A 72,089-nucleotide genomic window follows, 5' to 3' on the forward strand; every position below is an offset into this window, starting at 1 on the left:
GGAACAAAGTTTGATTAGAAATGAATCCCTAATTAAACACCCAAATGAGAAATTAGGGCTAGGATCCAACAACATTATTTACAACTTAGAAAGGGATGTCGTACTCTAAAAGAAAATAATTTGAAGGTAAGTGAATGACGATTCACTAATTCTCACCATGAAAAACGAAAAAGCAATTTAGGTTTTAAATGTATTGAAAACTCCTAGATCTTTGAGATTCATTGAACTTTTCAATGGCATGTTTAAATCTCGATATGCATTTCAAATTTGTGACTGGGATGCCGAGGATCGCAAACAAATTTGTGAATAACCGTGCGAATCAACGTGGTGCACTCAATGTCTCTATCACCTAATTAATGTGCCGGTAAACCACACACGCTCCATTGATCTATGACAAACATCGAGTCACCCTTCGCTACCAATGTCATCCCCAAATTGATGTGCCGGTTAACCACACACGCTCCATCAACGTTTGACAAGGGTACGAAGTGTAATTCCATGGATTAACATCATTTTCACATTTTACCCTAAAGTAACTAGGAATGGGAATTTGTAAAACATGTAGTTACTTTATGATCAACATTATACTTTTAATGAGGAGAGGGTTGCCCTATCCTACCCGTTCGGCTAACGACCCTCCACCAGTCAAGCAAGCGGTAGGTGTGAGTGTACACCCATTAAGCGCCATTTTATAGGCAGCAACCTTATACCCACCTGATAGACCGACTTCGTGAATGAGGCCTACTAACGGTAAGACTAGCATTTTAAGTTATACATACATATATATATATATATATATATATATATATATATATATATATATATATTAATTAAGCTTGTAATAATATATAATAGTATAGGGTTGAATTTTAAACTTGTAAAATTCTAAGGGTTTGAAATTAAGATTACTCAAAATTAAACTTTTAATCATGAATTCAAATTTCAAAACTTGAGGGCAAGAATTGAACTTTTCAAAACACAAGTGATCAAATAACGAATAATTCAAATTGACCAATTAATTTCATAATTATCTATATTTGACCTAATCTTGATTTTAGTCATTAGATAATTACCAAATAATTTTAATAATCCATATTTATCACATAAACAACTAATATTTAAAAGATTTGAAATTATCTATTCTTTTGGCAAGGATAAACACTTAATTAAGATAAAATTCAGATTTTAACTTCATAAAACAAATTAAGCATCAAGTCCAAGTCAAAACAGCAGCCAAAACCCGAAAATCCCTCTGCCTGACGAACTGACTCGCCGAGTCAGACCTGGACTCGCCGAGTAGGGGTCAACTCGCCGAGTCCAGATACTGACTCGCCGAGTTGAGTCGGGCAGGGGCCAAAAACTCGATTTTCAGCAAATAAAGCAGTTAAGCATCACATACAACTGAAACCAATCAAGGCTCTGATACCACTGATGGGTTTTAGGCATAAGAAACATTCCTATGTGCTCATGCAAACCCTAATGCTTGGATCTAGGTTTCACTATTGAACATGCTTTGATTCCAAGACTTAAAAACCCTAATCTAGCATACAAACAACTAAATTAACATATAGAATCAGATCTAGATGTTTACCTCTTCAATTGTTGGCTTAGATCTTCTCTTTCTTCTTTTTTTGAGCTTAGAGTCACAAATGCAACTCCTCTAATGGTTCACAAACCCCACAAACAAGAAGGCAATATGAGAGAGGGAGAGAGAGGCTAGAAATCGGCCTAGGGATCTCTTAGAATCAAGTGGTAGCCGAATTCAATGCCCTATGGGTCATATTTATAGTTACAGGTTACTAGGGTTTCAGTCTAAACCCTAATGGACAGCTTAGCCACCAAGCAGCCCATGGAACCTTCTGGAATAAGGCCTTGGATGAAAATATAATGGATACCCATCATAATTTCGTTCCCCCTTAAGCCCATTAGGTTTCCTTAACCTAAAACTCAACTATCACACATTTGACAGTTTATACCCCTTTATTCAATTAGTCTCTTTTGACCACCAAATTAATTCCTAATTAATTTATGACCAATACTAATTAAATAAATATGATTTTTCCTTTAATATATTATTCTTATAATATATTAATAAATCATAATACTCTCTCTTTCTCCTTAAATTACCTTGTCAAGTTGCTTTGGAGAAGGCAACCCAAAAGGACCATGCACAATCGGGTCAAGTACATATCAAATATAGTTACGGGCTTAGACACTATTCCAACAACCATAACCTGTGTTTTTTCGTTTTTCAAACATGATAATACATACCCCAATCATTCTTGCAACTTAAAGCATTTGTAGTGAGAGCCTCTAAGTAAGCATCCCCAAATATGTAGTGGTTAATTATAACGACCAATTTACACTAAAAGAAACTCCAATCAATGAAACAAAATCAAAAAGTATCTTCAACTTATGTGAAAATAAACTGATTGAAGGCCTAAAACCCAATTGCAAAAACTCTAAGGCAACAGGAAAGTATACAAGCTATTTTACAAATTAGAGCACCAAAATCTCCACCTCAACCAATCTGACATTAAATTTCAAATATAACACTCTAACTTTCTTTTTTTTTCTTTTTTTTAAATTATGAGAGCAATCAGCAAAAACCATTTAAATACTGAAACAAACTGACACAAATTACTCAAATGAATATTCAACTGAGAAAGGTTGAGAGACCGAGGCTTCCAAATTCTTGTGAGCTCATGCGAGAGACAAAGATATACGAGAGTAAAGAGAGATCATTGAGAGTTGAGATTTTACGCATCTAAAATCATCGTCTGTCGTTGCAACTTCTCAATTGTCTAAAATCGGTACATCATCTCACGTCTTGAAGCGTGATTATTGGAGAATATTGATGGGGGCTCAAGGATTATAAGAGAAAACTTCTATTAGGCAGATGTTGTTACCTAGGAGAAAGTTATTGGCGAAAATCATCATCCGTATTTGTTTGCTTCGTTTTCTCCATAGCGCCATTGATCGGAATGCCTCGTCTTCTTTAACAACAATTATTAGGCGTGTGCTGATACTTAGAAGACTGAAGAGCCGTTCCTTCCGAATGAACTTCGATTTGCCGCCTAATGTTTAAGTATAGAGTTAACGCGTTGTTGATGCCTTCTTTTCATTTGAACCAGACTTGCTTGAATCAAGAGACTCAAATATCATATATTAATAACAAGCTTAGGAAATCTGATGCCCCATAAAAATTTATTGCCCTAGGCCATGGACCAGCTCGCCCTAGGCTTTGGCCGACCCTAGTCATAACAAGTTGTATTGGAAGCTTAAACTTGGATTCTCCACAATTACATAAGGAGAAGTTATGTCACTCCAAAATAATATGTTCCAAAATAACCGGTTATTTTGCTAAATAGAAACTGATCATTTTGTTAAAAATACTACTTCATAGCTATTAGTTTAATAAATATACTCTTTTAAAATATGATAATTAAAAGTTAATATAAAATAAAATATCAATTATTGTATGCTGACTTTTTTTTACATTTCACTGATAAAAGCGTCGGTCGTGATTTGGATCTGATCACGGAAAAATCGAAATCCCCCAAAAGCGCTTACCACCAATCATGTCTTACTACCCGAAAGGTCACCACTACGAATCCGGCGACGATGTCGATGACTTTGATGACTACGATTCAACTCCGTACGGAGGAGGCTACGACATCCACCTCACCTATGGCCGTCCTCTCCCTCCTTCCGAGGAAACTTGCTACGCTCCCACCTCAACTTCCTCCGGCGGCTTCGACTATGAAAGATCTAACTATTCCTCCTACGCCGAGCCAAGTGCCTACGGCGAAGAAGCCCTTGACAATGAATACAAGAACTATGCTCGTCGCAAGCCGCGCCCTGGCCATACCCCTGCTGTGACCCCTCAATACGGTGGAGGTCACGGCGGTGGATCTGGTTATGGTAGGCCTGAGGAGCCTACTTCCGAGTATGGATCTGGCTATGGACGGAAACCTGAAGAGCCTTCTTCTGAATACGGATCTGGGTATGGCCGGCGTCCCGAAGAGCCCACTTCTGAGTACGGATCTGGTTATGGACGGAGGCAGGAGGAGCCTACTCCTGAATACGGATCTGGTTATGGTCGGAGGCAGGAGGAACCTACTCCTGAATATGAATCTGGTTACGGTCGGAGACAGGAGGAACCTACTCCAGAATATGGATCTGGTTATGGTCGGAGACAAGAGGAACCTACTTCTGAATATGGATCCGGTTATGGTCGGAGGCAGGAAGAGCCCTCATCTGAGTACGGATCTGGTTATGGCAGGAAGCAGGAGGAGCCGACTTCTGAGTACGGATCTGGGTATGGACGGAGGCAGGAGGAGCCAACTCCGGAGTATGAATCTGGATATGGGCGTAGGCAGGAGGAGCCGGTTTCTGAGTATGGATCCGGGTATGGCAGGAAGACTGAGGAAGAATACCCTAAACCTAGTTATGGTCGGCGAAGCGATGATGAAGATGAAGGTCACGGTCATGGTGGTCGTAATAAATATGTAAGTTCTATAAATCTATTGCACCATGGCTATTTTATTTATGTTATTTCATGTGATTTTACCTGTATACTCAGATCCTTGACATTGTTATGCCTTTGATCTAGAAATCAAGTGTTTGCTATAATCAGTTTTCGTCTTAAATTAGTTTAGAAGCTTAATTAGATGGAATTGACATTTGGCAAAGAATTGTTAAATGGTAAAGGGTTGGTGGTAAAGCATGAATCTTATTGTATGTTGGTTGAGTAGAGGACTTCTTTCAATAACTTCAATCCCATTACGTTATATATCAATGTAAACAAGTCTTTTGGAGTTAGAATACCCGAACTAAGTGTTAATGCTGATGTATCCTACATTGTCTCTTTTTGTGGAATTTATGGGAAGACTATGCGTTTGTGAAACATTAGTAGCATCATCAGCTTATAACATTCCAGCATGTTCTTCTCTTTTTCCCATTTATTTCATCTGCAACAATGAGAATCATATGCAGATTTTACATGAGAAAGACTGATATTTGCAATGAATTTGCAGGGAGATAATGACTCTGATGATGATGATGATGATGATGATGAGAATAAGAAGCATAGGCACCACCACCGCAAGCATTATGATGAATGAAGATTGAAGTGAAGTTTGGTTTGTTGGGTTCATAAGCTACTACCACTAGTATGAATAAAGGGGTGGCCATCATAAACAACTGGTTTCTGTCTTTGACGTTTGAGTGTGTGGTTTGGTATTGTTTCGTTTGGTTTTTGTTTTTATTAATATAAAAGTCCCAAGCTTTTAAGCTTTTGGATCTTTGAAAGTATGATTTCAGCACCTTGAATCTTCTAATGTGAATCACATAATATGCAATCTTGCTGTATTCTTGGTTTTCTTTGAAAAACTCAAAATCTCGCACTTTTCTTTCTTATATGTGATGAGTTTAAGATTCATGAATCTATTCAGGTACTGGTTTTTTTATATGCAGGTTGAAATATTGCAAAGATTTTGCAGGTAAAACATTATATAATATGCTAAAAAGGATTGTGATGTTAAGATATTTTAAACACTCTTATAATGTGATGAATTCAGCAAAATGGGGTGTGTGACATATACACAAAAATACATGTACGAAGGAATGAATCATAGATGTGAGATGATTTCAGTTTGTGATAATTTACAGAGGTTTCTGAATTTGGAGAGCTGGTATCACGGTTTTGTAAATTAAACATTATAAAAGAAGAAAAGTAAATGAATATAATGTATGATATGATAAGAAAAAAAGGGAGGAAAAAGTAAGTAAATTAAATGAGCTTCTTCCTCTGAAAAAATGACTTCAAATGCCATAGCTGAAGGGCAGCAACTGATAAGCAAACAACAAGGGAGCAAAAGCTGAAAGTTGCCATCTTGGAATTAGTTGATCGTATTAGATGTTGCATCGTTTCCTCCCTACAACACCACAAGCATGTGCAGCTTAGGTTTTTACTTTTTGGAGAAACAAAAAATAAGGTAGGTGAGTTGTGATGTTTAATGTTTAGTGTTTACCTCTCTCGAAGATTGTACATCTCCTCGTGGACAGTGGTGACTGAATCATACAATTTCTTCAACTCAAGTTCCATCATCTGTCACAACATATATGAAGCCATTTTTTTTTCCATATCTAAATTTCATATCATGATGTTTCTCTTCACATCTCTTCATATAATGTAAATGACTAGTAAAATGAACGAAGCCATTTCTCTTCACATCTAAAATTTAATATTATGATGGTTACTTTCCGTTACAAAACTTGATTGCTGTTAGTAAGGTTTGGTAGGATTATTAATCATCTGAATTCTGCATTCCGATGTACCATTTTTCAAAGGAGGTGTTGGGACACAAAAAAGGAAGGTCACGCTATGTTTTGCACAAAATATTGATAGTAAGCATTATTGTATATTGACGATCGTTGTCACATTCAAAACATTGAGTATTTTTGTAAAATTGTGTTTTTATGAAGGACAAGAGAAAGAAATGGAAGAATAACTTTCCTTCCAAATTGGAAGGATTTAGAGAGAAAAGAAGAAAATATTTAATTTTTGTTTCAATTACCACTAATCTAGTTTATTAATTTTTGTCTGCTACTATTCTAATTACCAGATGCAAGATGAAAAGAAAACTTACTTCAACCTGGCCTTTTTTAGCGACTTTAGACCAGTCTTTTGCAGCCAGGCCTGACTTCCACTCGAAATCAATTGACAGTGTCTTCTGTGGAGATTGTTTAGCAGCCCAGAAACAGGCCATGTAATCACCAGCCTCACCAGCAGTGAATGCAAAATTACCAGAATCTCTTCGATCTGCATAGTGATAATTGTTCCCAAGCGGTGAAGTTACCTATATTATATACACATATCATATCACACAACTAATCCCATATTTCACAATAATATTGTCAAGAGAATGTTCCAAATTTTCCTACTTCCATAGCCATTGCATTCTCTTGTTGAAATATCATACTGTTAACTCACTGTTAAGCATACAGGTCGAACCTCACATAATACATTTACAACTATCAGCTATGCAGTTTTGTCCAAAATTACTCTGTTTATGCAATGGTCGCTCGTTTGTTTGCATTACAGTTGAAACAAAAAAATGATGAGGCTCACACAGATAAAAGCTGATTTAAAACCCTAAAAGAAGCAAACATGCTAGATATTTAAGAGAATAAAGAAGCTAGAATCCTGAATTGCTTACTAATCCCGGTTTAATTAGTTTCCATACAGAAATTGATCGAAGCTAAGAATCAATCCACGCTTGAAAAACAAAATGATGTGGGGAACTGACCCTGACAGTGACGCGATCCGATTCAGGCAAAGAGAAACCTTGGACACGCTTGACGACGCTATACTTGCCGACGGTCATTGCATTGATTTTGATGTCCTCCGTTATGCATTTCGTGGCTCCTGTTTTCAAATCGAATCTCATCCCCTTTACGATTATTGGTGTTGAAGCTAACCCTAATATCACCACCACAAACAATGTCGCTATGTTTCTCGATCTCCACATTGTTGGTATGATTATGGGGGTAAATTAAAAATAAGAACCCTAGATTTGGCAAAAAGCTCTCTCCAAACTCGGAACATTTGTTTCCTTATTCCCTTTGTCCAAAATTAACGACCCTCAACGAACTAAACCTTATAACGGTGTCGTTTCGCAAAACATGGTAAGTAGGGAATTATTTTAAGGATTATCTAATCTTATAACTAATAAAATGATTAATTAATGATTAATAAACATTACCTCGTGATTAACGGGATAATCTACATGCTTATATGCGGTCTTCAAAATCCCAACGATCCATTATCAAAAAGATAAAAGTGTTAAGACATTTCTTAGAACATAATCGACAATTTAATGGATATTGTTTAAAAGTAGGTGATACCTTCGTTTGAACTTAATACTTAAATAATATTAAAAGTAGTTATACCAAGGATTCGGTCATTTGTTTGGATTCGACGGGAAATTTGCTTGGCATCAAGCACGAAAAACCATGAAAAGACTGTTGATCTTCGATGAAAACAGTCATCGAAGAGGAGAAAAGGAGCCCTGTCACCGCCGTTTTGCTGCACTGGAAGGGGCGGAGGTCGGAAACGCCATTGAAGAAGCTGCCATGAAATGGCACGGCTAAAACCCCAGGAGATGACTGCGAGATGCCGCCAGCCCAAGGTGTTGACTTCGAATGTGACTGGACGGCGGTTCTACCAAGTGAGATCTTCAATTTTGTTTTTTTCATTTGAGTGGACATATTTGTCTCCATGTTCTACCTTAATAAATATTATCTTTCAATGCTACCAATGTTTATATAAGCTCTACTTGATCATTGCATTGATCTTTACCAGTTAAACAACCTGAAATATGAAGTTTGGGAAGGAATTTGCTTCACAAATGGTGCCGGAATGGCAGGCAGCATACATGAACTACAACCACCTCAAGATTCTCATTAAAGAAATCTTGATTTTCCGGCGACTGCAGCAAAACGAGTCAACCCCGGGGTATCAGGCAAACCCACCACTACCATCAAAAGGTTCATCACGGAAGAGAAAGGTGTCTCTTCACAAAGCCTTCGGTGGACTAACAAATGGCAATTCTAATAACAAGGATAAAGAGGATGAAGTGATTCTGGTAAGTGCAATGCAGCAATCGGAGGAGAACTACCGGACTGTTTTCCTCCGGTCATCGCAGGACGCCGGAGAGTCTGAGCTAGGGTTTTTCAGAAAACTTGATGATGAGTTCAACAAAGTGATCGATTTCTATAAGGAAAAGGTAGGGGAGATGGTGATCGAAGCTGAGGAATTGAGTAAACAAATGAACGCTCTTATTGCTCTTCGAATCAAAGTTGAAGATCCTCTTTTCTGCAGTTCATCTCCTATATTTTCCTCTCGATTCGCCAATGAACAAATCACAGGTTATTTGCGACACTATAGTTATGTTTTAGTGACGGTTGTCATTTGTGACGCTTAAGTAAATTTTTGACGTTTTCTGTCAGATGTGATTCAAGAAACAAAATTGCATGGGGAAGGAAATGGCAAACGTAAAATAGGAAGTGGTAGAATGGACAAAGAACAGGAGATGGTTTCTTTAGATGTTCTAAATCATGTAAAGATCAATGTTATGCCAGAAACACCAAGGTCATCGTTGAAAAATGCTTTCGGTAGTTCAAAATTAAGCTTCTCATTTAGTAAAAAAGAACTCAGAAATGCAGAACAAAAGTTGAAGCAGGCTTTTATCGAGTTCCACCAAAAGCTTCGCCAACTGAAAAGCTACTCGTAAGCAACATGGATAATTCTCAAACTATTTGTTTGCATATTAGTAATAATCTTGGTTGCTCTCTTTATCCTAGCGACGCTTTTTCATGCAGTTTAAGTGTCGCTAAGCTGTTCTTTTCTTTTTTGTAACTCTCTTTATACAGCTTCTTGAACCAATTGGCTTTCTCCAAGATCATGAAGAAGTATGATAAGGTCTAAATTTTTTGATTTTCCAATTTCCATAGTTATTTCTACTTGTACGCATATGTGCATTCAACATCTAACAGTTCTATTGGTATAGATCACATCAAGAAACGCGTCAAAGGATTATTTAGGGATGGTTGAGAAATCATACTTAAGACAATCTGATGAGGTATGTATCTATGACTTTACATTTAGTTGTTTTTCAAATTAGAAAACGATGAAATAAGTTGTTTTTATGGTGTTTATGTAGGTTTCTAAGCTCATGGAGAGTGTTGAATCTGTTTACATAGAACACTTCTGCAATGGAAACCGTAGTCTAGGAATGAAAACTTTACGTCCAAAAGCTAAAACGGACAAGCATAGAGTAACATTTTTTACGGGTACGTTGTGGACAATATTATCTTTGTAGGGAGAATTTATATATGTCTCCAATTAAAAAATCCGTCACTAATGTCTAGACCCATCGCTATATAAAATGATGCAAAAGTGTGATGCTATAATGTATCTCATACAGGTTGCTTCTTGGGATACTCGGTAGCATTTATCATTGCAATAATCTTAATGATACACGCTAGAGACCTTCTCAACAGTGAAGGGCGCGATCAATACATGACTAATGTATTTCCATTATACAGTATATTCGGCTTCCTCGTGTTACATATGTTAATGTATGCCGGAAACATCTACTTTTGGAAGCGTTATCGTGTCAATTATGCCTTCATTTTTGGGTTCAAACCAAATACTGAATTAGGTTATCGAGAAATCATACTTCTCAGTTCTGGCCTATCAGTACTCACTCTTGCAGCCATTCTCTCAAATCTTGAAATGGACATAGATGAAAGTGCTAGAAGCTCCAGAACTCTAACTGAACTACTCCCTTTAGGATTAGTCGTGGTAATAAATTAGTCTTTTGCCCTCTTGTAATTTCTTCTGACCAAAAAACTATGTTGATTAGTTGCAAGTTTGATTTTTCAGGTTGTACTTTCGATAGCGTTCTGTCCGTTTAACATCGTCTATCGTACAAATCGTTTCTTCTTCATAGCCAGCATATGGCGTTGTATTTGTGCTCCTCTGTACAAGGTTACTCTTCCTGATTTTTTCTTGGCTGATCAACTAACTAGTCAGGTAAGTTTCAAGATATTACAAATTTAGTTACACTTACAGGCGTGACAAAATGTTTATAAGAATTAATATCGAACTACATATGATTTCAGGTTCAGTTATTCAGGAACTTGCAGTTCTATATATGCTACTACGGTTGGGGAGACTACAAAAGCAGGGAATCTAGTAGGTGTAGAGGAAGTAGCGTTTACAACAACATTTCTTTAGTCATCGCTATTATCCCTTATTGGATTCGATGTCTACAGGTATATTCAATAAAAATGGTAAATTACGACATAAATATATAATTCATGACTAATGACTTTATATCTTTTAGATTTTAATTAGTTTTCATGACGAATAAGTTTATATTGGTCAATCGTTTTGTTGGTTATGTCATGCTTATTATGATATTCCATATATATGTTTATTGTGACACTTTGTTAACATGTAACAACCCCTCAGTGCTTGCGACGCCTGTTTGAAGGAGAAGACTCGAGTCAAGCTGTGAATGCACTCAAGTACTTCTCAACAATTGTTGCTGTTATTTCACGAACATTTTATGTTCAAAAGAAAGGACTAGCATTGAAAATACTTGCAACATCCACTTCGGGTGTCGCGACAGTTTTCGGCACATACTGGGACTTGGTGTGTGACTGGGGACTTCTACGTAGAAACTCTGAAAACCCTTGGTTAAGAGACAAACTACTTTTGCCCCATAGATCTATCTACTTTTTAGCGATGGTAATATAGAATTTGCAACAACTTTCTCTCTTTCAAAATCCAATGGTATTTTCATGACACCATTATGTGACGATTTTTGCAGGTAGTGAATGTGATATTGAGGCTAGCTTGGGTGCAAACGGTGTTAGATTTTCATGAAGCTTCGTTCCTCCATAGAACAGCTTTAGTAGCTTTTCTCACTAGTTTGGAGATCATTCGTCGTGGTATTTGGAACTTCTTCAGGTTGGTGTTTTAGTGACGGAAATGTATATTTTTTCTTGGTTAGGATTCGTTGTTGATGGAGAAAAATGCAGGTTGGAGAATGAGCATCTGAACAATGTTGGGAAATATCGAGCTTTCAAGTCTGTGCCATTACCTTTTAGTTACGAGAACAAGAAGGATTGATAATTTGATCTTCTTTTCACTTTTTGGAATGCAATTACATGCTTCTTTAATAAAACAATTATTAGCGAGTTTTGGAGTGAATAGATAGACTTTCGAAAATAAAAGAAAAACATTTGTAAAAAATATATTCTTGTAGACCAGAAAGATTGTTCAATATTGTTTTAATATGAGCAATCACAAACAGTGCAAAGAACTGAGTCATTGGATCAAAACCAACCCCATACGATCCAGATTTGCCCTAGTTGTAGAATTTGAGAGAGAAAGAAATGAAAGAAATTGAGAGAAACGAGTGAATCTTCTTATTAATAAAAATGTACCTTTTTGCTACATATACACTACTAGAAAACATGGTGTTTTCCTACGAAAAATAGCTACGGAAAATTTCCGTAGCTAATTAGCTACGGAATTGCTACGGATCAGCTACATAATAGGACGCCCTAGTTTGGTAACGGAATAGCTACGGAATAGCTACGGAAGCGGGTCTGTAGCTATTCCGTAGCTAATTAGCTACGCAATAGCTACGGAATAGCTACAAATGCGAATCCGTAGCTATTCCGTAGCTAATTAGCTACAGAATAGCTACGGAATAGCTACATATGCAAATTCGTAGCTATTCCGTAGCTATTTAGCTACGAAATGGCTACGGAATACCTACGGATACTAATTACCTACAGATTAGGTACGGATTTTTCTTATTTTCATTTTTTCGGGCACCAAACGTTGTTTTTTTCGCTTCGTTGTTTTCACACCTCTACTATACATGATTATCTTTATTTTCACCAACATGTAGCTATTAATATCGTTCACAAAGTTATGTCCCCTTCAGGATCAAGTACTCGTTTCACATTTTAACATTGTAATGCATATACTTTTTCATCAACTTGTGATGAATTATGTTTTTATATGTATATTTATACACATGAATGAGTTATGGTATATGTGTACGTGTATATGTGTATGTATACGTGTTTGTGAGATGTATGTGAACGTATTCATACGCATTATAGTGTTAAACCATTAAACGAACAATGGATCATGTATGTGCTCGCGACTTTATCAATGATATTAATAGCTATAAGTTGGTGAAAATATAGATAATCGTATATAATAGAGGTGTGAAAAAAACGGAGCGAAAAAAACGACGTTTGGTGCCCGAAAAAATCGAAAATAAGAAAAATCCGTAGCTAATCCGTAGCTAATTAGCTACGGACTAGCTATGGAATTCTAACGGAAAGCATACTCCGTAGCTATTCCGTAGGTAATTACCTATGGAATAGCTACGGAATATGCTTTCCGTTAGAATTCCGTAGCTAATCCGTAGCTAATTAGCTACGGATTGGCTACGGATTTTTCTTATTTTCGATTTTTCGGGCACGAAACGTCATTTTTTTCGTTCCGTTTTTTTCATACCTCTAATATACATGGCTATCTATATTTTCACCAACTTGTAGCTATTAATATCGTTCATAAAGTCGTGTGCCCCTTCGGGATCAAGTACTCGTTTCATTGTTTAACATTGTAATGTTTATACATTTCACCAACTTGTGATGGATTATGTTTGTATATGTATATTTATATACATGAATGAGTTGTGGTATATGTGTACATGTATATGTGTTTGTGAGATGTATGTGCACGAATTTATAAACATTATAGTGTTAAACCATTAAACGAACAATGGATCATGTATGTGCGCGCGACTTTATCAATGATATTAATAGCTATAAGTTGGTGAAAATATAGATAATCGTATATAATAGAGGTGTGAAAAAAACGGAGCGAAAAAAACGACGTTTGGTGCCCGAAAAAATCGAAAATAAGAAAAATCCGTAGCTAATCCGTAGCTAATTAGCTACGGACTAGCTACGGAATTCTAACGGAAAGCATACTCCGTAGCTATTCCGTAGGTAATTACCTACGGAATAGCTACGGAATATGCTTTCCGTTAGAATTCCGTAGCTAATCCGTAGCTAATTAGCTACGGATTGGCTACGGATTTTTCTTATTTTCGATTTTTCGGGCACCAAACGTCATTTTTTTCGTTCCGTTTTTTTCATACCTCTACTATACATGGCTATCTATATTTTCACCAACTTGTAGCTATTAATATCGTTCATAAAGTCGTGTGCCCCTTCGGGATCAAGTACTCGTTTCATTGTTTAACATTGTAATGTTTATACATTTCACCAACTTGTGATGGATTATGTTTGTATATGTATATTTATATACATGAATGAGTTGTGGTATATGTGTACATGTATATGTGTTTGTGAGATGTATGTGCACGTATTTATAAACATTATAGTGTTAAACCATTAAACGAACAATCGATCATGTATGTGCGCGCGACTTTATCAATGATATTAATAGCTATAAGTTGGTGAAAATATAGATAATCGTATATAATAGAGGTGTGAAAAAAACGGAGCGAAAAAAACGACGTTTGGTGCCCGAAAAAATCGAAAATAAGAAAAATCCGTAGCTAATCCGTAGGTAATTAGCTACGGACTAGCTACGGAATTCTAACAGAAAGCATACTCCGTAGCTATTCCGTAGGTAATTACCTACGGAATAGCTACGGAGTATGCTTTCCGTTAGAATTCCGTAGCTAATCCGTAGCTAATTAGCTACGGATTGGCTACGGATTTTTCTTATTTTCGATTTTTCGGGCACCAAACGTCATTTTTTTCGTTCCGTTTTTTTCATACCTCTACTATACATGGCTATCTATATTTTCACCAACTTGTAGCTATTAATATCGTTCATAAAGTCGTGTGCCCCTTCGGGATCAAGTACTCGTTTCATTGTTTAACATTGTAATGTTTATACATTTCACCAACTTGTGATGGATTATGTTTGTATATGTATATTTATATACATGAATGAGTTGTGGTATATGTGTACATGTATATGTGTTTGTGAGAGGTATGTGTACGTATTTATAAACATTATAGTGTTAAACCATTAAACGAACAATCGATCATGTATGTGCGCGCGACTTTATCAATGATATTAATAGCTATAAGTTGGTGAAAATATAGATAATCGTATATAATAGAGGTGTGAAAAAAACGGAGCGAAAAAAACGACGTTTGGTGCCCGAAAAAATAAAAATAAGAAAAATCCGTAGCTAATCCGTAGGTAATTAGCTACGGACTAGCTACGGAATTCTAACAGAAAGCATACTCCGTAGCTATTCCGTAGGTAATTACCTACGGAATAGCTATGGAGTATGCTTTCCGTTAGAATTCCGTAGCTAGTCCGTAGCTAATTACCTACGGATTAGCTACGGATTTTTCTTATTTTTATTTTTTCGGGCACCAAACATCGTTTTTTTCGCTCCGTTTTTTTCACACCTCTATTATATACGATTATCTATATTTTCACCAACTTATAGCTATTAATATCATTCATAAAGCCATGTGCACATACGGGATCCATTACTTGTTTTTTGGTTTAACACTATAATCCATTGCTCATTGTTTAACGTTGTAATCCTTACATATATATATACACACATACATATACATAAGCACACACATACATACTTATACAAATATACATATTTACCATAATTATCATATTTTTTTCATTATTTAATTTATACATTAAACGTATATTATTTTAATTGTTTATTTGTGTGTTAACCAATTTTTAATTTTTTTGAATATTATTATTATTGAAAAAAAATAATGAAAAAAATAATAATAATAATAGTGAAAAAAAAGTTTTAAGACTTGAATATTGAAAAGAAAATAATAATAATAATAATAATAATAATAATAATAATAATAAGCACACATACATACGATCATAAAAAAAAGTTTGAAGACTTGATTAATAATAATAAAATAATAATAATAATAATAATAATATCGAAAAAAGAAAGTGTATAAAATTATTAGGAGACAAGCTCAACAAGGATGTGGCATGCCCGGCCGGATGGTAATTGTGTTGGTTAGTTATGCAGGTGACTCGAGTTCGATTCTTACCCTACCGTTTTTTTCTTTATTTTCCAGAAACAAATTAAAATTAATTGGAGTCTAAACATTTAAGGAAGTGGCATACCCGGCCGGTTGGTAAGACTATTGGCTTAATACTTGTGAGACTGGAGTTTGAATCCTGTTGCAACAATTTTTTTTTTTTATTTGCTGGCCGGTGTCTCTAATTTATATTCCCCTTTTCTCCCCTTTTCTGTCTCCCCCCTTCTCGCAGCTTACAAGAACAAAAAAAAAAAAAAAAACACGCTACAACATCGCAGCTCTCTCTCCCTCTCTCTATCTGGTCGACGCACTCTTCCCCCTGGTGGCGGCGCCCCTTCCTCCTCCTGCACTTTCCGACGTCGACGGCACTGACACAGCCGGTGCTTCTTCCTGCTGCATTTTCCCGTCACCGAGCCAAAAGTAAACACTAGTTTTTTTTTTCTTTTTTGTTTCTTTTTAAAAATTACTTTGTTTTAGGTGTAATTTTGTTGAATGTGAGCTAGTAAGGTTGATTTTTTTGTTGAATATGAGGTTTTAGGTTGATTTTTTTTGTTGAATGTGATGTTTTAGGTTGATTTTGGTGTTTAAGATTTGGTAAAGTTACTTCCTCCTGCACTTTGTTGAAAGTGTGGTTATAGATTTGTTAAATATGAAATATAGGTTGAATTTGAGGTTTTAGATTTGTTAAAATATGATATATATGTTATATAAAAAATGTTAAGTTAATTTGTTAAATTTGTTAAAAATGTTAGTTAAATGTTTATATATGGAATTTTAGTTAATTTAAAATGCATATTATGATATTGATCATTTGTTGAAACGTTATGTATCGTTAGTCATACATATTAGATTAAATGGGATGTTACACTATTATATTGAAATGTTATAATTCTAATTAACATTTTTAAATGGAAATGTAGTTTTAGATCAAAATGTTGTCTAATAGAGAATGGATGTACACGAAGAGACTTGATAGTCGTCGTTTGTTTAATCCGTGTATTCATCTCTTTTGGGGATCAAAAAATCCACAGCGCGTGTATTCATCTCTTTTGGGAGAATTTAGATCATCCGTGGGCCCGGTTCAGTGATATTCCAAATGAGGCTCTTCTACAGATGTTTTCGCGTTTCGGGGTAATATATTAAATACTTGTTATTGTATCTTATACTCATTTGTGTTTAGTTTGTATTTTTAAATTTACTTTTTATCTTTTACAGACAATGTACAGGTGGCATTCACTACATTAATTGTACGTTGACTTTTATGTAGGAAAAATTGATGGGTAAACCACCCACACAATATGATGTTTTCGTGAAGACGCATGACACTGCCGGGTCAAAGAAAAAATATTTTGAGGGAAATCATGAAAATATTGAATATTGCTCGTAGACGGCCAAAGAAGCACTAGTAACTTATCTTTATCATTTATGTATATTGATTGTCTCATTTTTGTATATGACAATCATGTTTTTTGTAATTTGTAGGAGGGGTATCTGCATGGGTTGGTCAACAAATTTGGTGAAGATCCTTCAAATCGTAAGGATGATGTAGATGTATGGGAGGAAACCCAACTTAGAAGAAAAGGAAAGAAGAAGGGTGCTATCTATGGGATAGGAGCATCGGATATACATTTTTTGGTTTTAGGGACTCCATCTTCCCAATCCACCCAGTCCACCCAGTCGAATAGCACGCAACAAGAGGTATGTTGATAATACTAATTAAATTGATAATAAACAAAAATATGTTGCTATTATGGTTAAAAGTTAGGTAGTTTGGTGAGAATATTGATTAAATTGATAATAAACAAAAGTATGTTGCTATTATGGTTAAAGGTTACAATAAACTAAAATAAATTGCTATTATTGTTTAAGTATTGAATTGTGTCACCATTTTTTAGGTTGATAGGTTGCGTGCACAAGTTTCTGTCATGGAACAACAACAACAAATGAAAGAACAAATGGAGATGGTTATGAGGATGATAAATATATCTGGAAATCAACCCCGTGGTCCCCCCGATAATCCACCCGAGGACAATTGATAAGTATTTTGGAACAATTGAATTTGTAAACACTTGTATTGTTTGCTTGTTTTGTTATGCCTAATTTGTATGGTACTTGAGACATTTGTATGGTATTTAAGACAATGAAATTGAATGTGTCAAAGTTGGTATTAGGGACATTTTTTGGTGTATTTTGGACAAATAGAATTGATATGGTATTTGACAAAAAATGGAAATTTTTAAATTTTTAAAATTTAATTTTTTTGATAAAATGAAATTAGCTACGGACTAGCTACGGAAATCCGTCGCTAAATAGGTCCGTAGGTATTCCGTAGGAAGAAAGTCAATTTTAGTCAAACTTGAGTTCTGTCGTTAATCCGTAGGAAATCCGTAGCTAAACAGTTCCGTAGCTATTCCGTAGGAAAATACTTGCGTGGGTAATCCGTAGGAAATCCGTAGCCATGCTATTCCGTAGCTATTCCGTAGGAACATACACCCGTTGGCAATCCGTAGGTATTCCGTAGCAATTACTGGCCGTAGCTATTCCGTAGGTATTATACCTACGGAAATATCCGTAGCTATTCAGTAGCTAGTCCGTAGCAATTCCGTAGGTAAAAATTTCCCACGGGCATTTATGCTACAGGGCATTTTCCGTAGCAAATCCGTAGGTATCGCCTTATACCTACCGAATAGCTACGGATTGTGCCGTAGCTATTGCCCTAGTTTTCTAGTAGTGATATACATTCAGACATAAAGAGTAAACGACTTAACAAACTTCATAACTAATCTATAACTAACACGACAGAAAATTATATAAATGCCTTTGTTATATAATGACGGATTTAGCCTTGAGGCTAACACTAGTAGCCCATATATCTAAACCAATTACTCTCCACCTTAAGATATTAAATTTGATCGGTTTATGTTTATTCCATTTCGTTTTATTACTCTCCATTATCATTGCACTATCAAGAACATGTTGAATAGACGAAACCCAAGAAACATCTTCTAGTTAACTCCCGATACCTACCAAGGATCTTCTTTATCTTATATTAGTTTTTTTATTTTATTAAATTTCATATAATATTTTAATATAATAATTGCAATAAGTATAATAATAAATGAAAACTTACATTTTAATTTCGAATTTTCCAAAATTAAAGCTCTTTAATTTCTTTTATCTATTTATATTATTTGTTTAAATTTAAAAGATAAAAAAAACATTTTCATTATAATAATTCATTAATTTTCTTATTTTCTTTTAAATTCAAAGCTCTCAAATATATATATATATATATATATATATATATATATATATATATATATATATATATATATATGGCAATGTTATTTTCTTTTAAATTCTAGCACACAATAAATGTAAAAAACAAATTGGAGAGTAATTCATTATTTGGCGTTTTTTCGTTGGTTTGGAGAAAAATAATGAATTCGTTCAACGAAAAAACGCCAAACCAATTTAGTATGGATGCTAATTACACCCAATTGGTTAAAAAAAAAAAACTACCAATTCCCAAACCCCTCCATATTTAATATCTTCTTATTTTTTTAAGATTATTCAAAACCTTGATAGGAGCTTTAAACATGGAGAGAGATAAATATCTAGTACTAACTTTATCAAAGTGGCATGACAATCGTCAAAGAACATGCCGGGCTCCGGCTCCGCGCACCTGCTGACACCTTTTGATGTACTTTCTAGTGTGCGCTTTAGTTTTCGAATGTCTCGTTCCATGGCTTCGCTTGCATTACCGGGTATGAGTGGTTTTGTTGTAGAAGTGACAGTCTTTTTAGGAATAATTACCAGCCAAAAATATCTTTTAATGCCTAAAATTATCATCACTGTTAACTTTCCAAGTAGAACAATACATGTACCGAACAAACAAACATGAACAAGTGCTTGACCATGTTGGTTCTTTTAAGTTTAACTGAACAAACGAACGAACAAGAACGAATAAACAACAGTTTTTTGTGTGTTTGTTTGTAATAAATATCTTTTTCATTTTCATTAAATTGTATTCGTTAAGATGCGAAACAAACAAAAACGAAAATGAATGAACATAAACCATTTAGTACCACTAGAAAATTGGATGGTTACCTACTAGCAATTTTGTTGGTATTTGGTAGGAAACAACAATTACCAACAAAGGTCCAACGAAAGATGTTTGTTGGAAAAAAAAGGCCGTGGGAAACCCTGTTCCTACAAAATTCCAATGAAATTCCTGACAAATTTCCTACATAATATTTCGTAGAAAATTTCCAACAAGGCGTCCCTAGCCTTCATGACACATTTTTTCCTACAAAATTTCTACATATAATCATTCCAACAAATTTCCAACGATCTAAATTTTCAAAAGAGTTTAATTTTATGCATTTTTCTGTAGGTATTATGTTGGTAAGAATAATTTTTTTTAATTTTATAAAATACCAATATTCAAGAAATTAAAAATAAGCAGTTTTTGCAGAAATTATATAATAAACTATAAATCAAATACAAATTCTTTAAATATGCACTATCAACCACAATAATAGTAAACACATAAAAACAATTTAATACAAATCCAAAATGATACCAGTACTTCAATAAAATGACAGGTACTATCTAACTATCCCAAAATGATAGCTACTATCTAAATATCCAATAGTTCTTCAAAATGATATTTACTATCTAATATTTCACCAAAACAATTAGGTATTTGTACTTCACCAACATGCTTAATAAAAAGTTTCCAACAACAAATCTAACATCGATCTTCAGGAGGGTTAACAAATTGTCTCATCAGTTGAGCCAATTGTTGTTCTTGTTTTTGTTGCATCAAAACTCTTCCCCTCTCCACATTTTCAAGTTGGGTTCGTAGCTCCTTAACCTAAAAACAAACATATAATTAGCAAAAAAACAATATATATAAACATTCTTTATCCAATATAGAAACATACAAAAACATATTCCATAATAGCAACGCACTTTACTTTTCTACCAATATAGGTCTTTAGCTTATTTTTTATCCATAATAGCAACACTTTATTTTAACAAAATATAACAACAAGTTATTTATTTAGGAACTGTTTTCATTCAAAATAGCAAAGTACTTCGTAATAGCAACATACTTCATTTTTTATTCATAATTACAACATAATACTTTGTATAAGTTTCTTGGTTGTTTTGGAATAAATATTAGGGGTTATAACCCTTGATTTTTGTTTCATGTCAAGAAATTTAGTGGATTTAATCTCCATGATAACTTGCGGTGTGTGATAGCTCTAATTTCCAAAGAGGCAGTGATGTCTCTCAGAAAAAGGTCAATAGAGTTGATTGTGTTGGATAATTCCATAAACTCTTTTTTTGTTTACTTCCAAAAGTTTCATTCTCCATTAATAAAGTTTTTGACCATTTTAAGTTTACCCACAACCAACAATAATGGGGAAAAAGAGAATCAGATTTCAAGCCATTATCAGAATTCCACCTGTCAATTATTGATATTGCAAAGCTACAGTGGTTTAGCCATGAGTTGAAGAATCTAAACGGACAGGGACCAAATATACGTTTTGATGAAGATATATTAATTGGACAATGATCTGAACGTAATTGTGGGTGGATAGTTACAAATAGTTGTGGATAGGTTGTTGTGAGAAGCTAAATAGGAAATTGTTCTCTCCGCTTTTCTAGGAGTCTACTTATATGGATGACTATTGTACACAAAAAACAAGTGTTTAGGAGGACCAAATGTGCGGATATTTTAAACTTGAATAAACATGATAACGTAAAAAAATTTACGTCGAAACGTAGACAAACTTAAATTTATATCGCATGCACATAAAAAAACAAGTAAGTTTAAAAAAAATAACGAACGAAAGTTCTAAATTTATGTAGAAACCTTGACCACCTTAAATTTATACCAACATACATAAAACTAAACACACAAAATATTAGTTTGTTTAAGTTAATGAACGAAAATTATTAATAAAAATCAGATTATATATATATATATATATATATATATATATATATATATATATATATATATATATATATATATATATATATTACGAAGGATAAACACGAAAGTTACTCTCCTTGCTTTGCGGGAGAGTCTACTTATGTGGAGGACTATTGTAGACAAAAAAAAAAGACAAAGAAGGACCAAATGTACGAATATTCTAAACTCAAATAAGCACAAAAACGTAAAAAGATTTACATCAAAACATAGACAAACTTGAAGTTATACCGCACGTACATAAAAAAGCAAGTTGAAAAAAAAAACGAACGGAAGTTCTAAATCTATGTCGTAACATTGACCACTATGCACTTATATTGACACATGCATAAAAATAAGCACATTTTTTTTAAAATTAATGAACGAAGTAATTTAGGAAAATCATATTTTAGACACTATATGGGATAAACACGAAAGTTTACAAATGGAAATGTGAAAGTGAAATTTTACAAAGTTCAAAATGAAGGTGAAAGTGACATTTTAAAAAATAGAAGAATGAAAACATCATTTTCCAAAGTATTAAAAAAAATAAAGAAGTGAAAAATATCATTCTACAAAGTAAAATAGAAAATTAGAAGGACTTAATTTGGCAAACCACAAGAATTAGGGACCAAATAAAAACTTAGAAGGAGTTAAGTTTCTAAACAACAAAACTATCGAGACAGGGACCAAAGATGTCAATACGCTAAACTTATATGGCAAAAATAAAAAATCACAAAGCATACTATGCATTTCTTATTTCTAACTAGATGGAAACCCATGCTTTGCATGGGGCAGAGGATGTTATTGTTGTATTTAGCCCAAGTACAAGCTAAATGCAGGATATGGAAAGCTACTTTTTTTATAATTTTTTTTTTATTTTTAGGTGTAATATGTAGAACAAAACTGTTCGAAACTGAAAAAAAATTGTCAGCTGTTCATCATACATTAACTAAGATTTCAGAACAAAAATTCTCACATTTTCTCTTATGTTAGCCACTATTTCACCAAGACACTCAATAATTAATTCGGTTAAAAAAATCCAAAGGCTTAGTTATCATGTTTTGTAATATTAATAGTTTTTAATGAATATAAATCATTCATATATACATACAATTTCATAGATTTGTAACACAAATGGATTTCGATTCAAGACAAACATCTAAAATGACAATAATAATCAAGAAAAAAAAGAAATCAGTGTATAGGAAAAAAGAAAAGAACCATGGTAGGAAATGTTTAGCCTTCTAATGGAGACCAGTTTAAGGATGGACGTAAATCCTTACAAAATGCATCATAAATCCTTCCTTGTGGAGCAGGAGGTATTGGCAACTCAATCTACACACAATAATTTACAAATTTATAACAATAAATAATAATTTATAAGATGAAAGTAATAAACTAATAAAAAAATGATAAAATTTCATTTCCTGAACCTCATCACCACTCAATATTTTGATGATCCTTGCTGACCAATAACAATCATCTTTACACCAATCTACCAAATCCCCAACTTTCCATTCACCATCAATCACAACACTACTTCTGTAATCGAATTGACAGTTGGCATTTCATTTTTGAGATACATTTTAGGATATGGAGGTCGCACCATTAATTGTTTCTTTATCTGCTTTGACTTCCTTCCATAATGAGGCAATTCGTATATCGTTGTCCATTCAATAGCTGCAAATTGATTGAAAGTGGTGATTTTAGAACAAATGAAAAGATTGTGATTAGTGATTCATATATAGCAGGTTAGTCAACTCACCTTCCTCTGGAAAGTCAAAAAAAAGCTAATTATATCTACTTTATTATGGAAGGAAGATGAAAGTTTCCGGGCTGCAATATACACACATGGTATTAATATTTGATATATGTAAATAATTATACTTATGTTAAGATATAAAAACTTCTAATATATTTTAGTCGAAGATGAATATCCAGAGGGTACTTTTTGATCCGGGAAAAAAGGGTGTCTGAAGTCTAGGTTGATGTTGGGAATTTGACCTAATTATTAGGACAAAGAAATTGTTACAATAGCTATAAATAAAGATCATAAGCTCGTAATGAGTATATATAAACGTTAATAAAGCATTTCAGCAAGATATGTACCTTTTTTCATTCTTTAAGTCAATTAGGAAACATAGTTCAATAAAACAATGTGCTTCTACCGTGGGGCCGGAAACAACTTATCTACAAAGAAAGACATTCGATTAAATAGATGCTTTATTGTGAAGTTCAATGGAAAAATCAGTATATTCTATTTATTCCAGATATAGATTTTTTTGGGTAAAACATTTACCTGGGCATTCCAGCAAACATGTGGTGGGCATAGATAGAAAGATACACATGCACAAAGAAAAATGGTTTTTTCCCGATCCTGTTAATTGTCATCCACATTTGAACACATTTTTCAAAAACCTAGAGAAAAAGAGTAGTGATGAACATCTGTTTAAGAAAGAGAGATAAAGATACCTTACTTATTAGCCGACAACACCTTCTTCATTAGAGTTGATACCTTCGTCATTAGGCTGACGATGCTGAGAGTGGTGGTGGCGGTGGAGGTCGATCTAAACCGCATCAGAATCAACAATGGGTTGTAGCCGGAAACCTCCAGACACAACCAACGTCGGTTATAAACCCAACACCACATCAATTGTCGAACTGCACCAACAATTTAGAGCCCTGAGATTGGAGCTGGTTAAAATCAAAACTAACCTAACATTAAACATAAAGAAGAGTATTAACTGATGATGAAAACTTATTTATAATTAATTGAAGGGTGAATATGTACCTAAGTTTTTAAGAACATATATTGTTTGGTTGAAGAAGATGCGATGGTGGCCGCGGTTGGATGCTGCTTCTCATATGCCAGAGTATGTGAGAAACTATAAATCAAGGGTCAGATAAGAAAAGAAAATCCCCAATTTGATCTATCATTCAAAAAAATCGAAAACTTCAAAATCAGAATTGCATCTTCCATAATTGACCTATAGAGCGAGAGTTAGGGCATGAGAAAAACCAGAAAACGCAAGATCAATGAGTCGCAGACAATAGAATAGGAATTGCAGTGACGGCGGCTGTTGCTCCTCTTGCTCGTCGTTGATGGTGATAAAAAAACTGATCAAAAATCAATGTTGCACTCTCCGGAACTTGTGGGGGCGGTGAGCATCGTTGACGAAGTAAACCCCATGAACAGTGGTGAAAAAGCAGATTGTTGGTGGTGGTGAACGATGGCCGCCCATAGGGTGATGGCGGTGAGGTTTCACTGAGAAGAAGAATGAAGAAGCGATGGATGAGAATCGGTGAGTAGAGAAGAGAGAATGTCGAATGGAAAACACGTAGACAATGGATATCCCAACGCGACCACGTGTATAGGAGGGCTCTCAAACCAAAAGCGGTGACATTGAGCAGGAAGGGTCAAATTGCAATTTCAATGAACAACTGGACCAATTATGACATACAGCAAACATGTCGACCAAACATGTTAAAAAGTCACCAACTTTACTGTAGCTAAGGCCACATAATTTTAATATATAGTATAATTAGATATATATAATAATTTGTTGAAATGTGAGAAGCTATTTTGGCAAAATAAAGAGTTAAGATCCAAGTCCTTCCTCTTCATTCTTGACCACATTAAAGTGTCCAAAGAGCAACCAGCAACAATCGTTATGAGAATTCATAAGGTTTTGTATGACTGAATAATATATGATACGTTTAGTTACGGAAAAACAGTTTTCATTTTCTGTTTTTCGTTTTCCCTTTTTAGTTTTAGTTTTCCCTTTTTAGTTTTCGTTTTCCGTTTTCGGTTCTCATTGGAAAATTTAGAAAACGCGTTTAGTTAAAACTTATTCGTTTTTCATTTTCAGTTTTAGAAAATTAGAAAACGTGTTTAGATGTGTATTTTTCTATCGGTTTTCATTTTTAGAAAACGGTAGCGATGATAGGGTGGGTGTGGGGACGGTGGCGGTGGTGGGGGCAGCGGCGGGGGCAGTGGTGATGTCGATGATGGCGATGGTGGTGGTGGCGGTGGCAGCGGGGTGGCGGTGGTAGTGGTGGTGATGACAGGCGATGGTGGTAACAGCGACAATTATGGCATTGGTGGTGATGACAGCGGTGGTGGTGATGGGGTAATGGTAATGGTAGGTCGGTGATTGTGGTATTGGTGTTAGGTGGGTGGATGTGGGTGTGGGTGTGGGTGTGAGTGTGGGGGGTGTGGGGTGGGGTGGGGTGGGGTGGGTGTGAGTGTGAGTTTGTGGGTGTGTGAGTGTATGTTTGTGGGTGTGTGTGTGTTTGTGGGGGTGAGGGTGAGTGTGTGTTTGTGGGGGTGAGGGTGAGTGTGGGATGGGTATGGGTGTAGGTTTGGGTGTGTGTGTGTGTGTGGGTGTGGGTGTGTGTGTATGTGGGGGTTGGTGTGTGTGTGCGTTTGTGTGTGTGTGTGTGTTTGTGGGTGTGTGTGTGTGTGTGTATGTGTGTGTAGGGGTGAGGGTGGGCTTGGGAGTAAGTGTAGGTAGGTAGGGGTGTGGTGTTTTAAGGGTATTAAGGTGAGGTTAGGTAGAGGTGGATGGGGGTGGGAGTGGGTGTTTATATTTTAGAATTAGAAAAATGTGGAAAACAATAATTATCAGATTTCCAAAAATTTCAACTTCTTTGTAATTTTAAAAAACAGAAAATTTTCATTTTCCGTGAAAAATTTAAAAAAATAGACGAACTAAACGCGTTTTCAAAATTCTCATTTTTCATGGAAATCTTTTCCGGAAAACGGTCCATTTTTCTGCAACTAAACGCACCCATAGTATCTGTCATGAGTTTGTATATGTTAAAACTTTCTCGGACAACATAACCGAACAACTTTTTATACAAATAAAAGAGTTAATGAGCTCACATATTACATATATGAAAACCTCTTGTCAATGGTTGCAATATTAACATCATTAACTAGGCATGTAACCGAAAACCAAATAAGCATAAACTAAAAAAAAAATTGGGTCGAATACTACAAAATGTGATATCTAAGAAGGTGTTTAGAACCAGAACTGGCTTGTGCCGGACCGGAACAAAAAAATCGAATAAACTGTAACTAATAACCGAAAACTAAACCGAATACCATTAATTGGTTTCAACCGATTCAATTTTTGGATTAAAAAGTTCATCCCATCAATAACAACCAACAAGGTTGGGAAAGTAGAATTAATTATCGAGGAAGTACTCAATAATGATTTATATATCACCAAAAGAAAAGGTTACATCCACTCGGGACCAAATGATGTCAATCTCTCCATTTTCATTAAATTTCCAACTCATGAAACCACAAGTTGCCATTGCATATTGGAATATATTTATTTATTTAAATTTTGAGAAGCTTGTGAAGATAAATAGAATATATAATTTTATGAAATATTTTAGATAGATAAGGTTGTTTAATTGCTAAAAAATGATTTTCTTTATAAATATAAACTTTTATATGCCATTCTAAAAAAATATGAACTCTTATCCAATAAATTTCAAATGATTGAGCATCGGGGTCCAATGCTTTAAGGGGTTCATAATATATGGTCACATTTCGTATATGCGTGCGTGTCCGACAAACCACGTGATCAAAAGGATAAACTTTTGAGAAGTGGTGTAGGTTCGCTGAAAATTGAAATTATGTATTATACCACTTTTAGTGTTAAAGCGTGCTTTAGGTGCTTGTATATTCACAAGTGGTTTATTTATCTTTTTTTATTTTGTTTTTCTTTATATATATTGAAATTGTAGGGTAAAATCGCAGATGGAATAACCCCATCTGCGATTTACTTTGATTCCATCTGTGAAATTGCGTTTTTTTTTTTTATTATTATTTTTTAGTTTAACTATGAAATCAATTGGTTTGACTACGAAATAATGTTGCCGAACAAGAAGTTAAAGTTATGAATAGGCGTGTGATAGATAAAACTAAAAAGAAAAAAAATTCAAGTCAAAAAAATGAAAAAAGCATGTTTACGGGCATTATGTTGATGTTGGTGATGTACGTTTAGATATAACCGAGCTACAAACCAATTGATTTCATAGTTAAACTTAATAAAAAAAATTAAAAAAATAACCGCAATTTCACAGATGGAATCAGAGTAAATCGCAGATGGGGCTATTCCATCTGCGATTATACCCTACAATTTCAATATATATAGAGAAAAAAAATAAAAAAATAAAAATAAACCACCTGCGAATGTACAAGCAGCTAAAGCACAGTTGTAATTCCACCGCCCTTTCATCCAATCATAATCTACTTCTCGAACCTTTGTTTCCCACCGTCCTGTTATTTGCCCCCACCGATTTCATAGATCGTTGATTACAATCAAATAGCGCTTCTTCGACTTCCTTCCATCCTTCCATACGCTCTTCCAAACCACCGCCCTACACCTCCCTCTTCCACTGTATCTCTTCAAATTCCACCTCCGTCGGACACCACACATCAACATCCCAACAGGTATTAATCAGAGAAGAAATCGATGGCGGTTTCTACAATCCGTTGCCCTTTACAGTTTCTTCTTTGGTGAATAGAAGGTACCGATGTTCCATTGAAAGGGGAAGACTTAGGGTTTTGTTTCCATTCAAAATCTTCATATTTACTAATTTTTCTACCCAGTACCTTAGTTTTTGTTGAACCTAGGTTAAGTTGGTAAGGATGATATTGAACAAAGCTGAGAGGGTTACCGATCTTTCCTTTTTGCTTGATGATGGCACAGGTCGCATAGACTGCAACAGATGGTATCAGATTATCTCATGCTTACATTTACACTCCCCTCATATTCTGTGTTTTCACAATATAATTTTCATGTTTATGATGTATTAGGGTTCATGAACCTGTAGACACGAAGGAGATGGAAGCAATAATGTAAATCCCCAATTAATTCTAGGTTTTCAAATGGAAAATTGAATGGAAAATCTGACATTCTCTTCTTTTTGTTCTGAATATTTAGGGAGGGAATGTACGTTCGAGTTCATGGTCAACTAAAAGGCTTTCAGGGAAAAAAACAGTTAGTGGTCTTTGCATCAACTATGACATTCTCTTCTTTTTGCTCTGAATATTTAGGGAGGGAATGTACGTTCGAGTTCATGGTCAACTGAAAGGCTTTCAGTGGAAAAAGCAGTTAGTGGTCTTTGCATCAACTATGATGTCCATATTCCACTCCTTTTTTTTCTCTAATCATTTGATCTTTCACCTAAATCACTTTTCCGTTTATGATATTTGTTAAACTTGCAGGCCTGTGACTGATTTTCATGAGATCACACATCACTTTGTTGAATGCATATATGTCCACTCTTACAACATAAATTTAATGGTAAAATTTCACAACTCTACTCCAAGTTTCTTAACATTAAACACATGATATTCAAATAAAAATGCTTGAAAATCTTGTGTTTATTTGTGATAGAAACAACAAGTTGGTAGTAGTTATTAGTAGTAATCAATCTCATATGCCAAGTTCTGGAATTAACACACAATCTTACCAAACTGCTCCATCAAATCAGGTAACCTTTTAGAATCTTTTCTACAGTTTTAATCATAAGAAATAGTATTGTGTCATGTTAAGTTTAAAATTTGGTTGTTCACTGGTCAATATGTTGTTGATGGACTTTATGGAATTGATAAAAGGGTGATAAATTATTTGCAACTTCCAGCCAATTTGTAAGTTGGTTAGTTTGGTTTATTTTAGTTTTATTATGTGAAGTTCCAGTTTTTTGTAAGCTATTTGTATGTTTCAGAGCAAGGGAATCATGATTACATGTAGAAGAAATTGTTATGCAATTGGGCCTTCCTTTAGACAAGATTCAGTAATCCTCTGTTTATTTTATAAAAGTGTTGTATGGATAAATGATAAATGATGATTAAAGAATATGTTTTGATGGTTTTGAAATTCGAACAGGGAGGCGATTGGCTAATGTGTCCTATCAGCTTTTGCTACGTATATTAATTTGTGACTATTTTATTTGGGCTTTTTTCTACTCTTTCTTTTAACTCTCTCATCAAAACAGAAAATGAAAATAGGGACCCTTCAGATCAATTGTCACAACATAAAAATTATTGTAAGTTGGAACCCTACGCCATAACGATTTTTTCCATGAATTCTATGTAATTATGATATCCTTCATATAAAAAACACATTATAATAGTAATATGTTTTGATCTTTTTTTGATTTTTTTGATATTTTTGCAGTTAAGTATGTAACGCCCCGATTCTCAGGTATGGATTTAAATAAAAGGTTCTTTGGTTTTAAGTCTTACTCGACGAGTTGGTTGCCCTACTCGTCGAGTAGCAGCGGGGTGGGACCGCGTGTTTAGTGACCTACTCGCCGAGTCCAGGGAGGGACTCGACGAGTAGGAGCTGGCAGAGGAAACCCTAAATCTCGGGGTTTTGCACCCTATTTAAGGAGGCCTAATCCTCCTTTGGCCTCTTTACATTCTGTGAGAGCTCAGTAAAACCCTAATTCGTGTGGTACTCTTTTTTTGTTTTAAGCCTTGGAAAGAAGGTTGGATAGGAGGGAAAAGCTTGAAGAGCAAAGGGGTTGAAGCAAGGAAGGTGTGGGAAACAGAACTTACCTCAGCTAGCATCTTTTAGAGGTATCAAGTTGCAATCTTTACTCCTCTTCTCTTCTAGATCTCTTTGTGGTTGAGTTTTAGGGTTTTATGGATTTTTGGAGTCAATTTGGTGAACTATGGGCTAGATCTAAAGTTGTAACTTCAGATCTGGACCCTTCTCAAGTTCTAGAATCATAAAGTTTCTATTTTGGTCGTGGATGAGGCCTTCCTTGTGCATGAAACCCCATTAAGAGCTTAGATTTGGCATTAAGAGCCTTTTTAGTCATGCATGCACGTAAAGTCTGCAACTTTACGTGAAAAGCATGCCCTAGAAGCTTGGATCTGTAATTTGGAGCCATTGCATGACTTAAATGAGTCTGTATGGCTTAAGGACTGAAGGAACTCGTTGAGTCGCAAGGTTGACTTGGCAAGTCACATGAAGATGGCCATGAACTCGACGAGTTGGATGAAAAACTTGGCGAGTTCGATGAGGATTGCCATAGACTCGACGAGTTGTATGAACAACTCGGCGAGTCGGATGAGTTTTCCCCAAGTTATGAATGCGTGTGTATCCGTCATGTTGCTAGAAGGAAACTCGACGGGTGGTCTTAGGATTTCGATCGAAAATCGTAGGAACTCGACGAGTAGCCGAGGGTACTTGGCGAGTTAAGGTCAACATGGATTGTTGACCTTGACTGAGGACTTTGACTTTGACCAGGGGTTGTCTAGCTGGTTTATGGAGTACCTTGTGAGGTTGAGGACTTATGAGTATATTCGTACTATGGTACTAGGTGGTGGAGTCTTTGGCAAGTGATCTGAGAGTTGGGATTTATTTACCGAGTCGACATCTACGAGGTGAGTTATCCTCACTGTATCAAAAGGGTCTAAGGCACCATGGTCGGCCCTGTAGTTGTTATTGTTATGATATGATATATGCGATTATGATACGATAGATCGAAATCAGGATATACAGTATGTTATGTTTTGTGATCCTTAGGGATTGGTATGTTAGTGGCCTGTTGGGCCTGTGCTCTAGTCATGATAGATTATTATGATTGATGATCCATAAAATAAATATATTTGATGTCTGTATATGCCAGTATATGTTAGTTATGCGCACATGATTACTTGCTTGTTGGTTGGATTGAGGCGGTCCTACTTTGTGCTAAAGGCCAACATACCCTATGAGCGGTCTGGGGTGACTGTAGGCCCACGTGGCGGTGCAATCATGCCGAAGGCTCAGTATAGATTCAATTAGACTGTAGGCCCTGTAGGGCGGTCCAGTTAGGCCAATGGCCCAGTATGAATATTGATGGATTGATTATTACTGATATGATATTGTTAGTGTGGTATTGGTATTTTGGGGGTAGCTCACTAAGCCCTCGGGCTTACAGTTTACAATTATTGTTTCAGGTACTTCGGGAGATCATGGCAAGGCGAAGGTGTGACCGTATCGCTCATCATCCTTATGATCTGACTTTTGGGACACTCTGACTGAATAATGATTTGAAAACATTTTTGTAAACAATACTATTGGGGTTTTATTTATGATTGAAAAAGTTTAAATTTGGCATAAAATTTATGGATGTTACAAAGTAATTACAACTCTTTTGAAGGAGTTTTATACTGTGAACTTCATTTTGATCGGCTCCTCAAATTGACTGGCAGTATGGATAAGAAATTTAAAGGTTACTTTAGTCTTGTTTACTTACGAAAACTTTTAAACATCTTTCAATAAGGACAAACTTACAGATTCTTGCTACTAACTCACTCTGTTACATCCAAGTAATGACCAAATGTGTAATCTATGACTTTAATACGACCATGAACATACAATAATTGTAATGAAGAAGGTATTGAATGTTGCATTAATAGAGAGAAAGACCTATGGCATGCAATTATGTTAATTATGTGAACAAATGGTATAGAAGTAGAACAAAATGAAGGGAGAGGTCGGGTGCATGGAAAAGAGTCGAGTTAAATGACTCATTTTCGGTTGTATTTCTACAAATGATGTGGCTTTATGGGATATATCTTAGTTAGCTATGAAAACTTGGTCATTTACAAATTGGTTAACAAACATATGATATCGCTTATGGGATGCATGGTTTGACCATGGCTATGTGAGACTTGATCTGTATGAATGTGTAATCAGATATATATATCTGCTTATGTGTATGTCAAATTATTTGTATCAACTGATCAAAACTTAAGTAAAGTGTGTTGCTACTCTTCGCCATCTGCAGGATGTCAAATTGTGTAATTTGTTTGGAATCAACTGAAGGCTTCTAAACCCCGTAAAGCGGGGGAACCTTCACTAGTTGTTGTGAAAATGAAAGTTTAAATTTAATAGTATTATTTGGGTAAATTATAGTTTTGGTCCCTGTCCTTTAGTTAGATTTCTAATTTTGGTCAAATCTTTGAAAAGTTCACACAATGCATCTCCGTAGTTTAAGTAAATTACAATGCTACTCCCTTTATCCATATCCTTTTTCAATATTTGTTTTTCTCCTAGTCAATTACATTTTAATGATACGATGTTAAAAGAGGACCCACAATTACACCTGACATATATGTCGTGACGTGTAATGTCGTGTCAAAACAATAAACGTGTTGAGAATTTGACACTAACCCGACCTTTTTAATTAATGTGTTGTATTGCTTCTACCTGTTTATTTTTGTGTTAAGTTCGTTTCGTGCTTCGAGTTAGGGTATACATTGAAATATGCCATGACATATGAGGTTGAAACACTAAACATGTTGAAATAATATGAGTTGGGTAGACAGAAAGTAAAAAGTAATAGTTGTGTAACATCTGAATTTTCAGGTACTATTCTTTGAAATTCTCTTATGCTTAAGTTATTGAATTTGAGAGTTTTGCTTTCCCGCTGCATGATGCATTGGTTGCCACGGTGTGGTGGTGACACGTCACCACAACGTGCTGGTTTATTAAGATCGCGACGCGATGTCGTATTGTACACAAAATCCTAAGTTTCAGGCTTTGGGCCCTATATAAGGAATATAACGGCTGGGGTTTCGACCACCCTCAGCCTCCATCACCTCCAGAATACCCTCTTATAAACCCTAGCCTCTCCTCTTGATATTTTGAGTTACATTTGGTGTTTTTGATCATTTGGAGGTAGAAAGAAACCCTTTTTTAGCAAGGGATCATCAAGCAAACTCACCTCCATCTTCTTGTGCATATTATGTGTAATGCCCTCGTTTCTAAGCTAAGCATTAATTTGATGATGTAATAGTTAGGGTCAACGATTGTAACCTACTTTGAAGTAATAAAGATTACTTGAATATTATGTAAATTATATGATTTTATGCGCATTAATTATACTAAATTATAAGATATAATAAATTAATAATGAAAATAAGCGTCAAAAATAAAATAATAAATAAACCCAATATCTATGAAGAAAGTTGTAGTTGTCGTGACAAGGATTCCGAAGATATAAAGAACGTCGAAATCCGAGTTATAACGAAGAAGTTATGGTCTGTCGAAGTTTTGCGACAAAACCAGCACGACACTTCGTGACGTAAAAAGTGAGTTTATGATAAAGTGCTTTTTAGCCTTAACAATCTAAACGAAGGTCGTAGCATACATTAAACCGAGAGTGTGCATTAAAAGAACGTCAAAATCTGACTTTGTATGAGGAAATTATGATTTTATAAGATTTAGCATAGTAGTGCACAACCCGAAATTCGAATTTTGGATCGATCGATTTTTAGCTGACACAACCTAAATGAGAATTGAATATCTCATTAATAGGAATTCAACGATAAAAAGACATTCGAAAACGGAGTCTGTATGTAGAAGTTATGAATTTTACACGGTCATTAAACAGTGTAATCTTCTCATACTGTTAAATTTAAAATCGGTCGAGAATTAGCCAATGGAGTTAAAAGGAAAGTTGTAGATCTTGTCAATACCTACACGTGGATATAGAGAATGTCAAAAACATAGCTTGTATGTGAAAGTTAGGATTTTTTTTTTAAAATTTAAAATTTGGACGTTTTACCTGCGTCCAACGCCACGTGTCAGCACCAGGTGAAGCCTTGGTGCCCACGCAAGTCCACGACGTGGATTTAAGTGCCACAACGTGAATCGGCTCCAGACAGCCTATAAATAGAGGCGGAAATCACCTCATTTCTTCACAACTTCACCCTTCTTTCTCTCTCAACACTCCCAATCTGTGACATCCCCAATTTCTTGGCCAGAAAAGACCGATTTTGTTTTTAAAATCAGAGTAATCTTTTAAAGAAACAGTTGCGGAATTTGTTCCCAAAACAAAATATGATAAAAATTATCAAAGCATTTCTTTAAAGAAATGTATTTTCATTATATAACAAAATCTCGGGATGTCATGTTCCGATACAGACACATAAGCATAAACGAAACTTACATTATTTACACTAAAGATTTTACATCTCCTTTAATCTCTCCGTGAAATATATCTTCGTATCGATACCTGTGATACAAAGAAAACTGAGTGGGTCAACCTTGGGAGCCTGGTGAGCATATAGGGTTTTCAACCCACAATAATATAATTATTATATTCAACCATCAAACAATCAACCCAATTACCCATCCCCATTATCTTCTTTATTTCTTAGGATTTTACCCTAAGAATTCAACTACATGTCATTCATTCATTCCTAGGATTGACCTAAGGAATTAGTACAAAATCTATTGCTACATAAGGCGCATCTACCAACATCATCCTTTAAGCGAATCTACCAGTATTATCCTATAAGCGCATCTGCTAGTGTTATGACATTCTATAATTGGTGCATCTACCAATATTATTCTTAAGCGCATCTGCTAGTATTATGACATACTCTAATTGGTGCATCTACCAATATTATTCTTAAGCGCATCTGCTAGTATTATCCTATAAGCTCATCTGCTAGTATTATGACATACTCTAATTGGTGCATCTACCAATATTATTCTTAAGCGCATCTGCTAGTATTATGATGTTCTCTATTAGGCGCGGCTACCGATATCATGATGTTCTCTATTAGGCGCAGCTACCAATATTTACCTATATCATCTTTTATACCTCATCATTTATCTACCCATATTCTACCCAATATATTTGTAGATATAAAATACATATACAGTTTAACTCATTTAAAAACTATATAAACATTCATTCCACACTCATCTCAAATAAGCAAACAATGTATAAACACATAACACGTATTTCATAGCAAATACTTAATATTTATGTGTTAGAAGAAAGTGACCACAAACTCACACATATAAACAACATTATATATACACATAGTACGTATTTTATAAAATACTTAATATCTATGTGTAAGATGAGAGTGCCTACACACTCACTTGATTAGAAGATGATCGGACAGCACTACGGCTTGTAGAAGTAGTAGTCTTCGGTAGATCTGGAAGATCTTCAAAAAAACCGGACTCCTCGCGGGCAGAGCTTCGGCTTGGGAATTGCACTTCTCGGGATCTTCGGGGCCTCGGGACTTGCTTCGGGGCTCGAGAATGATACCGGGGCTTCGGGATAATTCTTGCACGAAAAATGATGCAAAAACGTGAGAGAAAGGGAAGAAATGAGCAAAGAACTCGGCTGCCCTCGTCACCCTTTTATAGGGGGCTGGAAACCCGACTTACTCTGGGCGTAATTCTAAATTACGCTGGGCGTAATGGGGATAAGAACGCTGACTTCCCCCCTTCGGGATAATATCGAATTTATATTTAAATTAAATATCGAAAATATTTAATAAACTTCAAAAATTCATATATTCCTCATACGAACTCCGTTTTTGACGTTCTTTATATCCCCGCGTAGGTGAGACTACGCTCTACAACTTTCGTTTAGACTCTGTCGGCTAATTTTGAACTTATTTTTAGTAGGCCGGGACAAGAAAACTTCGTTATAAAATCATAACTTCTTCATCCGACGTCTGTTTTCGCCTATCTTTTTATCGTTTTACTAAAATTAATGAGATCTTCGATTCTCATTTAGATTGTTTCAGCTAAAAACCGCTCGGTCTCAAATCGAGTATTCGGGCTGCATACCGCTAAGTCGAAACTTTGAAAAATCATAACTTCCTTATACGAAGTCAGATTTGGGCGTTCTTTTTATGCACGCTCATGGTTTAATGTATTCTACGACTTTCATTTAGATTGCTAAGGCTAAATATCACTCTAACATAAATTCACTTTTTACGTCGCGCTGTGTCGTGCCGGTTCTGTTGCGAAACTTCGACAGATCATAACTTCTTCGTTATAACTCGGATTTCGGCGTTCTTTATATGTACGGAATCCTTGTAACGTATACTACAACTTAGTTAAGATTATTCATTCTAAATAATCTTTCATCAAAAATTCATTTTTGACGCCTATCGTCTCTAAATCGACTAGCCCTGATCTAAGGGCGTTACAATTATCTCCCCCTTAGGATGATTACGTCCCAGAATCATCAACGAAAATAGAACTTGTATAATGATTCCATACGCTATCTCTTCATCCTAGGTAATAACCGTAAATTCTATGTTTCCTCAAAAGAGTATTTAACTCTATGGATTTCTTGATCGCAGACGATGCTCAATCTTGCCTCTGCTTATCGTACTATGTTGTACTTTCAATCGTAACCTTCGATTTACCAAATAAGTCGTTATTATGGACTCCTTCTTCTTCTCAGGATAAATACTTTCCTTTATCTATTGTAACAAACCGATGGGTCGTGCTCTACTGACCTCTCATCGAATGATGCAATGCTTAGACTCAGGTCTCTTAGAGTTAAATTCCAAAATGGAATATACCTTCCTTCATATTCTAATGTGATATAATCACATTTCAACATGTATCATTTCTACCTACAAACTTCTTTTACCAATGAGCGCGACACTATCAATCGCATTAACTTCAACCTTCTGACTTAAGTCAGATGTTACATCTAACTTGGTCCTCTAGACCACGTAACATACTCCTCGTAGTCGAACTCAAATTTAAACATGACCACTAGGGTCGGAACAAGAACCATCTTACTAGTCATTACCGAAACAATGGTAATGAAATACCATAATAAAATGGAATCAATCACTAGCTTCTTGGTAACCTTGTGACTTTCCCTGATCCAAGTGCGAGTCCTGTGCTTCCGGTAGTATATGCATCTACTACCTTTCACACTTACTCATACTCGTCCCAAGTATTGTCCCGCAGTCGACCAAGTCACCATACAAGAAAATCACAAAACAATTTAACACATACGAATGTGTCCAAATAATCATAAACAATTTCCCTAGACTATACTAGGACTTCTTCATTGCTCAATCTTCAATCATCAACTCTACTTCAACTCGATTGGTGATGGAAATACCAAACGATGAGACAACTTCAAGAATTTCACCAATCGTTCCATCATCCTGCTAATCGAAGGTGTACTTTAGACGTACCGTACTCCTCTAAACATACTTTTATTTCATAAGACATACTCTAAAGGCAAGATACAACTCTTATGATATCTTCTGATAGGTGTCATCCACTATCATAAGCCTTCTTCATTTCCTCCATTTACTTAATTTCTCTATGAGTCTTCACCATGACCTCTTGTACATCCAAGCAGACATTCGGTGTACCAAGCGAGAATTTTAAGATAAGAAAGCTTTAATTACGACAAACATATAAATCTCTTTATCACCCCGAAACGTTTACATGCTAGTTCTAATATCGTAGCCATACGCTTAGAATCCTAAACACATAAGGTTTCCAGATCCGGTTGGCAACAGACCATAGATCCGAACAAATAATAGCATCAATATAGCTATCACACAAAACATTTAGCACATAAAAGCATTTTAGGCATCACTCCTAAAATAAACTAGTACTTGTGTCAATTTAGGTGTACTACCTAACATATTTTAGACACACTCCTCACAATCATTACTTAGCATTCTAAGTTTAAGTCTATAAATTTCCTACAAATTCCTAGTTCGCTTAAACTAATGCTCTGATACCAACCGTGACATCCCCAATTTCTCGGCCAGAAAAGACCGATTTGTTTATGCTTTGTTTTTAAAATCAGAGTAATCTTTTAAAGAAAACAGTTGCGGAATTTGTTCCCAAAACAAAATATGATAAAAATTATCAAAGCATTTCTTTAAAGAAATGTATTTTCATTATATAACAAAATCTCGGGATGTCATGTTCCGATACAGACACATAAGCATAAACGGAACTTACATTATTTACACTAAAGATTTTACATCTCCTTTAATCTCTCCGTGAAATATATCTTCGTATCGATACCTGTGATACAAAAAAAAACTGAGTGGGGTCAGGCTTGGGAGCCTGGTAAGCATATAGGGTTTTCAACCCACAATAATATAATTATTATATTCAACCATCAAACAATCAACCCAATTACCCATTCCCATTATCTTCTTTATTTCTTAGGATTTTACCCTAAGAATTCAACTACCTGTCATTCATTCATTCCTAGGATTGACCTAAGGAATTAGTACAAAATCTATTGCTACATAAGGCGCATCTACCAACATCATCCTTTAAGCGAATCTACCAGTATTATCCTATAAGCGCATCTGCTAGTATTATGACATTCTCTAATTGGTGCATCTACCAATATTATTCTTAAGCGCATCTGCTAGTATTATCCTATAAGTGCATCTGCTAGTATTATGACATACTCTAATTGGTGCATCTACCAATATTATTCTTAAGCGCATCTGCTAGTATTATCCTATAAGCGCATCTGCTAGTATTATGACATACTCTAATTGGTGCATCTACCAATATTATTCTTAAGCGCATCTGCTAGTATTATGATGTTCTCTATTAGGCGTAGCTACCGATATCATGATGTTCTCTATTAGGCGCAACTACCAATATTTACCTATATCATCTTTCATACCTCATCATTTATCAACCCATATTCTACCCAATATATTTGTAGATATAAAATACATATACAGTTTAACTCATTTAAAAACTATATAAAACATCCATTCCACACTCATCTCAAATAAGCAAACAATGTATAAACACATAACACGTATTTCATAGCAAATACTTAATATTTATGTGTTAGAAGAAAGTGACCACAAACTCACACATATAAACAACAATATATATACATATAGCACGTATTTTATAAAATACTTAATATCTATGTGTAAGATGAGAGTGACTACACACTCACTTGATTAGAAGATGATCGGACAGCATTATGGCTTGTAGAAGTAGTATTCTTCGGCAGATCTGGAAGATCTTCACAAAAACCGGACTCCTCGCGGGCAGAGCATCGGCTCGGGAATTGCACTTCTCGGGATCTTCAGGGCCTCGGGACTTGCTTCGGGGCTCGGGAATGATACCGGGGCTTCGGGATAATTCTTGCACGAAAAATGATGCAAAAACGCGAGAGAAAGGGAAGAAATGAGCAAAGAACTCGGCTGCCATCGACACCCTTTTATAGGGGGCTGGAAACCCGAATTACGCTGGGCGTAATGGGGATAAGAACGCTGACTCCCCCCCTTCCGGATAATATCGAATTTATATTTAAATTAAATATCGAAAATATTTAATAAACTTCAAAAATTCATATCTTCCTCATATGAAATCCGTTTTTGACGTTCTTTATATCCCCGCGTAGGTGAGACTACGCTCTACAACTTTCGTTTAGACTCCGTCGGCTAATTTTGACTTTATTTTTTATTATTTATTTTTAGTAGGCCGGGACAAGAAAACTCCGTTATAAAAATCATAACTTCTTCATTCGACGTCCGTTTTCGCCTATCTTTTTATCGTTTTACTACAATTAATGAGATGTTCGATTCTCATTTAGTATTGTTATTATGAACTTATAATAACTATTTGGGGTATTATTATAACTTATATAAGTGTCGTATAATATCTTTTTAACTACTCATGGTACGGGAAATCCGGTTTAAAGGGTCACATAGGGTTGTTGGATTTCAGGAGTGCTATATGCCAAAATGGTCATGCCTTCCGGTGTTTTATGTCTGACCCCTGTCTGTACATAGTGGTTGGAAGATATTGTTTAATGCTTATATAATAATAATATTACTAAGACTAATAATTAGTCACGGTAAATATTAGACTAAAATCTAGTGGTAATGATACTAGGTTTCATCTAAGGAAAATAAATTAATAGAAGCAAAGCGCTGTCTGAATTCGAAATCACATAGATATGAAGTATTTTATATAAATTACGTGCTATGTGTGCATATTATCTATATATTGGCTATCTATGTTGGATGAACGATTTTATACATGTTTTAAATGATTTAAACAGTATATGTATTTTATATGTACAAATATGTTGGGTAAAACATGGGTAGATGTAATAGATTGTGTATGATGAAATAAAATGATGAGAGGCCTCGATGTTTAAGATGATCCAGTCATCTAGTGGAGTATAGATGACGACCACAGACTATTCTAGACAATATAGTGGAACGCTAGCAGGCTTACAACCTGTAGGTGTTTATTTGAACTAAGTGTTTACCAACAGTACTCCATCCCCCACATGATTGCCTTATTTGACATAAATTGCTGAGGAATCCCCGAAGCAGTGTTGTCACCCCGATAAAAATCCTTAGGCTAGGTCCCTTATATTAGATGCTTTAGGGACGTAAAGTGAGGATAACGGGAAAGAGTAATCGGGCTTGTTTGGTTTGATGAAATTAATAAACTTATTATTGTGGGTTGAAACCCCTATGTGCTCACCAGGTTCCCAAGTCTGACCCACTCAGTTTCTTGTATTACAGGTAGTGGCACAAGAGCATAGTTGGATGACTTGACGAGTGATTATGGATTATAGGCCATTAGATATAAATAAATGTTGTAAGGCCTATGTTGTTCTGTTTATGCTTTTGATCTGTATCGAACATGTCATCTCGAGGTTTTAATACAACGAAATACATTTCTTCGGAAATGCTTTGATAAATCTTTATCATATTTATCTTTTGGGAACAAATTCCGCAATACTTTTATTTAAAAGGTTACTTTGATTTTCAAATAAAGCATAAACAAATCGGTCTTTTTTGGTCGTGAGATTGGGGATGTCACGGTTGGTGTCAGAGCATTAGTTTAAGTGATTTAGGAATTTGTAGGATTTCTAGACTTAAACTTAGAATGCTAAGCGATGATTGTGAGATGAGTGTCTACTATATTTTGAAGACGAGCACTATCTTATTTTAGGAAAGATGCCTAATATGCTTTTTTATGTGCTAAAATGCTTTATGCCTTATATGCTATTATTTGTTTGGATCTGTGGTCTATTTCCGACCGGATCTGGAAACCTTATGCATTCAGGATTCTAAGCGTTTGACTACAATATTAGAACTAGCATGTAAAGTTTCAGTGAGGCTAGGAAGATTGGAACATCTATCGTAAATAAAGATCTAAATTCACCTACTTTGGTGTATAGATCGAAATGGAAAGAACCCGCAGTTGAGTTGGAAGTGCGAATGGAAACAGAAACCAACAACCACAACCTCAAGTGATTGAGCCAAAAGAGCTTAATGGATGATCTTAATTCATGCTGGAACTCAAAATCTCCACAAAGCTTGCACGTTTATGAAAGAGGGAACTTTAGAATGTCCAAATCTACAAGATTGATCCCCTAAAACGACCCTGACTCACCAAGACCAAGCAAAAGGAACTAAAATTGCCGAAAACCAACCCAAAGTAGATCTATGAAATGAATAGCCAAGATAGAGACTTTATACCTTGAAAGTTTTGAAATGGGAATATTAGCACTGGATCTCCAAGCTCTTCTCCATAGATTGAGTCTTTCACTTTCTTCTCCTCTTGCACAAACCACCAAAAGTCTTCTTTCAAGCTACAAGCTTCATCCAAGGCAATCTAGGGTTTTATGGACGTAAGAAGGGGTGGTGGCTGACTTAAAATGACCTAACGAGTGGTATAATGTTGCTTATATAGGGTGGGAACCCCGAACTTAGGGTTGTGGTCTGAAGGGAGGATGCACCGCACACCTCTTTGTATGCCCGACATACTCATGAACCACCCGCAACCAATTACCTTTATATGATTGTCGTACCCTAGCTTACGCTGGGCGTACCTAGCCAAGCACGTGTATACATCCTTGCATGCATGGGAATGGTCTGCCAAATATTTTCATTAATTCCTAATTCTACCAAAACCTTCAAAGTGTCATAACTTACTCATCCTAAGTCCGTTTCCAACGAACCTTATGTCCACGAAAAGGTGTCGAGAATCCCTACGCTCCTGGAAACACCCCAAGCCTTAAAACGTTCTAAACAAAACCCAAAACCCATAAAAGACCGGGATATCAATTTACAGTCATACCCTCGGCTTCCGAAGACACAATCAAATACATGGATCACTTTAACCATGGAAACTACATCTAAAACGGGCTAAATGCTTCCTTTCTCGGAGCCCTAAAGCCCATGACAACTGTTGATTGGGCCACAACCCCAAGCAACAAGGCAGATCTGAAACCGAGTGTTACAACTCTACCCCACTTAAATTAGATTCGTCCTCGAAATCGCACCTTACTAACACTTATATCAAAATAACCATCTGAGGAACGCAACCGAAGATTATGCGCATAAGACAACCTTTCCGAGACAACGGAAACCCAAACCGAAACTTCCATCCCGAAGAAAATTAAACCCCGAGCCTCCGAAGTTAATCACTCCTACATCTCTGAAACCGGAAATCTACATTGGTATGAGTTCCTGACAGACCACCCCTGCTGAACTTTACCATGCTTAGTCCTCATCGAATGACCGACCAACGCACCCTTCCAACCGTGATTATCCTGATGCCACCAACAGAGCCAAGTCACAAACCCAACCCAGCTGCAGAACACCTATACTTGATAGAAGGCTCAGATAATCATTCGAGTATAAGATTCGTCCTTGCAACAGTTAGACTCAGACGAGAGATGCGTAATGATATGTGCATATTTACATATATATTTCGTATAGAATTTTAATGCTTTTTGGCTAATTTATTGCAATTTATGGAAAAAAGGTACTTAATTATGTTTAAATTGTATTCTCAGCCTAAAAGATGTGCTCGGAAGCAAAAGGAAGCGGGAATTGCAATCGGGAGCTCGGGAATTGAAGAAAGAAGAAAAAGAGTAAAAATCCTTAAGAACTTGGTGAGTTGGATGCCTACTCGACGAGTCCACACGAACATCCACGAAGCAAATAGAAGTCCCTGTCGTACATGGATTTTTAATGAAGGACTCGGCGAGTCGGTTACTGGACTCGGCGAGTAGCCTCTGTTTGCAGAAATCTATAAATATGAGTCAATTGCCCAAAACCAAACCCTTCTTTGGAACCCTTGGGGATTAAATTGCGATTGAAGGTGCAATTGGAGCTCTGGAACTCGTGGAACAACCCTATCCTTCAATTTTGAGAAGATCAAAGGAAACTTAAGTTTACTCTTTACTTTATCTTTTTTTTTTGAACTATGTGTGAACTATTAGATTGCGTTTTTGAGCTACAATCTGTAGTAATCATGAGCTAAAACTCATATCTTCTGTTTAGGGTAGGCGAATTTATGACTATGGTTTGATTTTGTGGTTGGATTAATTGAATTTGGTGAGTTTTGTTTTGTTAAGCTTGTTGAAGAACCTTATGTGTTAACAACAACTATTTTCTTTTAATTAACAAGTATATTAAGTTGCATGAACATCTCTTAATTGCTTATCTCATATGATCTATGTGACAACATTGTTGTGTACCTAGGAATAACGAACGTGAAACTAGGGTTAACTAGAAAATAGGTAAGTTAATGTGTTAGCTTGTGTGACGAACCATCAACAAGAGGTTAATTGAATTAGTAATTTGATTAGCTAAATACGAGTATTACTTAACCTGAATCTATAAATTAGGAAATTTATTAGTTTAATCACTTGATCACTATTTGAATTGATTTATTTCTAAGGATTAGTAATAGCAAACGTGAACCTTATCACATTAATCGGTAGCCAATAACAATTAATCCATTGCACTTGCCATAAAATCAACCATAGGAATAAATGAATCGAAACTAAATAGAAGTCTTCTTATTATTGAATTTAGTTGATTTTTACTTGCTTTAGCTGTTAGTTGCTTAATTTGCGTGTTAGCTAATTGTGTAAGTTTCTAGTCTTGCAAAACTAGAGAAAACCTTTTTCCTTTTATTACTTGTTTTAGATAATTCTAGTAATTAGCTTAATTACCGTTCCCTGTGTTCGATACAATGCTTACTCAACTATACCATCAATTGACAGGTACACTGCCTTTTGTGTGTCTAAATTATATTTTAAAAGTAGGACTAAAACTAGTGCATTTTACACACATCACGTAATAGAGTCAAATCAATTACTCTATGATTATTTAATCCAACTGTAAGTGACTTAGCACATTTGATCAAGAAACTACCCCACACACAAGAATCCCAAATCACTACTTTTTCTTGAAACACTGAACTACACGAAACATTAACTGCTCGAAACACTGAACTGCCTGAAACAACATGCTACCTCCTGGCTGCTTTCTAAACTCCACAGAGATCTCCCTGGTCTCAGTTCGTTTGCCAGTCGTTTGAATACCGGGTTCAAGCCTGGTTGCTGAGTAAAACGACTCCTACACAGTCGCCCACACGACTTTCGAACGACATCCTCATCTATCAGTAGTTGCCATCAGTTATCTTGCCAATGTGGCCCTAACGACCCTCTGATCCAACCGCTCGGGTCCATACGTCGAATCCTAACATCACCAAATCCAAGGCTGAAAGGGAATGTTACATAACCAAAGGTATCCTTATATCACAAACGACCTTATGCGGTTCATCGCTTCCTTGATCCCATGACTGCAGTGATGTCCCTACGGTCTTATAACTGGTTCAACCAGGCCTAATTCATCTGGGGAAATTTGTGAACCAATCTGTGGATTTGCCACACCCTTATTGCTGCACCCAAACTGGTGGGTGCTACGGTCCTTCCCGTGATCTAACAACACTCCCGTGTTATCTACCAACCTGGTGAATGCTATGGCTACTCCCGCAATCTTACAATCCTCTAGCACCACTTGACAACCTCATGAATGATATGGCTCCACCCGCAGTCTTACAACACTCTAGCACAATCTAACAACCTAGTGAATGCTACAACTACACCCGCAGTCTCACAACACTCTAGCACTATCTGCCAACCTAGTAAGTGCTACGGCTACCCCCTCTGTCTTACAACACTCGGGCACTATCTGAAAACCTAGTGAATGCTACGGCTACACCCGTAGTCTTACAACACTCTAACACTATCTGCCAACCTAGTGAACGCTACAGCTACCCTTGCAGTCTTACAACACTCTAGCACTATCCGCAACCTAGTGAATGCTATGGCTACACCCACGGTCTTACAACACTCTAGCATTATTTTCCAACCTAGTGATTGCTACGGCTATCCTTGTAGTCTTACAACACTCTAGCACTATCCGCCAACATAGTGAATGCTACGGCTACCCCCCACAGTTTTCCAACACTTCCTGCTAACCCAACCGGCGCCCATGATCCTACTGCTAATTTACCAATTCAAACACATCCCAAAGTTGAGCACACACACGATCTAACCTCCCAAACTAAACTCATGTCCTGACTGGAATCTCCAATTTGGTTCCCCATAGTCTGCTATCACACACTAATCACGTGTGGTCCCAAGTCGGGAAGTTTTTCTAAACTTCCCACCCACATTATTCCCCATTCAAACAGCCACTTGGGCCGCTTTCCCTTCCCCGATGGGACAACGAGTTCATCCCAATTTCACACTTGCTTTTAACCTGGATACCCAAACAGTTCTCCCCTATTTCGATTCAACTAAGTCTCCATGGCATATGAGAAATGGAAGGATTTTTGATCCTTCCTACTTTCCCATGATCGATCTGCTGACAATCGACGCTTACTAATGCTAGCGATCTATTACTAGCCAAACTTAAAAGACCATACAACCCCTGAAGGCTAGATGAACACTTTTTGAATCCCATCAATACTGATACCTCCAAATGCCTTGAAATGATATCACTCTCAGACCTCGAAATCTAAAGAACAGATGCTCCAACCAAATCCTTCGTGACAACCCTTTGTTCCCGACAATCCCGAAAGCCATCCTAAGCATAAATATTATGATTACTGAATCCTGGTGATACTGGAAGACTAACCCGCTGAATCCTAACCATAATTCCTTTGTTTAGAGCCCTTGAACCGTTCTCAACTACATTAAAATAACAACCGAACACTGGGAACACGCCATGTATAAGGATTTGACCTCGTACTACACCACTAAAGATTCATGCTAGGCAGTATGGCATAATTTCAGCAAAATTAAGAACCAACCCAAAAGGTAACACTCACCCAAACTCAATGAGATCCCAAAGAAAATACAATTACCGATCAAGAGTAATTACACAATAATATCATTTCAGAAAGGGGAGTTCAAATTACATACCAACGATCTATTGCGGCTCGATCTTGACTTCTTGCGGAACGATGGGCGTTGGAACCTGAACTCCCTCGCCACCCAAGCAGGACAACGAGACTTGAAATGACCTGGTTGGTGACAATGAAAACATATATGATCCTTCTTACACTCCCGATGCACATGTCGTCTTTCTCCACGCTTGAAACACCTAAACTTGTGACAAGAAAATCCATGGGTTCCCCCACACTTGCCAAACACCTCAAGATCTCCCTGGCTTCCAACACCCAAGTCATCCGAGTCATACCCTCCACCTCCTTCCAATCGTCCTGAGATAGGTGCCCGCCTCCTTTTTCCGAGCCGCGCTTCCAAACTCACATTTCCTTCACTACCCACCTCACCAGCTACGCTTGTAACACGTGAGAGTGCGTCCTGCTCCTCTAAGTTGACAACCAATCTGTCAGTGATCTGACCAATGATACCCGACAATTCCTCGTAAAGGGCTCGTGAAACCTCTGAGGCAATCCGATCACGTGGTTGACTCTCCTGTAGACACGATGCACAAATCTCCTACAATCTCAAATGACTAAAGCTAACAAGAGTATCCTCCTCCTTGAAGGATCATAGGGATCCACAAAATTTGGGCTCCAGATGAGCCCCTAGTTGCCCTACTATAGTCTCATCCCGAAAGGCCCTAAGACAGCTATCCAAAACTTTCAGAATCCCTTCCTCGACCGACCCCACGATCATAGGAGTCGGCTCCATCATACCACGGGTAATCTCCGACGAGATGAACTGCCGCATCTGCTCGCTATTCGACTCAGCACATGCACCTGTGCCGAAACCTGACCCAGAACCAGGACTACCCCTCTGCGTACTCATCTCCAATATGAAATATAACATGCCAACGATCAAATCATTCCGAGGTCTCTTCTCCCATAAGCTTCTTAGATTCTCCAAGACTTTCATTGATTTGAGTATGGATCTTGTGCTTTTAGTGGTACGGGCCCGATACTACCTTTCATTGATTCTCCAAGACTTTCCACAGCAATCCTCCTGAATCCTCTAAGTCACTTCTTCAAACTGATGAACCCAAAACTCACTAAACCGCACTACTAACCCACTGAAGTTAATCCTAGGCTTTCCTAGGTTCCCGAACCCACCCAATCCTCAGCTACTGAAGGACTCCCACCAATGTCAATTCACTTCCTCATGAGTACAATCACATGCAACAGAGATCAGATAATCCTTCGAGTAAAAGACTCAACCCTAAAACGGTTGGACTCAGACGAGAGTTGCGCAATAGGTTCAAATCCATCACTCTAATATTATTTAACATGGGCCACATGCGACTTAACGTATTCACTTAGCAGTCAACTCACATCACTAAGAGTCCTACAAGCACAAAGCAAGCAACATTTAGACAATGGAAAATCTAACCAACATACACTAATCAAGCCAACTTGTAACATCCCAAAATTCAGAACCAAAAATTTTGTTTTTACATAAAAACGGTAGTATGAAAACATCATCAGTGTCATCCAAATCACAATCAACTCAAGTTTCAGAAATCTTAACATGTCATTAAAAAATAATATCAGAGTACAACTCCAAAGATCTCATATGCGGAAAATCATAGTGTGATGCACTGCGATCATGCCGAATCCTTTCCTTTCAAAGAAGTACCTGAAACCAAAACTGTAAACCGTAAATACGAAGCTTAATGAGTTCCCCCAAAATACCACATACAATACAATAAACATGCTGTCGGGCATATCTAGGTGCCTGACCTACCCGGCTGAGCATACCTGGGTGCTCAACCTACCCATGTCAGGCATACCTGGGTGCCTGACCTACCCCTTTCAGGCATACATGGGTGCCCGACCTACCCATGTCAGGCATATCTGGGTGCCCGACCTACCCTCCGGTTTATTTCAACCGATTACAGGGTCTATTTCACCCCTCCTCCCACTACCACATAATAACATAACATACAAGCACATAAAGCTCTACAAATAGTGGCATACCAAACAATTATCACAAAGACAATCATCTCTACTATAAACAACTACTAGTGGCCGACATTGGTGCCTTCGACCCACTCATACAGGGAAGGTAACTCACCTCACACTGCTAAAGTCCACTGCAAGAAATCCTTAGTTGTTGTCCTAACAACTCCTCGAGCTATCAATACCAAAATGTCACCTAATTAGCAATTGGGCCTCAAACCATGATCCATAATCCATACTTGGGGTAAAATGACCATTTTACCCCTAGTCCAACAAGCTACATAACTAAGGCCCAAGCCTAAAACCACTCAATCCTAAAACTCCAAAATCCATAAAAGCCCACTAATGGCCCAATTTTCCAAATTGGGCCCAACCCTTACATGGGCCTTTCCATAAAGTCTGTTTATTTTTCTGAACCAATATCCATGACCATAGCTAGCCCAACGAAATCCATGCACTTACATGCACCAGGATTCCTTACCATCCTCCCCTAACTAGCTTGTGGATACTGTTGCATATCCACTCACTAGTTAGTTGAAGTTAGCCAGGACCCCTATAGCACAAAGCAAGAAGCATTCGTGCATCGAGTAACCATATCAAACATTACCTAACCATGCCATCCTACTGCTGACTAGGTAGTCCTAGCATGCAGCTCATACAACAAGCATATAAGGCATCCTTCCTAAATCCTTAACCCTAATCTAGCATGCAGTTCTCAGAAACATGTATCAGGCATAAAAGGCATCCTTCTAGATCCTTAGCCCTAATATAGCATGCAGTTCTCAGAGTCACATATCATATAACATAACATAACAAGTATGGGTATCCTGGGGAAAACTTATTTGAGCTCGGCCGGTCGCACGCATCACACACCTTGTTCTTTCTCAAACTCTTTTTCTTAGATTTAGAAAACCATTTCTTTTTAAAAAAAAAATCCTTTAGCCCCACGGTTTGAGTCCAGACACCCCCGAGGGTGTGTCTGAATCCCTCAAACTAGGGCTCTGATACCAACTTGTAACATCCCAAAATTCAAGGCCAAAAATTTCATTTTTAAATAAATTGTAACATAAAACCATCGGTATTAAAACATTCATAATGATATCTCATGTCACAACCGATGTGTCGATAAACCAAAACATGTCCCCATAAAAACCATTTTGTCAAAAGTAAAATAAATCAGAGTACATTCCCAGGAAGCTCCATGCGGAAAACATGTGTGTGTGTGATGCGCTGCTACACCAGCGACTCCTTCCCCTTAGACGAAGAGGTACCTGAAACCAAAACTGAAACTGTAAGCACGAAGCTCAGTGAGTTCCCCCATCATCCCCATATCACATAATCATCAGTATCTTTCAATCGGTTACTGGGAGCTACCCTCCCCTTCGGTATCTTTCAACCGGTAACTAGGAGCTACCCTCCCTTTCGGTATCTTTCAACCAGTAACCGAGAACTATCCTCCCCTTCGGTATCTTTCAACCGGTAGTCGGGAGCTACTCTCCCCTTCAGTATCTTTCAACTGGTACCTAGGAACTATCCTCCCCTTCAGTATCTTTCAACCGGTATCTGGGGACTATTTCACCCCTATCCCTATCACGTATTACAAGTCATAAAAATATTGGTTTCATAATATCATACATAAGCATAATGAGTCACATAATGACGTATCATATCATACTACTATACATGCATGGGTTTTATCCACCCCTCGGTATCTTTCAACCAGTAATCGTCCTCGGTATCTTTCAACCGGTAACCAGGGCTAGCATGCCCTACTACTACTTAACATATACTCAGCACATATATAACAACCAGACAATTATTGCATAAATAACCATCTTAACCATAATCACCTACTTGTGGGCTGACATTGGTGCCTTAGACCCACCCCTACTAGAAGGTAACTCACCTCGTAAGGTTGACTGCTAAAAAGCTGATCGACATATATCTGGCTGCTGCTCCGGCGATCCTCCGGCTATAATTCCCATAAAACACTTAGTCAGACACTGATAATTGTTCTTAGGGTAAAATGACTATTTTACCCCTGACCAAGTCAAAGTCAAAGTCAAAGTCAACTTTCAGTTGACCTGACTTGCCGAGTTGGGCCTCCAACTCGTCGATTCCCTACCCTTCATCTATCCTTCTTCACGCTTCTACTCGTCGAGTTTAGCAATGACTCAACGAGTTCTCCTTCTAAAACAACCTCGAATGAACCTTCATCCGACTCGCCGAGTTGTATGAACAACTCGTCGAGTTAATCCTCATCCTACAAACAAGTCTTGTCCTTGACTCGCCGAGTTGTACGAACAACTCGTCGAGTTCATCTTCAACAGTTGGGAGATTGCCTTGGACTCGTCGAGTCTGCTCATGCACTCATCGAGTCCTATGAACTCCAGGTCTATGGCTAAGTCCAATGCGTTGGGTCACTCCCCCGGACGCTTCTAAGGCCATTCTAACACTCACTGGGTTCCTTTGAACCCTAACAGAAAAAGGGAAGTCAAGCCTCGGACTCTGTTGGGCGTGTCAAACCCAACAAATAAAGGGGTAAAATAACTCCTTAAACACTACTACTTTGTATTAGAAATGTAATATAAGGTAAATAGGGTCGATCCACAGAGACACAGAATAAATGTTTATACCTTTTTGCGGATGGTAAAATAATGGTCACATAAATCGGGGGTTGGTATGCAATGATTTAAACAAGAGGTAAAAGCAATAAGTAAATGATCAATTAAATGAAACAAATTCAAGATTTGTGAGAACTCCAACTCTATGCAAGACAATTTAACAATGTGATTCCAAGGATGAAATGATATGTACTCAATTCCGCCTAAGTTGGTACTTGAAAGTGTTAACAAGCTCTAACACTTCCCATTCACCTAGTTGTTAAATTCAAAACAAGCTCTTTGAAAATAACTAACCTATTAATTTAAGTCTAAACAAGCTCTTAGATAGAAATCAAAAGATTTCATTGAGCTTTATGTGAATGTTCCCAACAAGACCCAATACTCCTCACAAACTCGGGAATGTAAGAATGTGTGAATAATATTTACACTAAATTCATTCAATAGAAATCAGTTTAGTGCTTGTTACCTAGTCCAATTTACAAAACAATTACGGATTTTGCAATTAGATAACTTGAATGACCTAACCCTAATTCAAATGGCCAATAAGAATCATAAATATAATCAAACATTTGATTGAAACAAAATGAAATTTACTAGATAGAAATTGAAAGCAAACATCAAGTCAAATGATTGAAATCGCAACTAAGAAGTCAAGACATGAAGTTGGAGAAATTAGGGTTCTAGCCAATCATGGCTAGAACAAGATCACAAATCTAGAAAATGAAATTAAAATTTTTACAAAATGAAATCAAATGTTCCCAAGTGTTAATCAACTTCAAAATCCTCAAGAAAATTCGTTTCTCTACTCCAAAAGTCGACCCCCTCAAGAAAAAATCGGTTCCCTCCTTTAAGAATGGTGAAAAACTGCTTTAAAACTCACGTTTACGTTTACACGACCCGCGTAAATTAACACTGTCATTTACACGGCCCGCGTAAATGCAAAAATATACTGTGTAGAAATCTACGTTTACACGGCCCGCGTAAACGCAAGGATTGCATTTACACGGCCGTGTAAATCTTTGTAAAGCCAAAATGTTCATTTCTTTGATATCTTGCTCCTTGGTACTCCGCAAGTCCCGAAATTTTGTCCACAACTCTCATTTAGCTCCTCCAACAATATCCTACCTCCAAAAGTCCTTGAAATATCACAAAAGTATGTGAATGAAATTTCCTCATGAAAAATCCCGAAAAACATGCAAAATGCATGAGTTTAAGCCTATATGTAATGTACTTTTATGAAATAAAGCTACAAAATGGGTACATGAAATGCACATAACAAATCTCCCCAAGCTTCAACCTTTCTTGTCCTCAAGAAAGAACAAGAAAATTTAAACCGGAGAAAATAAAATAAAAGAGAAGAAAAGAAAATCAAAGTTAAACTTTTTTTTGAAACTTGATGCAAGAAATCAAAACAAACATGAAAAAATATATCCAGCCCAATTAACCCTGTTTTGTACCATAGTTGAGAATGTACATGTCGTTCCTTGAGTCAACTTGGCTTTAGTCTCAAAATATTATACAACAATAGAAATAAGACCTTAGCCACTCCCTAATACAACTCAACAGAATCAAAGATCACCACACTTGTTCCCTCTCAATATCAACAAGTCAATTAATAGAACAAATTATGGTCTTACTATCATGAAATTGTATGTGACAAAACTGATGGGTTTTGGCTATAAGAACATCCTATGTGCTCATACAAACCCTAATGCTTGGATCTAGGTTTCTCTATTGTACATGCAAGTTATCCAAGACTATAAACCCTAGATCTAGCATATGATAACCAATATAACATATAATTAGGGTTTAGATCATACCTTGATTGTTATGTGGCAATAACAATCTCAAATCCTTCTTGTATTGACTTTAGAAAGCTTAGAGTCACAAATGTCACTCCTCTAACGGTTCACAAACACCAAGAGCAAAAGGATGAAGAGGAGGAGAGAAGGAGGCTGCCCAAAACATGTGGAAACCCTAGAAGGAAGCTTGTCCACGTTTTTGGGGCATAAGGGCACTATATATAGTGAGGCTATTAGGGTTATCTAACAAGGAAACCCTAATTTGGATGATTAAGCCCTAAGCAACCCATGGACTCCTTTCCTTAAAGGCCTTGGACGATTTCTAATGGGTTTCCCCATAGAATTCATCCACTCCTTAATATAAGGCAGTCCATAGCCCAAATTGCAATTATCTTATAATTACAATTCCAGTCCCTTAAGTTTAATTAATCTCTTTTAGTCACAAACTTAATTCTTATTAATTCTTGACTAATATTAATTAAACAATATGATTTCTCCTTTAATATATTATTCTCATAATATATTAATAAATCATATTTAATCCTTTCTGTCCATAATTCATCCTATCAAGTTGCTTTGGTGAAGGCAACCCAAAGGACCATGCACCATCGGGTCAAGTACATACCAAAATAGTTATGGACTTAGACACTAATCCAACAGTCTCCCACTTGGATAAGTCTAATAACTATTCTGCATATGACTTCAGATCCTGATCTGCAATTGTAGCTTTCCAAAGCCGTTGTCAACTCTGATCCTATCAGATACGTGTGTCCTTTAGATAAGGGATCATATATTCCTCCATTCTAGATATCGTATGAGACATGATTTCTAATCATTCTCTTTGTACTATATCTCGACTTCCGATTTATGACAACTGACTAATTGAAAAAATCAAATTAGCCCTAGCCCGGCCGAGCATTTACGTTTTTCATCACTAAATCATCGGGGGCCCAAAGATATCGCTTTTATCCTACTTTGGATAAAAGGAACGGATAAACTTTGATTCAATGCTCGCTTGCACTCACTCACCCAATCACACACAACAATATGTTTTATAACACCAAGTTATTGGTGCGTTTACATATTATCAATGTGTAACTGACTCGCAAGATACAACTCACACATCTTGGTTTCAAGAATATAAGATGTTATCGTCTCACCAATCACTCGTGATACAATTCATGGAGTGATCCAAGTGAGCGTGGGTTTAATCCAATGCTCAAATCATATCCATAAGCACTCATGAACGTTGCAACAAACATTTGCTTATGTCTAATACTCTTTATACAATCCACACTGCAATTCACGACAGTCTTTATTCATACCTACTTCCAACATATGAACGACTGTGGCCCGTTCGAATAATTTGATTGTTCTAAACCAATTAAATTATTCAGGAAGTCAAAACATGCAAAGTGAAACACAAGAATAATACTAATCCCATATGGCCTCAAACCTTTGAGTATAAATAAAACACCTTTTATTTATCACCATATCGATTACTCATTATTTGTTGTTTCGGGTAATCAACTTCTTACTTGAATTATTACAACACTTGTCCCATGCTCTTAGCATGCACACAATGTTTACCTATGGTTCTTACTTTGTGAAATAGATCAAATGAACACATTTCAAATCATACTCATTTCACAACTCCCAATCCTTTTCCCAAGTGAAAGAATATCAAATTCTTGCCACTTATGGAATATGTTAGATTCTAACATTTTATGCAATGATCCGTTCGTAATGTCATAACACAAAAGTCACAATGACTATTGCCAATGAAATTACAAAGTCCTCTATCGGAGATTGTTACAAGACAATTCCTTAGATATGATGTCTCTCACTCAAAGTACATTCCTTTGAACATCCTTTTGCATAAAAGTTTCTAATCTAGACATAGAATTTCAATATTCAATTCCCAATATGGAAAACTTTCCATACTTACCATATGACAACTCATTCTCAATAGAATCTTATCTATTCATAATAATGTCGATATGGTCCATCCAATACTATACTTCCAACTACTCACAAGCGACCAATCCTAGGCGAACTTTGGATTGTCCTTTGATAGTTGTTTAATTATCTTAGTCAAAACCAATTCTTGTCCTTTTTCCCTCTAAATGTGCTAGACATTTGGAAAATTTTAGAATGGTCAAATATTATAGCATTTGCAATCGATCCTATACCCGAAGCGAATGGGACACGATGCATAATGTCTTACATGAAGATTCGATACTTTATCAATCTTCTGCCACAATATTTTATGTGCTACGTTCTCAAAATTCGAACTATGAAGAGGAATGCCGTAATCATAATCGAATTTTTAGGAACGCACTATGTTTCTTTGACTAAATTATTAACATTCCACAACCTAAGCCTTTAGATTTGAAATGAAGCATAATATTATCTCCCTTAATTATAGCAAAACAACTTTACAACCCTTACGACTTTGCAAGGTGTAACTCTTGTTTTTCTATAATTAATATTGCTAACTTGAAATATTTGCCTTAATAATCATACAATCATAAAATTTATGCTCCCACTGTCAAGATGATTATTATAAACATAACACTTATGCTCCCACTAGCTTTGACATGTATTCAGAAACCATCTTAACTTCCAGAAAAAAAAAACAATACTTATTGAATTTCTTAAGTTCATTTTTCTAATACCTAATGCTTTGATAATCCTTTATCTAAGCTTATACACCTTTCCCTAAGGTAGATCATATGTGTGTCTAACCAATTCAGACTAATTGTCAAATCTCACAATTCGAATCATGGAAAGGGATACCGTAACCATAATCGAATTCGAGAATACAATTTTCACAATCACTATCCTTTTAAAATCTCTCTTAGTGATAGCATTTCATCACAGTCATTTTCATGAAGGAGGGAATCTTATGACACTTAGATTTTAATGGTGTATGTGTTCCTATCCATGTGAATTTGTCAAAACCAAAGTTTATGAAAAATTCAAACTCATATGGTCCGAACTTTCTTAATCTTGATTTCTTTGCCTTATGGTAACACAGCTGCCCACCATGTCTTCCAAGCAGTTTAACAGCTCACCTTTTACTATCAATGTACTTTTCATTGAACAAGGTCCTTGCCTTTTATGCATTCAAATGAGAACTCATAGAACTCACATGCTTAATTAACTTAATTAGAGCGGCATAGAAACAAAATAATGTCAACACGATAGGTTGTAAACCTCAACTCGTGTGCTAGTGATGATCTATAATGTCTATTTTGATTTGTTCTTGAAACCTTTCAAGACTATTAAGACTCCCACTGACTCCTTGACATATAAGATTCTCTTGTCAATAAACATTTCTTGACAAATATTCAAGAATTAGTGTAGTTTTTATCAAAACACTTCATAAATTGGTCCTAGTTGATCTTTGTCTTATCTAAGACATCACAACTTTCCACATTTGATGAATGTTATAAACCTTCTTAATACTTATTACTCAATTTCACAATCTTAACTCTAAGACTTGTTTTGGAACGAAGTATGATTGACATCTTGATTTAACCATTTCTTCAATTCTTGATTCCTCTTCTTAGACATACAATTGCACTAAGACTCACTTAGAGCATCAATCGAGATATGGTTCTTAATCATTAAGACCTATCATAAAGCATAAAAGGTACTCTCCCTTCTTCCTAGAATAGAGAAACTTTTATCTTTTGCCTACTTGATTCTTCTTATTCGTTCTGCTATTGATTTAAATCTTTTCAATCAATTCAAAATTACACTTAATCTTATAAGTATAATCATATTTACTAAACCTTTAGTAAATCATGACGGATATCTTTGTTACTCTTATGGTGGACTTGATCAACACACAACTTTGTGTACTTGATTTCCTAGTCCTTCGCTTGACACTTTGTCAATGAATTAGTCTAATTTTCAAATATGAAATTTCTCAATCATCGTGCAACCAAGTTGTATGATTCCAAATTTCTGTCCAACTGAAACTTGGGCAATGAGAATCTCTCCTTATTTGGTAAATTTTCGACATTTCCATAATTAAGAATCAAATCCATTATTGCTAATAATAGAAACATTCAAACATCAAATTTTCATACACGCCATTGCAAGGATAAATAAATAATATAAAATCAAAATTTATTTTATTGCGGAAAAATTTGTCTTTACAATGCAATTCATTGAAAAACTATGCTAATACATATTTCTAATTTTAACTCTAAGTAGTAGCTTAAGAATCTTATCTTCAAGTAATGCGATCGAAATCCATTTCTTCACGGTTAGATTCTGCTCACTTTTTCCCTTAAGCTTCCTTTCTTTTCTTCGATCCTACAAAACATCAATGGTAATCTTATTACATTATGTATTAAGAATCTAGAATAGGAGCTTAAAAGAGTTAGTCAATGGATTTTACCTAAAGAAAAGCCATACGTTTTGACTCTCCCATCTCTTAGATCTCTTAGGTAAATAGGGCAGCTTCGTCTCCAATGCCCCTTCTCTTGGCAATAAAAGCAAATCGACTCTTTTGGAACAACATATGGAACTACTTCAGATATTGCCTTTCTCTTATGATCAAACTCTTCGATCATGGCATGTCTTTCGTTGCCATTGCCTATATCCATAGAGGTCTGGAAGGCAGATTCACCAATCAACTTTTCTTTTTCCATTGCGACAAATCATTGCTGATTCAGCAGCAATAAGCATATAGGTGAGATCTATAAGGGTCACGTCGCAGTTCATCATATAGTACTCTCTTACAAACTCACTATATGAGTTAGGAAGTGACTGAAGAACCCAGTCAACAATCATCTCCTCACAGACAACGGATCTCAACATTCTTAACCTATCAATGTGTGACTTCATCCCTAGGACGTGTGCACACACCGACTTTCCTTCTTTATGTTTACTTGCCAAAAGGGCTTGAGTGAGCTTGAACTTTTCAAGCCTTCGAACTTGTGGGTTAGGGAGAATAATTGGAGGAGGTGGAGGAAGTGAAGCATGATCTCTTGTTCCTCGATCGAATCGTGGAATATCATCTTCATGTGGAATGTTTGTTCCACGGGATTTGGGAAGACCATAGTTGTCGTACTTTGACATCTACAAAATGGGAGAAAACGAATTCAAGTTAGTTGATTGATTTAGTCCTTAATAAATCACCCAAATGAGATATTAAGGCTAGGACCCAACACAATACGCTACAACCTAGAAAAGGGATGCCGTAATCTAGTTGCAGAATATACAAACTTCCTAATTACAATTGCCTACAAATAAAGCTCATGGCTTTCTTTGAAATCCGTGTAGCGGGCTTCCAACCAACACATCCAGATCAAACGACCTTAGTGTGCTAGATTTAAAAGGATCCCTCAGGTTTACTTGCTCGAACCTCAAAGGCCACAGATTAGCTTTATTTGCTATTATTAAGTTCATGACTTTCTATGGAACCCGTGTAGCGAACTTTCAACCCAATTAGTCCCAAACAATTTAGTTTTAGGCGATTAGGTGTAGAACACCCCTCAGAGTTTACTTGTTCGAGTTCCAAAGGTCATAGATTAACTTAATAACAATTTTTTTTAATTAAGACATATTCACTAACTAAGATAACACATAACACTCTAGTTAATTTATTTATTTGGCCTATTTCTTTATATTTTCGTCATTGACTTTTTCTATAGTGGGACATCACACGGTTTATTACCATGAGGGGCTTCTAGACATTTTTCGGGGACTAAAGTTAACATGCAAAGACCCGTAAGTATAATCAGAAATTGTGTCCCCAAGCAGGATATATAAAAGGGAATGAGTAGAAAGGACTTTTAAGAGCGCTGGAAGGCTCGGGACATTGAAATTTTTTATTCTTTTTATGAATTTTTGAATTTAGCATTTTGAGTTCAATTGAGCATTTACTATTCATAAGACCGGTCATACGTTCCAAAGAATTGACTCATACATGTTGTTATGCTCCAATGTTGACAATCTTCTCACTTTCTGTTTTGCACGAGTAGCTTCGGGAGGTGTGTTCGTGTGCGATTAACTTGCTTTTAGATTTTTCAATAAAAAGAGCAAGCCAATCTCAAGGCACATGACTCACTTACCAGCTCAACTGTTTTGAAAAGATTCGATTGCTTGGGATTGGATCAATTTTTTTTAAGACAATGCAAAAATTTAGATACAAAATGCTAAGAATAAAAAAAATTAGAAAGAAAATCTTTTTGGCTTTTGAAAAATTTTCTATGCAGAAAAATGAAAAAGAAAAAAATAAAATAAAAAATAATGCAATATGTACAAAACTAAATGCAACCTACATGCAACGGATTTATGCATGGATGGATGCCCCTCCCCAAGCTTAAAATATAGCATCGTCCTCAATGCTTGGAGAGAGGCATAGTCGACCTATTAAGAGTCAGATGGTGGAGGATGGTAGCTGGTTTGGGAATGGGTCCAAAACAGTCACAAATGCACACTCATTGAATTTTAAGTAAAATATGAACAGTTAAAGATATGGAAAGAATTTACCAAATCGTTCTTGGAGCCTCGCAATTGTGGTATGAACCTCCTCTTCATCCTCCCTAAGCTATTTGTGAAGTATTTTTGGAGCCGGAGATTCATTTTCTAGGCATAAAAAATAAGTTAACACCTTTTGGGACATAAAAAAAATGAAATTTACCAAAGACTAAAAAGTTTTAAAGAAAGGACAAAAATACCCCCGGGTTGCCTCCGGTTAGCTGCCCTTGTTTTAAGTCGTTGGCTCGACTTGGCCCCTGAATGTGCTTTGTTCTAAGTAGGTGGGCCTTTACAACACATTAACCTTCTCGCCACTTCCTTCAATTGAAAACTTATCTTCTACCTGACTTTTTGTTTTTTTTTAAAGCACCTGCTCACAAAATGCTTGGCATAAACAATTAGTAACACCGTGTCCCCGGCAACGACGCCAATTTGTTGGGCGTGTCAAACCCAACAAATAAAGGGGTAAAATAACTCCTTAAACACAACTACTTTGTATTAGAAATGTAATATAAGGTAAGTAGGGTCGATCCATAGAGACACGGAATAAATGTTTATACCTTTTTGCGGAAGGTAAAATAATGGTCACAAAAATCGGGGGTTGGTATGCAATGATTTAAACAAGTGGTAAAAGCAATAAGTAAATGATCAATTAAATGAAACAAATTCAGGATTTGTGAGAACTCCAACTCTATGCAAGACAATTTAACAATGTGATTCCATTGATGAAATGATATGTACTCAATTCCGCCTAAGTTGGTACTTGAAAGTGTTAAAAAGCTCTAACACTTCCAATTCACCTAGTTGTTAAATTCAAAACAAGCTCTTTGAAAATAACCTAACCTATTAATTTAAGTCTAAACAAGCTCTTAGATAGAAATCAAAAGATTGCATTGAGCTTTATGTGAATGTTCCCAACAACACCCAATACTCCTCACAAACTCGGGATTGTAAGAGTGTGTGAATAAGGTTTACACTAAATTCATTCAATAAAAATAAATTTAGTGCTTGTTACCTAGTCCAATTTACAAAACAATTACGGATTTTGCAATTAGATAACTTGAATGACCTAACCCTAATTCAAATGGACAATAAGAATCATAATTAGAATCAAACATTCGATTGAGAAAAAAAATCAAATTCACTAGATAGAAATTGAAAGCAAACATCAAGTCAAATGATTGAAATCGCAACTAAGAAGTCAAGACATGAAGTTGGAGAAATTAGGGTTCTAGCCAATCATGGCTAGAACAAGATTACAAATCTAGAAAATGAAATTAAAATTTTTACAAAATGAAATCAAATGTTCCCAAGTGTTAATCAACTTCAAAATCCTCAAGAAAATCCGTTTCTCTGCTCCAAAAGTCGACCCCCTCAAGAAAAAATCGGTTCCCCCTTTAAGAATGGTGAAAAACTGCTTTAAAACTCCCGTTTACGTTTACACGGCCCACGTAAATTAACACTGTCATTTACACAGCCCGCGTAAACGCAAAAATATACTGCGCATAAATCTACGTTTACACGGCCTGCGTAAACGCAATGATTGCATTTATACGGCCATGTAAATCTTTGTAAAGCCAAAATGTTCATTTCTTTGATATCTTGCTCCTCGATGCTCCGCAAGTCCCGAAATTTTGTCCGCAACTCTTATTTACCTCCTCCAACAATATCCTACCTCCAAAAGTCCCTAAAATATCACAAAAGTATGTGAATGAAATTTCCTCATGAAAAATCCCGAAAAACATGCAAAATGCATGAGTTTAAGCGTATATGCAATGTACTTTTATGAAATAAAGCTACAAAATGGGTACATGAAATGCACCTAGCAGACTCGCCGAGTCCCATGAACAACTCACCGAGTCGAGTTTGTCTAAGTCCCATTTCTTGATTTCTGATGTACAACACTTGTCCAAATGATAGATCTAGGCTCCTAAGATCGATCTAGCACGTAAAGTTACAAAATTTGTGTGCATGCATGGGATTATGAGCTAAAAAGACCCTAAAAGAAGCTCTTGAGTTGCATGGGGCTTTCCATGGGTGCAAAGCCAATCCCTTTCTGCCTTTTAACCCTTTAATGAGCCTGGATCTGAAACCTTAACCCCCACCATGCTTGCAATCATGGTTGGTCACCAAGAATAGCTTATAAAAGCCCTAAATCTCCCCAAAAAAGGATCTAATACCAGAAGGAGCAAGGTGTCAACTTTATACCTTCCAAGAACTGTAGATGATGCACAAGTTCGACTCCTCTGGCCAACCTCTTGATTCCTCAAGCTTCTCCTTTGTTCTTGCCACCACAAACCACCAAGAATCACCAAAAAGGCCTTAGATCTTCACTAAGAACGATTAGGGTTTGATGTGAGGGGGTTCTGAGAGCATAAGGGACGAGGGAGGCTGAATAAGATGTTTAAATAGGGTGCAAACCCTTGGATTAGGGTTTTGTCCAGCCAAAGTCTACTCGTCGATTCATGTCGCCGACTCGACGAGTCTGCCACTTAACCCCCGCATCCAAGTCGCTACTACTCGACGAGCTGTCCATCAACTCGCCGAGTCTTAGTCTAATTGTGAAAAACACTTGAATAAAATACATACCAGGAACCGGGTGCTACATCTGACCTAGTCAATGACGTGTCCATTAGATACGGGATCATATATTCCTCCATTCTAGATATCATATGGACATGAGACACGGATTATAATCATTCTCTATGTTCATCTGTTGTTTCTTGATTTTCGATTTATGAAGACCTACTAATTGAACAAATCAAATAAGTCTAGGCTTAGCCAAGCACTTAGGGTTGTCGTCACTAAATCATCGAGGGCCCCACATATACCGCTTTAATCCCTCTAAGGGTAAAAGGAACAGATAAACTTCGACTCATATGCTTGCTTGTACTTACTCATCAAATCACACACAACAATATGTTTTATAACACCAAGTTACTGGTGCGTTTACATATCTCAATGTGCAACCGACTTGTAAATTACAACTTGATGGGTTTTAGGTAAAACAGATAAACTAGAAAACAATTCCTAAGTTCACATGCAACCTACTTGGGATCTATGTTTTAACTATTGAACGTACAACTTTGAATTGCAAAACAAGAACCCTAGAGGAGAGAGGCTAATTTCGAAATTAACAAACTAGGGTTAGGAGTTACATACCTTTCAATTGTTATAGCAAACAATTGACAATTCCCTTGATCTTGATCTTGATCTTCTTGGAAGCTTAGCACCACAAGTGTAATGCCTCTAATGGAATCACACCCAAACTAGCAAGAAGGAAAGTAGGAGAGAGAGGGGAGAGGGAGTATGCAAAATCTCGGCCTTAGGGTTTCTTCAAAAGAAAGAGTGACCAAAACATGAACCAGGAGACTCCTTATATAGCTGAGGGATCTAGGGTTTAGGGGAAACCCTAGTTATCCTTTGCTTAGGGCCTAAGCAAAATCAAGGGCCTTATCTTGGACCCCTTGGACGAATTCTCTAGGGTTTTTCGTCCACCTCCTTCCAAGGGGGTTCTAGAGCCTTCCACTCAACTATTAGATAATTGCAAACCAGTCCCCGCACCTTACAATTAATACTTTTAACCCCAAAATTAATTCTGATTAATTTCTGGCTAACTATTAATTAAACATAATGATTTCTAATTAATATATTAATCTTTTAACATATTAATAAATTCATTTATATATATATATATATATATTAATTTATTAATCTTATAATAAATTAATATCTCTCCTTTCATTATTTCCTTGTCTGGTTGCTAGATTTGAGGGCAACCCAAAAGGACTGTGCTGCTATCAATTCAAGTACATACCAATTATAGTTATGGGCTTAGACACCTAATCCAACAATCTCCCACTTGGATAAGTCTGTAAATATAATTGCTAGTATGCCTTCTAAATTTGACCAGCAAATTGTAGCTTCCAAAAAGCTGTTGCCGAACTCTGGCCCAGTCAGTTACGTGTCCTAAGATAAGTGATCATATAATCCTTCGTTCTGCTAGATATCCCCAGACAAAAGACATGGAATGTAATCAATCTCTTTTGTCCATAATCTAAGTTTCCCGATTCCTGATTTGTGATGATATAGGACTTCTAATCGAACACATCAATTCAGTCCTGGCTGGGCCCAACACAAAAGTCAACACCAAATCATCGAGGGGCCCACAAATATCGCTTTTCCCATTAGGGAAAAAGGAACGAATAAACATTGACTCATATGCTTGTATCTTTTACTCATCAAACCACACATGACAATACGTTTTATAACACCAAGTTACTGATGCGTTTTCGTATTACCAATGTATAGCCGACTTGCAAATTACAACTCATATATCTCTATTCCAAGATTATAGATATTATCGTCTCAGTATTGCTCGTGATGAATTCCATGAAGTAATACTTTGAGCGTGGGTTTATCCAATACTCAAATCTCACTCTCTGAGTACTCATGAACATTGCAGTTATTCTATTGCCATGTCTATCCTTAGACAATCTGCAATCCAATTCATGACAGTCTTAATTCACTACTTACTTCCAAAAGTACGAGCGACTGTGGAGTTTGAACAATCATATTATCCGGGAAGTAAAACATGCAAAATATGAAACACAACAATATACAATTGACAAAAGGTAGTAAACCCATAAATAATACTTTGTTATTCAATCACCAAAAGTCAATTACATTTACTCTGTTACAAGTTTCAGGACAAAACTAATCTAACTACTAAAACTAATATCATCTTTTAGACCTATGCTCCGAGCATGCTGAATATGCTTAACCCTACTCAGACCCTTTGTAAGGGGGTCTGCTGGGTTATCTTCTGATGATACCCTCTTTACAACAAGATGGCCTTCTTCAACTCTATGTCTGATGAAATGGTACTTTCTGTTGATATGTCTGGTTTTAATTACCATGGTCTCTGGGTTCCTTAGTTAAGGCAACCGCTCCCTCATTATCGCAGAACAGTTCCATAGGCTCCTGGATGGTTGGAACAACTCCGAGATCCCAGATGAAGTTCCTTAACCAGGCTGCTTCTTTTGACGCTTCACTTGCTGCTATGTACTCTGATTCACAAGTAGAATCAGCCACCGTATCTTGCTTGGAACTCTTCCAAGTAACTGCTCCTCCATTCAGTAAAAATACCCAACCCGACTGAGAATGGAAGTTATCTCTATCTGTCTAAAAGCTGGCATCACTGTAACCATCTACTCTCAAAGTATCATTGCCACCAAGTACAAGGACCCAGTCCTTTGTTCTTCGCAAATACTTGAGTATATTCTTTACTGCTGTCCAATGAGCTCTACCCGGGTTTCCCTGATAGCGACTGACCATGCTCAAAGCAAAAGCCACATCAGGGCGAGTACATGTCATAGCGTACATGATCGATCCGACAGCGGAAGCATAAGGTACTTGACTCATGTCTGCTATTTCCTCGTCTGTACTAGGGCATTGAGTCTTACTCAATTTTGTGTTGCTCTGGATAGGTAGCTTTCCCTTCTTGGAATTTTCCATACTAAACCTCTTTAGTACCTTATCCAAGTATGTGCTCTGACTAATTCCAATTAGTCTCTTCTTTCTATCTCTCAATATCCTAATCCCAAGAATATAGGCAGCTTCTCCAAGGTCTTTCATGGAAAAGCACTTTCCAAGCCAAGACTTAACTTCATTCAAGGTTGGAATGTCGTTACCAATGAGTAATATGTCATCGACATATAACACCAGAAAAGTTACTATACTCCCACTAGCCTTGATATACACACAAAACTCATCTTCACTTCTAGAGAAACCAAACTCTTTGACTTTCTCATGGAAGCAAAGATTCCAGCTGCGAGATGCTTGTTTCAATCCATAAATGGATTTCTCAAGCTTACACACTCTATTGGGAAACTTTGCATCGACAAAACCCTCTGGTTGATTCATGTAAACATCCTCAGCCAGCTTCCCATTAAGGAAGGCAGTCTTAACATCCATCTGCCAGATTTCATAGTCATGAAAGGCAGCTATGGCGAGCAATATCCTGATAGATTTGATCTTGGCTACTGGTGAGAAAGTTTCATCATAGTCAACCCCTGGGGTTTGTGTGAAACCTTTCGCAACCAGTCTAGCCTTGAATGTGTGTACATTCCCATCCATGTCTGTCTTCTTCTTGAAGATCCATTTGCAACCAACTGTCTTACGACCTGGTGCATTATCAACCAAATTCCAAACTTGGTTGTCATACATGGATTTTATCTCGCTTTCCATTGCCTCTTTCCACTTGGAAGCCTTTGGGCCTACCATTGCTTCCTTGTAAGAGACTGGTTCATCTAAATTCACCAGCGTCCTATCACTGATGAATGTGTTAGCGTCTGAAGTGATATGAAAACCATACAACTCAGGTGGCACACTCACCCTAGTGGATCTGCGAAGAGGTAATGATTTATCAACTGGTTCAACAGGAACTGTTTCCTCTGGTTGAGTGCTAGTGTCATCTAAGGTTCCTTCATTGGTTGACTCTTGAATCTCTTCAAGGTCAATGGTACTCCCATTGTCCTCTTTGGATATGAGCTCTCTTTCTAGAAAGACTCCTCTTCGAGCTACAAACACCACGTTGTCACTAGGTCTGTAGAAAAAATATCCAAAAGACTGTTTTGGGTAACCAATGAAAACACATTTCTCACTTCTTGCTGCTAGCTTGTCGTGAGTCTCTCGTCTTACGAAAGCTTCACAACCCCAGACTTTAATATGTGCTAACGAGGGAACTTTACCTGTCCACATTTTATGAGGTGTTTTGGCAACCTTCTTTGTTGGGACAAGATTTAGGATGTGGGCGGCTGTTTCTAGGGAATAACCCCAGAAATGAATTGGAAGTGGAGCACGACTCATCATAGAACGAACCATGTCTAATAAGGTTCGATTACGGCTCTCGGCTACACCATTTAACTGTGGTGTCCTGGAAGAAGTCAATTGTGAGACTATCCCACATTCCTTTAGATAATCGTTGAACTCAATGCTAAGATACTCTCCGCCTCTATCGGATCTAAGTACCTTTATTTTCCTGCCTAATTGATTTTCGACTTCATGTTTAAACTCTTTGAACTTTTCAAAGGTTTTTGACTTATGTTTGATCAAGTATACATAACCATATCTACTATAATCATCAGTGAAAGTCACATAAAATCGATTAGCATCTCTTGTGGTTGATCTGAAGGGCCCACACACATCTGTGTGTATGAGATCCAACAGACCTTCACCTCTTTCACACGACCCCGTGAATGGTGATTTTGTCATCTTTCCCAAAAGACAAGATTCACACAGATCATCTGATTTTAGGTCAAATGATTCCAAGACTCCATCCTTTTGGAGTTGGATTATGCGTTTCTTGTTAATGTGTCCAAGACGACAATGCCACAAGCATGCCTTGTCTACACTATTAGACAAGTCAATATTAAATACACTATTTCCTAAGCTATCAACACAAGTCACTGTTTCATACACGCCATCACAAGGTAAAGCTTCAAACACAAAAATACCATTCTTATAAACAGAAATTGAACCATTCAAATCATTAAAAGAGTATTTAAAACCTTGTCTAAACAATGCATGAAATGAAATAATGTTTCTCGTCATCTCAGACGAATAGCAACAATTCAAAAAATCTAATCTAACATCATTATTAAGCAAAAGTTGATAAACTCCGATCTTGGTTACTGGTGAAGACTTCTTGTTTCCCATGATCAAGTTTATCCTGCCTCGCTCTATCTCCTCACTTTCCCTTAGCCCCTGCAAATCAGAACAGATGTGAAAACCACATCCTGTATCAAGGACCCATGAACGAGGAGATAATGAGTTATTAGAAGAAATAGTGTAAATACCTGCTGAAGATGGCTTCACTTTGCCATCTTTGATGTCCTGCAGATATTATGGGCAGGTTCTCTTCTAATGCCCTTTTTGATTGCAATAAAAGCAAACAACTTCCTTTGGATCAGAGACATGGGGAATGGAAGCATTGGGCTTGGCTTTCGGGCCATTGCTAGATGACCCTACTTGTGTGACATCCCCATTTTCACGGCCAGAAAAGACCGATTTGTTTATGCTTTGTTTTATAAATCAGAGTGATCGTTTAAAGAAAACGGTTGCGGAATTTGTTCCCAAAATAAAATATGATAACCATTTATCAAAACGTTTCTCAAAGAGAATGTATTTTCATTAAATAATAAAACCTCGGGATGTCATGTTCCGATACAGACCAAAAGCATAAACAATAATAAATAGACCTTACAACAATTATTCATAACTACTGGCCTATAATCCAAAATCTCTCGTCAAGTCCACCAACTTATACTCTTGTGCCATTACCTGTAATGCAAAGAAAACTGAGTGGGTCAGGCTTGGGAGCCTGGTGAGCATATAGGGTTTTCAACCCACAATAATACAATTATTATATTCAACCATCAAACAATCAACTCAATTACTCATCCCTATTATGTTTCTTAGGATTTTACCCTAGGAATTTAACTACTCGTCATTCCTTCATTCCTAAGGATTGACCTAAGGAATTTACACAAACTTCCATTGCTACATAAGGCGCATCTGCCAACATTATCCTTTAAGCGCCTCTGCCAGGATTACGTCATACACTATGAGGTGCGACTGCCAGGTTTATGACATTCTCTTTTAGGCACATCTGCAGACATTATCTTATAAGCGCATCTGCCAAGATTATCCTATAAGCGCATCTGCTATTGTTATGACAATCTCTATTTGGCGCATCTGCCAAGATCACGACATTCACTACTTGGTGCATCTACCAATACTATACTTAAGTGCATCTACTAGTATTATGTCACTTTCTAATTGGTGCATCTGCCAATATCATTCTTGATCATCTTACATACATCATCATTTTATCACATACCAACTATCTCATCTACCCATGTTCTACCCAACATATTTGTAGATATGGAATACATATACAGTTTAACTCATTTAAAAACTATATAAGACATTCATTCCATACTCATCTCAAATAAACAACAATATATAAACACATAACACGTATTTTATAACAAATACTTCATATTTATGTGTTGGAAGAAAGTAACCACTCACTCTCCCAAACATATATGTGATACATTCAAACAATACTTGTATTATACCCGTGTTTATGAAAGGGACTATACACCACACACATATAAACAACTTTATCTCATACACATAGCATGTATTTTATAGAAAATACTTAATATTTATGTGTCAGAAGAAAGTAACTACACACTCACACGTATAAACAGCAATATACTTAATACACTCGAACCATACTTGTATTATTATCGTGTTTGTGAAAGGTAGTATACACTCACTTGATCAGAAGATGATCGGACAGCACTACGACTTGCAGAAGTAGTAATCCTCAGCAGATCTGGAAGATCTCCACAAAAATCGAACTTCTAGCGGACAGAGCTTCGGCTCGGGAACCGCACTTCTCGGGATCTTCGGGATCTCGGGACTTGCTTCGGGGCTCGAGAACAATACCGGGGCTTCGGGGTATTTCTGGCACGCAAACCGATGCAAAACGGGAGAAAGAAGAGAGAAAATGAACAAAACTCTCGGCTGCCCTCGCAAGCCTTTTATAGAGGCTGAGCCTCGCACGTACGCGGGGCGTACGCCAGTACGCGGGGCGTACTGGTCCGAGAAACGTCACTGCTTACGTATCCGAAGCCACTTGCTGCGATGTCGACACTTTCGGAGTACGTGGGGCGTACACGAGTACGCGGCGCGTACCTCGGATCAGACCAGTGACTCCTTCGGATAATGCTTCCGAATTAAAGATTAAAAATAAATAAAATTTATTTAATAAACTTCGGAAATTCATATCTTCTTCATACGAACTCCGTTTTCGACATTCTTTATATCCACGCGATGGTGAGACTACGCTCTACAACTTTCGTTTAGACTCCGTCGGCTAATTTCGACTTTATTTTTATTATTTATTTTTAATAGGCCGCGACAGAAAAACTTCGTTATAAATTCATAACTTCTTCGTTTGATGTCCGTTCTCGCCTAACTTTTCGTCGTTTCGCTACTAACAACAAGATCTTCGATTCTCGTTTAGATCGCTAAGGCTAAATATCGCTCCAACGTAAATTCACTTTTTACGTCGCGCTGTGTCGTGCCGGTTCTGTCGCGAAATTCGACAGGTCATAACTTCTTCGTTATAACTCGGATTTTGGCGTTCTTTATATGCACGGAAACCTCGTGACATATACTACAACTTGGTTAAGATTAATCCTTCTAGATAATCATCCATCAAAAAGTCATTTTTGACGCTTATTGTCTCTAAATTGACTAGCCCTGATCTACGGGCGTTACAACTTGGACCTTTGCCTTCCAGTTTTGCTTGGGAGGACCTTTCCTCTTTTTCCCCTTTCCCTGTCCAATAGCTAGAATAGGAGCACTTGCAGGGGTGGGGCCTATACTTTTACCCTTCGTCCCTGCTTCAGCAGTTTGCAACAAGTTGTGCAATTGGGCCAATGTCTGCTCAGTGTTGTTCAAATGGCAAGTTAAGATAAACTGACCATAAAAATCAGGCAATGAGTTCAAGACCATGTCAATGGCCAATTCCTCATCAAAATGAATGTTGAGCTTAACCAAACGCTCTATGTAGCGTTGCATTCTTTGCACATGAGACACAACCGATTCCCTCTCTTTCATCTTGCAAGCCATGAGTGACTTGACTACTTCAAACTTTTCTTTACGAGCTCGCTTATGGTACTTTTCCATAAGGTCCTTGTTCATCTCAAAAGGCCAGTAGTCCTCATAGTACCTTTGCAGTTCTGGGGACATGGTTGCGACCATGATGCATGCCACTTTGGTAGCTTCATCATAGTGCTTCTTGTATGCAGCATATTCTTCGGGAGTGGCTTTGGACTCATCAAGTTCTTTGAGCTCCTTTTCAAGGACATACTCTTTGTCCTCGAATCTGAGCACCATCTTGATGTTACGCATCCAATCGTTATAGTTCGAGCCATCCATAACGACTTTAGCACAAATGTTGAGTAAAGAGAAGTTGTGGCTGGTGGAGGATGAAGCAGAAGTGTTTCCAGGAGTAGACATCTGAAAGGAAAGATAGTTTTAGTTAGATTTCAAGACACCTCAATATAATAACCCAAAGATATCATATCAAGGTTAGGACCTAACTATGACGATTTACAACTTAGAAATGAGATGCCGAGATCCAAGTTCAAATCTCATAAAGGTAGGTGAATGACGATTCACCAATTCCACCATTAGACAAGATAAATGAAATTCCTAATTCTTTTGAGATAAATTAAAACTATTTAATGGCATGTTTTTAATCTCGGATTATGCTCTACTATTTGTGACTGGGATACCGAGGATCACAAACTAGATGTGAATAACCATGCAAATGTGCTTGGTAACCTTACTGTCTTTATCATTAACTATTGATGTGCCGGTAAACCACACACGCTCCATCAAAATGATAATTATAAGATACCCATTACTACTCTTTATTAGTGCCTTTTAGTGTGTTGGTTAACCACACACACTCCACTAACGACCAATAAAGCATAATGTGCAATTTCATGGATTAGCATCCTTTTCACATTTTACCTAAAGTAGCTAGAGTTGGGATTTTAAAAATAATGTTCTAGTACTTTCTTTAATAGCATTATACTTTTAATGAGAAGTAGTTGTCCTATCAAATCCGTTCTGCTAACGACCCTCCACTAATCAAGGAAGAGGTGGGTGAGAGTGGACACCCATTCAACTACCATTTTATAGGCAATTTCCTTATACCCCCTTATAGATTAGCTTCGTGAATGAGGCATACTATCGATTTGGCTGACCATATTCTTATACATATATAATATTAAACTTTTAATTATAATATATATAAGGTGTGTTTTACAACATTTTAAAACTCCAAGGGTTTATATAAATTTCAAAATTTAAACTATTAAAATTTAAATTTAAATAAACCAATTAATTAGATTTAATGTTTATCTATTAATTAACTTTTAATTAATTTATTAAATCTTGTGAGGATTATCCAATTAAATTAAACAATTAATTTAATCCTAATCCTTATCCCTCTAAATTTCGAAATTTAGGGTAAGGATAATTATCCAAAAACAAGAAAACCTAAAATGTCTAGCATATTTCGAAATTCACAAGGGAGGAGACTAGGGTTTTCAAAACCCTAACCCTAATTTCGATTAGGGTTCTTTGGAGGCTAGGGTTTTCAAAAACCCTTTGATCCACAACCCTAAAAATCGAAAAAAATGGCTTTTAGGGTTTAATAGCTATAAACCCTAATTTGCAATTCAACAATTGTAGCAATTCAATTTAAAACAAACAATGGCTCTGATACCACTGATGAGTTTTAGGTAAAACAGATAAACTAGAAAACAATTCCTAAGTTCACATG

The 72,089-nt window shown here is 36.6% G+C and overlaps 3 protein-coding genes and 3 long non-coding RNA genes across 11 annotated transcripts; 4 read left to right on the forward strand and 2 right to left on the reverse strand.

Moving 5' to 3' along the window:
- Nucleotides 1-3,518: 3,518 nt before the first annotated feature.
- On the forward strand, nucleotides 3,519-5,373 carry LOC145087666 (uncharacterized). Its single transcript, XM_079025680.1, has 2 exons — nucleotides 3,519-4,511; nucleotides 5,040-5,373. Exons 1-2 carry the CDS (start codon nucleotides 3,582-3,584, stop codon nucleotides 5,124-5,126), a joined length of 1,017 nt encoding a protein of 338 aa, XP_078881806.1. The 5' UTR covers nucleotides 3,519-3,581; the 3' UTR covers nucleotides 5,127-5,373.
- Nucleotides 5,044-7,623, reverse strand: LOC145087667 (transmembrane emp24 domain-containing protein p24delta9-like). Its single transcript, XM_079025681.1, has 4 exons — nucleotides 7,314-7,623; nucleotides 6,654-6,863; nucleotides 6,036-6,112; nucleotides 5,044-5,939 (listed from the first exon to the last, which is right to left on the reverse strand). Exons 1-4 carry the CDS (start codon nucleotides 7,533-7,535, stop codon nucleotides 5,795-5,797), a joined length of 654 nt encoding a protein of 217 aa, XP_078881807.1. The 5' UTR covers nucleotides 7,536-7,623; the 3' UTR covers nucleotides 5,044-5,794.
- A 761-nt stretch (nucleotides 7,624-8,384) lies between these two features.
- LOC145090629 (phosphate transporter PHO1 homolog 9-like) lies at nucleotides 8,385-11,900 on the forward strand. Of its 6 annotated transcripts, none has more exons than XM_079028764.1 (11): nucleotides 8,385-8,952; nucleotides 9,049-9,295; nucleotides 9,439-9,487; nucleotides 9,576-9,647; nucleotides 9,729-9,858; nucleotides 9,993-10,372; nucleotides 10,454-10,603; nucleotides 10,693-10,845; nucleotides 11,045-11,323; nucleotides 11,406-11,545; nucleotides 11,617-11,900. In XM_079028764.1, exons 1-11 carry the CDS (start codon nucleotides 8,385-8,387, stop codon nucleotides 11,705-11,707), a joined length of 2,259 nt encoding a protein of 752 aa, XP_078884890.1. In that variant the 3' UTR covers nucleotides 11,708-11,900. The 6 variants fall into 6 exon arrangements, with proteins under 6 accessions (XP_078884890.1, XP_078884893.1, XP_078884888.1 ...); XM_079028767.1 differs by having other exon boundaries at nucleotides 9,091-9,295; XM_079028762.1 differs by having other exon boundaries at nucleotides 8,385-8,934; nucleotides 9,016-9,295.
- A 4,701-nt stretch (nucleotides 11,901-16,601) lies between these two features.
- On the forward strand, nucleotides 16,602-17,854 carry LOC145090630 (uncharacterized). The gene is made up of 3 exons (XR_013701680.1): nucleotides 16,602-16,821; nucleotides 16,906-17,388; nucleotides 17,586-17,854. It is a non-coding gene; the product is annotated as an uncharacterized LOC145090630 (long non-coding RNA).
- Nucleotides 17,855-22,792: 4,938 nt separating this feature from the next.
- Nucleotides 22,793-24,399, reverse strand: LOC145090631 (uncharacterized). Its single transcript, XR_013701681.1, has 6 exons — nucleotides 24,152-24,399; nucleotides 23,979-24,056; nucleotides 23,789-23,869; nucleotides 23,628-23,683; nucleotides 23,445-23,515; nucleotides 22,793-23,359 (listed from the first exon to the last, which is right to left on the reverse strand). It is a non-coding gene; the product is annotated as an uncharacterized LOC145090631 (long non-coding RNA).
- Nucleotides 24,400-30,140: 5,741 nt separating this feature from the next.
- On the forward strand, nucleotides 30,141-31,902 carry LOC145087668 (uncharacterized). The gene is made up of 3 exons (XR_013700850.1): nucleotides 30,141-30,284; nucleotides 31,034-31,097; nucleotides 31,656-31,902. It is a non-coding gene; the product is annotated as an uncharacterized LOC145087668 (long non-coding RNA).
- Nucleotides 31,903-72,089: the final 40,187 nt, after the last annotated feature.

This window comes from Lactuca serriola, chromosome 2 (assembly GCF_051521515.1).
Source record: "Lactuca serriola cultivar US96UC23 chromosome 2, Lser_US96UC23_V15, whole genome shotgun sequence".
Classification (NCBI taxonomy): domain Eukaryota; kingdom Viridiplantae; phylum Streptophyta; class Magnoliopsida; order Asterales; family Asteraceae; genus Lactuca; species Lactuca serriola.

Excerpts from the sequence above, each read along its gene's own strand:
- LOC145087666 (XM_079025680.1), top strand. The coding sequence starts at position 3,582 with ATGTCTTACTACCCGAAAGGTCACCACTACGAATCCGGCGACGATGTC. Across the intron at positions 4,512-5,039 it reads ATGGTGGTCGTAATAAATAT|GGAGATAATGACTCTGATGA; the intron begins GTAAGTTCTATA and ends ATGAATTTGCAG.
- LOC145087667 (XM_079025681.1), bottom strand. The coding sequence starts at position 7,535 with ATGTGGAGATCGAGAAACATAGCGACATTGTTTGTGGTGGTGATATTA. Across the intron at positions 6,113-6,653 it reads CTAAAAAAGGCCAGGTTGAA|ATGATGGAACTTGAGTTGAA; the intron begins GTAAGTTTTCTT and ends ATGTTGTGACAG. Across the intron at positions 5,940-6,035 it reads ATGTACAATCTTCGAGAGAG|GGAGGAAACGATGCAACATC; the intron begins GTAAACACTAAA and ends GTGGTGTTGTAG.
- LOC145090629 (XM_079028762.1), top strand. The coding sequence starts at position 8,385 with ATGAAGTTTGGGAAGGAATTTGCTTCACAAATGGTGCCGGAATGGCAG. Across the intron at positions 8,935-9,015 it reads CGCCAATGAACAAATCACAG|ATGTGATTCAAGAAACAAAA; the intron begins GTTATTTGCGAC and ends GTTTTCTGTCAG. Across the intron at positions 9,488-9,575 it reads TCATGAAGAAGTATGATAAG|ATCACATCAAGAAACGCGTC; the intron begins GTCTAAATTTTT and ends CTATTGGTATAG.